Genomic DNA, 72,089 nt, shown 5'->3' on the forward strand with positions numbered 1-72,089 from the left:
CTGCTGTGTCTCTCCCTTAGTGATTAAGAGGAACAAAGAATACATTCCTCTTGACAGACCTCCTATTCAGTGTCTTATGTATAAATAGGATTGTGTGGCTAATAAACTTGTTTCAGTTCCTCCAGAGCTGTTGTCCTCCTGAAAAAAAAAAAAGATATTACTAAGACATATGTCTGATATTTTGCTGCATGTGGATTCTTCTGAGATTTTTATGGTTTCCCATCTTACGTTTAAGTCCTTTATCCATTTTGAGTTTATTTTTGTGTATGGTGTAAGTTGGTGGTCTAGTTTCATTTTTTGCATATATCTGTCAAATTTTCCCAACACCATTTATTGAAGAGACTGTATTGACTCCATTATATGCTCTTGCCTCCTTTGTCAAATATTAATTGAGCATAATGGCTTGGGTTCTCTGTTCTCTGTTCATAATTTCTGGGTTCTCTGTTCTGTTCCATTGATCTATATGTCTGTTCTTGTGCCAGCACAAGGCAGTTTTGAGAACAGTGGCTTTGTAAGATAGCTTGCTATCAATACATGTTTCTTTTAACTTAGAAAATGTAGAGAAGCTGAAAGAGACAATTACCCATGGTCCCATTCTACCCTCAAACATAACCACTGGAGACTTTGAGATGCTGTGTTGCACTCTCCAACTCTAACACTCCACCTCTCCGTGGTGTCACTTTGGCTCATAGAGAAAGGAAGTACCACCATTACTTTCATTTTCTTGGGAGTAGTGCTATGAGGATTGTTTCCAGGCTTGCTTTTTATCCCCTCTTTCACCTCTTCCCTCAGATAGAACTGAAACTAAATAGTGCCAAAAATTCAATGTGCTAACCTGCACATCACCTCATACTGCAGCTGGGATCCTCTGGTCCTCTGGATTCTTTTATGAAACAGCATAAATCAGCGGCCCAGGTTCTCTGGGTCTTTTGCCTTAACAGGAGTTGACACACTAACTCAGGTTCCAAAGGGCTTTCTGATGGGAATGGACTTGACTTTCCCTAAGGTTGAAATGATCCAGGTTTAGATCAGCCAAGCTTTTTGCCTATGTTTGTGTGAATTGCGGGAGAAAGGCATTTTCCAGTTTTCTTAGATGACCACAAACTGTCAAAATAACTCTGTAGGGAAAATCTCAAGGCAGGTTATAATCAAAACCAGGCTGCTGGAACACAGGGGCTTTCTTCTTAGACAACTGGTTCTCAAAGTATAGTCTTCAGACCAGCAGTGTCAGTATCACCATCATCTGGGAACTGATTATAAATGCAAATTTATGGTCCCCAGCATAGACCTGGTGATTCACTAATTCTGGGGGTGGGACTCATTCATCTATTTTTCCACAAGTCCTCCAGCTGATTATGATACACTCTCAAGTTTAAGAACCTCTCTTCTAGAAGTTTCTAAATCCCACTGCCAGAGAAAAGCAAGAATGTATTCATGAGTATTCTGCTCATGCTCATAACCAGTGCACTGTGTCCTTAGCGTGACTTAGGGGCATGTGCCAGGGCCATATAACTTCAAACATTCTTGTTCTTCATATCCTGAACCCAAGGAAATGTATTCCTTTTTTCTCTGATAGCTGGACAAAGATGAATTATAGCCCAATGTTCCCTTAACAAAAAGATTTATTAATTTGTACTAATGACTGTTTAGAGAAAACATAAAAACCAATGTCCTTGTTGAGTGCTCCTTCTCGAGGGCAAAATGTGGATGTTATCTGTAAAATCAACAAACTTGTCACGAAAGTGAAATGTTATATCTTCCTGAGGATTTTCCCAAGCAGCTCAAGGCCTTAAGGACTAGACAGCCTCCTCCCTCCCTATGATCAGATGAAGAGCTTGTAGCTATAACTCAAACGCTTTAAGACAGCTCAGATGTAAGTTTGTTTTCAGGTTAGTAGCTTTTCTCAGACCCAATTGAAGAAAGGAAACCATGAATCTATTCAAAACCTTAGAGAATCCCCACAGATCTTTGCCTCCAGATATGACCAGTGCAATAATCTCTTGGTTAGGACACTAGAAACACAGGCAACAAAAGCAAAAGTAGACAAGTGGGACTACATTAAACTTAAAAGCTTCTATACAGCAAAGAAAACAACAGAGTGAAAAAACAACCTATGGAATGGGAGAAAATATTTGCAAACGATTTATCTGATAGGAGTTGATATCTGAGGAGGCAGGAATGGGGAAGAAGGCGGTCAATGAGGGATAAAGGGGGACATCTGTAATACTTTCAACAAAAAAAGAGAAATTTTTTTAAAATATAAGAAACTCCTATAACTCAATACCATAAATAAATAAATAAATAAATAAATAAATAAACAAACAAACCAATTGAAACAAGGGCAAAACACTAAATAATCATTTCTCCAAAGAAGGTATAAAAATGGCCAGCAGGTCCATGAAAAGATACACAAGACTACTAATCATCAGGGAAATAAAAATCAAAACCACAGTGAGTTATCATCTCACAGCTGTTAGGATGCCTATTACCAAAAAATCAAAAAACAGACAACAGTATGGTGACTACCAAAAGGAAAGGTTGGGCAGGGGAGGTAAAAGAAAATCAAAAGTTAACTGTTGGTGAGGATGTGGAGAAATTGGAACCCCTGTACATTGTTGGAATTTGAAATGGTTCAGTCTCTATGGAAAACAATATGGAAGTTCCTCAAAAAATTAAAAATAGAACTACCATATGATCCAGCAATCACACTTCTGGGTATTTATCCAAAAAATTGAAATCAGGATCTGAAAGAGATATTTGCACTTGCACTCATATTCATTACAGCGTTATTCATAATAACCAAGGTGTGGAAACACCTAAATGTTCATTGATGGTTGTATAGATAAAGAAAATGTAATATATACATGTAATAAAATATTAATTAAGGAAACTAAGTTAAGCATTGATTTGTAGCATTTGCTAATTTCCATGTTGTAAATATTACTACTATGGTTTATTTCAAACTACCAACTTAACATCACTGAACATAGAGTTGCAAAGAGATGAGTAGTTGCAAAACATTATATAGTATTTCCACTACAGATATAAAAGACAAAGCTAATCTCAACAGCATGGATAATAGTAAAGTGTAGTAAAATAATTAGAAAGTGATGAGTTTTGAGTACTTATTAGCTTTGTTTTAAATTTAATATATTTAATTGTGAGTTTCTATAATTTAATTTCTAATAATGGTTATATTTAATAACCAGCTCTCAAATTTCTGAAAATTTAATAATTGACTCTCATAAGGTGATATGAGTAACTACTGTGACCATACAAAATTTCAACCTGTTTGTTTTGGTTTGGGATAAAAAGAGACTCTTCACTCAACTTGGTCCATTATTCCCTGTAACAAAAGGATTTACTACAAGGTTTCTTTGAAGTTGGCAATTTCCTTGGCTCTTCTAAAATAGGAAATGATTTTAGATGTTATTTTTATATATTTTCAAAAAGAGGTCTGTCTCTATTCTCAACAGCTTCCTGACTACCCTTTGCTTCCAAATAATGAGAACTATTAAAAGGAAAAAGGAACTACTGTAGTGTGGTTTTAAGAAAAGGATATACATTGCTCTTTCAGAAGTAGTTATACAACAGTTCTGCTCATAAACTGGAGAACAGTTAAAATAATTTTCCAAGGACCCTCCCAAGGCTGTGATTTTCCTCTCATCTTCTCAGGTAATATCACTCATTGTACTCATTCATTTATTCAGCTATTTGAGATCTACCATGTGGCAGCCATTGTGCTGGGTTCTGTAGTCACAGCAGAATGCAAGAGAGAGATGAGCTGCTCAATCAATAATTACACAGATCATTTTTTAAATATATTTTTATTGATTTCAGAGAGGAAGTGAGAGGGAGGGAGAAAGATAGAAACATCAATAATGAGAGAGAATCATTGACCGGCTGCCTCCTGCATGCCCTCCACTGGGGATTGAGCCCTCAACCCAGGCATGTGCCCTTGACTGGAATTGAACTGGGAACCCTTCAGTCCATAGGCCAACACTCTATCCACTGAGCCAAACCAGATAGAGCATACACAGATCATTATTTACTTACACTTTTCACAAAATTTTAAAGGAGATCATATAACATTGGTGTCTGACCTGTTCTGGGAGGTTCCAGATGTGACATTTAACCTTATAACTGAAAAATGAGAAGTAAGCCAGTCAAAGGAGGAGGGAGAACAAAGTAGAATAGTCTTCCTCTCAGGTGATGAGAGCAGTTGTGTCATGCTTGTCTAGAATACAATACATAAAGTACATAAAAAGATATACAGTATATCTTTGGTATTAAAATTTCATGGCAGGGGGGAAGAGTGATTAGGAAAATGTGTCTAAAAAGGCTCATTGGAGGAGGGAGAGGCAATAATGAAAAAAAGGTTGAGAAACATTGGTCTATATTATATTAAGAACTTGGCGCTTTTGAGATATTATAGTAGCAGTGGCAGAGCTAAGATGCTGGCCTCCTCCCATGAGGACTGATGACCTACCTGCAGGTGCCTGAGCTTGATATTAAGACAGGAAGTTAAAGCGGGGAGAAAGGAGACATATGTAAAACTTTAGACAATAAAAATTTAAAAAAGGAAAAAATAAAATATTTTTTTTTAAAAAGGCAGGAAGTTAAAGGATTCCTGGTTTTCAACAACTTTGAAAAGTTCCTCTATTATTTTTCAAATAATGCCTCTTCCCCATTCACTCTATCCTCTCCTACTGGACACTTGTTAGAACTTCTTGTTTTATCCTCTATGTAGTTTAATGTTTCTTTCATATTTCCCATCTCTTTATTCCTCTGTTTTACATTCTGGATGATTTCCTCAGACCTACTTCTATTTCACTAATCCTTGCATCAACCATGTCTGATTTTCTCTTTAATCCATCTATTGAGTGTGTGTGTGTTTTTTCCATTTTCAATCAATGATCACTTTTTTTTCAATTCCAGCCATATTTTTCAAAGTGTTCTATTCTTGTCTTATAATTCTTTAAAAAAACAACATCATCTTTTTGAGCATTCTAAGCATAGTTACTTTAAAGTCCCTCTCAGATTTGTCTATTAGATTCAATTCTTTTTGTTGTTACTCTTTTACACTTTTGTTTTATTTATTTTTAAAAATAGTTCTTTATTGTTGAAAGTATTACATATGTTCCTCTTTCCCCCCCCCCCATTGACCACCTCCAGCCCACCCAGGCCCTCCCCCTACCCCAGGCCCTTGCTGTCCCATTGTATGTGGCCATGGGCCATGCATATATGCATACAAGGTTCTTTGTTGATTACTTCCCATCGACCCACTCTTTCCCCACCTTTCCTCTGAGATTCTGCACTCTGTTCCATGCTTCCATGTCTCTGGATCCACTCTGTTCATCAGTTTATTTTGTTACTTAGATTCCACATATGAGTGAGATCATGTGATACTTGTCTTTCTCTGACTTATTTCACTTAACATGATACTCTCCAGGTCCCTACATGCTGTCTCAAAGGGTAAGAGATCCTTATTTTTTACTGCTGCATAGTATTCCATGGTATAAATGTTCCACAACTTTTTTTTAAAATATATTTTTATTGATTTCAGAGAGAGGAAGGGAGAGGTAGAGAGAGATAGAAACATCAATGATGAAAGAGAATCATTTATTGGCTGCCTCCCACACATCCCCTACTGGGGATTGAGCCTGCAACCCAAGCATGTACCCCTGACTGGAATCAAACCTGGGACACAACAGTCTGCAGGCCGACGCTCCATCCACTGAGCCAAACCAGCCAGGGCATCCACAACGTTTTTATCCACTCATCTACTGATGGGCACTTGGACTATTTTCAAATCTTAGCTATTGTAAATTGTGCTGCTATGAACATAGGGGTGCATATATTCTTTCTAATTGGTGTTTTGGTTTTCTTAGGATGTATTCCTAGAAGTGGGATCAATGGGTCAATTGGCAGTTCCATATTTAATTTTTTGAGGAAACTCCATACTGTTTTTCATAATGGCTGCACCAGTTTGCATTCCCACCAGCAGTATACTAGGGTCCCCTTTTCTCCATATTCTCACCAGCACTTATCATTTGAACATTCTAAGCATAGTTACTTTAAAGTCTCTTTCAGATTTGTCTATTAGATTCAGTTCCTATGGTGTGAATTCTCCCATTTGTTGTACCAGTCTCATGGTGGTTTATTTCCTAATGAACTTAGGAAGTTTTGGTTATAAGTTCATCTTCACAGTTGTAATTACAAACACAGATTCATGTTCTATACTACCTGGGTTTGAATTCAGGCTCTGCCATTCAGTAGCTATGTGACTTTAGGCATGCTACTTAATCTCTCTGTTATTTAGTTTCAATATCTGTAAAAGAAGGCTGTTCTAAGAATATGTTAATATAAACAAAGCACTTAGTACAGTGTTCAGCACATAATTAAGTACTTGGTTAGTGTTGTTATTACTGCAATTTGGCAGGAATTGTTTTACCTGGGAGGCCTGCCTGAGTACCTGTTCCCACTCTCAGCTCCAAGTGATCAGTACACTTCTGAACTGTGTTCTTTTCTACCGCTATCCCCATTTCTGAGCCATTCCTTCCAGCTATTGGCTTTCTATAGGAACTCAGATCCCACTCGTATCTCTACCCTGTTATTAAAAAACCCTGCACCCAGGATACATGTCTTCTTTTGATTCCTCTGTAGCATGTGTAATTGCAATTCTTGCTCACTGCTGTTGCTTTGAGCTATTTCTTTACTTCTGACACTAGAATTTATTGATTTTTGCTTTTGATCTGTATTACATATTTAAGATATTTTAAAACAATGCACCTGAAGTGAAGGACGAGCTGCCTGCAAAATGACCAGAAATCCCTGAATGCCCTTTCTAAAGAGGCTTACCTCTCATTTGGACATGAGATCCTTGAGGAAAACTAGGACAATAAGGGCCATGTTTTATTTGCTTTGTATTCCCTGTGCCTAGCACAGGTCCTGATGCACTTGGCATATGTTTATTAAATTAAGAAATGAAAGACTATGCTGGCAACAGGAAGCACTACAAGCAGCCAGCTCACTACTTGGTTTCTCTAAGAATTATCAATACCCCCATGGTGTGCCCCCCATTTCTGTGAATGAGCTCTGTCCAAGTGATATGGTTTCTAACAAATGAAAGTAGGTATAATTCATTAAGTTAGTGACTATCTCAATGGTAAGTACCAGATGTGTGTTTCTTTTATACTCAAAACAAAATACTAAACTGGAAACACTATAGAGGCAACAGATTATCCTGACTTTCAAAATGTTGTTTTAAAGCACCAGAGTAAAATGTTAAGCAGGTAGCAGATGAAATCTGGCAAAGTGAGTATATAATTCTGTTTATATAAAAACACACGCATATATCAGGCCTTCAACAGTATTTCTATAAACAATGGCTCTCCTATGAAGGTGAAGGCCACCTCCTTCAGTTTCAGTGACTGAGACACATTTTTCCAATGCTGGGTACAAATACAGATGCAGCAAGTTGCTTCTTCCCCTTGGAAATTTGGAAGGCACAGCAACTCTGCCTCTGTTGCCACATTCCCTTGGGGTTTTATGACTCTATGCACATGGCCTATGTGAAAGCTTCACTTAGGTAACCTTATGCCTTTGGCGACTGGCATCGAGTATGACGATTCAGGAAGACCCTGGTGTTTCCCAGATGGGTCCAGATCTGGCCATGTAATTACTGCCCTCCAGCTGGGAAATGTGATGCTGGAGTGATGAAGTGGCTGCTGAGAAGAAGGCAGTTTAACTCTGAATTTGGTCTGTTCTTTATTTAAATTCAAAGATTGGATAAACACAAACTATATGCATATAAAATCAATATCATGTACCCATATATACAAACATACACACAAAATCAATATCATATACACATACAAACACACCACTCCCCAATTGCACAGGTTGTTTTTATTAGGGTTTCATGTGGGATTCCCCTGAACATATAATTTCTAAGCTATTCTTTTCCCCATTTAGTTGCCAACTTATTCTCCCTTTCTTTGCTTTTCCACTCAATTCCTTATCAATGCTTTTAACCTTTTGGAAGTTCCCATTAACCCTTATGGTCAGTTTAAGGCCCTTTGAAACAGAGATGGGGACCCTAACTTCTTTTCCAGTGTAGTAGGCTGCTCTGCTTCATTTTCTTCCTTGGCCACAGAGAAGCTTGTCTCTGGGCCTTGTTTATGAGGGGTGACAGATTCATGGAAGCTGTTCCATCACTGGTAATACAACACTACAGTCAGAGTGGACATTCTAGTTTATAAAGGATAGTACTGGAGTAAATTTGGTCCTATTCACAGCAACTCTAATAAATTCTTCCTTCAATTAACAATGTTCACTGTTACTACCGAGGCAACAGGGAAAGAATTATTGGCTCTGTATTTAGACAGACTTGAGTTCAAATTCCAGTTTCAGCAGTTAATAACTAGGTGACCCTGGGCAACACACTTACCCTCTCTTAAATGGAAGACTAAAGACCCACAGACCATCTTTTCACATTCAGTCCTGTGATAAGCTCTCAGTTGCTGAGTGTTCCATGTAGCTCTAGCTCTGGAAGCTCTGGGAGAAACAGATCTGCTCCTGCCCTCATGGAGCCCTAGTCATCCAAACTAGCAGATAAGATGAAAATGTAAACATTGGGGATTAGGTTTCAACATATGAATTTGGTGGGGCAGGGGATGACACAAACATTTAGTCCATAGCAACTAGCATCTGCTAAGTTATTCCCTATAGACCACAGTGCTATAGAAATTTAGAGGAGGGCAGCTGTGAATCTGAAGTCTTCCTGGAGGAGGCAGGGCTTGATCTGAGACTCAAAGAAAGGATGAGTTTTGGAGAGACCCTTAGAAGAAGCGAGAGTTCTGCAGGTGTGCTGGAGAAACTAGAGAGGCAGGCACAATTGTTATTTCTATTTTACAAGTAAGAAAATGGAAGGCCAGATAAACTAAGGAACTTTTCCAAGGCCATTCAGCAAGTAATTGGCAGTTATGGGATTTAAATAGATAACTGTCTGATGGTGAAGGCTGTTCAAAGCTGGCTCTGACTGAAAAAAATGGGCTTTTGCAGAAAAGTAGGAAATAGGGAGCTTTGATTGTTTTTTAGAGAGGAGCAACTTGACAAAAGCAGTGTTTCTTCTATATTTATGGGCCAACAGATGTTTATGGGAAGATTCTAATACTAGAGGGGTCATTTAGGAAGCAGTTGCAGCAATTTAGGGTGAGGCATTGAAGGCCTGACCTGGGGGAGGGACATAATGGCACTGGAGAAGGCAGAGAAACATGAGGCATGTCAAAGAGCAAGTTAACATATCTGAGAACTGGTTGAATATGAAGAAGGCAGGGGGAGCGAATTAAAGAATCAGCTTTGAGGAACAGAAGACTGGGTCTTTCCACTGCTGGAGATATTGGGAAGATGAGCTATTTGGAAAGTTGCTGTTCATTGGAAACAGGGCCAGATATCCTTAATTATTACTGCTATTAAATCTTTCTATTGAAAAAATAATGTATACCACAAGGAAACTGACAAATTCAGAATCTTGGGATATTCTGCAGTACAACTAACCTGAACTCTTCAAAAAGTCAATCTTACACACACAAAAAAAATTGTTTTAGATTAAACAACACTAAAGAGACATAGTAAATGCAATGCACAAATCTTGATTTGGGATTATTTTGTGGTGAGAAGGGAGAATCTCTTAGGAGAGTCATCTGAAGATTTTATGATAGTATATCACGATGCCACATTCAAGTGATTCAATAAAGAATAGGTAGTATATAAACGGCAAATATGTCAAAATGTTACTTGTGGAATATTAATGGATATAGGTATGTGCATTGTACTGCTTTTTCAATCTCTTTGTATGTTAGAAGTTTTTCAAAGTAAAAATTTAGGAAAAGTTAAAATAATACAAAAGGATATATAGTGAACATTTCTACCCCAGACAAGCTACTTCCTTCCCAGAAGCAACTACTGTTCACATTTCCTGAAATTTGATGTGCATTTACAAGCCTATATATGTATTTGTAGATTTTTTTAAAAAAAAAATAGATGGGTTTACCAGCCGTGGGCAAACTACGGCCCGCGGGCCGGATCCGGCCAGTTTGAAATGAATAAAACTTAAAAAAAAAAAGACCGTACCCTTTTATGTAATGATGTTTACTTTGAATTTATATTAGTTCACACAAACACTCCATCCATGCTTTTGTTCCGGCCCTCCGGTCCAGTTTAAGAACCCATTGTGGCCCTCGAGTCAAAAAGTTTGCCCACCCCTGGTTTAGACTATAAATCTTTTTGTTAAGTACAATAGGCTCTCTCTTATTTGTGTAATTAGAGGAGTAGTTGGTCAGTTAATTAAAACTCAGTTAAAGCAGAGGTACCTGGCCTGGCCAGCGTGGATCAGTGGCAGGAGGTTACGGTTAGATTCCCATTCAGGGCACATGCCCGGGTTGTGGACTCGATCCCCAGTGTGGGGAATGCAGGAGGCAACCAGTCAATGATTCTCTCTTATCACTGATGTTTCTATCTTTCTCCCTTCCTCTCTGAAATGAATAAAAATATTTTTTAAAGAAGTACCTGGACCTTCTAAGCAGAAGCATACCAGCTCATACAATAGCAGTGTGTTTTATGGGGGAAATGGAGAGCATCCTTTAATACTGAGAGTTAAATCCACAGAGGCCAGGTAGGCAAGCTTCCACAGTAATGTTGGCAGCTTGCTTTTTATAATTTCATATGCCTTCTTGGAGATTGTTCCATATGACCACATGTAGATCTTCCTTATTCTTTCAGCACAGTTTTTAGGATGAGTTGCTTTTAGAATGAGTGTATGGCTTTAATCACATTGTGCTTGGGGTGATGTGGGGGGCATTTGGGTGGAAATTGCCTGGGCTTCCTGAAGTTGCCTGATCATAAGAATCACTTGGGTATTTTTCGAACAACTTCTCAAGCTTGGGCAATGCTGCCATAAACAGTTGCAGAAGTAGGGCTGGAGTTCCAGTGACAGAACTGCTCTGAGGAATGAAAGTTCTACTAATGGTGCTAGTCAAAGGCATGAGACTAGACAGAGATAAGGCAAGATGCCAGAGAAATTCTGAGGTCCAAGGACAGAGCCCACAATCTCCCATATGAGCTTCTGCCCCTGCCCCTCCCCACCAAAGATAATTGCCTCCTGTTGCAATCATGCAGGTCACATTTCCAAAGCATGTGCAGCTTTGAATATGAAAACCCTCCCTAACTGCCAGCACCTGGGCAAATTCAAATTCCACAGTCAGACATAAGGCTCCTCTCTGTAAATGGGAGGGATTTGATTGGAAAAATGTGACTCTAGAAACCAGATCTGGGATTGAACTGAAATTGCCTGAAAAATGAAAGCATTGGCACAATTAACAAAAAGGGGCTGGATTCTTTTTTCTTTCTTTCTTTCTTTCTCTCTTTCTTTCTTTCTTTTTTTTTTTTTTTTTTTTTTTTTTTTTTTTTTTTAGCTAAATCCTGCACAGCTTGCAAACCTTGGGAGGCAGCCATCCTATTATCATTCCTGATATGGACTTGAAGAAATACGTCTCCTTAAGAAATACTATTTTAAGATTTGTGGACTTCAACCCCTACTCGAAGCAGTCCTAGGAATCCCAATTACAATGTTTCAAGGACAACCATGAAACAAGATCCAAAGTTCTGTGCGTCCTTGAGTGACCCATGAAACCATGCACTAACCCCAAATAGATCCCTTCAGGAGTCCTGAAAAACCCTGCTCTGCATCTGAATCATCCTCAGAATTGGCACTAGATAGAGTAGGCAGCCAGGTCTCTATGTCATGTAAGGGACCAAAAATGCCAGGGGACCCCATTGACTTGTCACATTGCCTGAAATGTTCACATTTCAGTGTGAAACACCGAAGTCCCCTGTCTTTTCTAAATCAAAGTGTTGTGGAGGTAGAGATAGTATCTCAACTCTTTAAAGATTGGTTTTTCACTTAATGTAAAAGAAACAAACAGCCCTGCGAGAGTGGCTCAGTTGGTTGAGTGTAGTCCTGCCCACCAAAAGGTTGCTGGTTTGATTGCTGGTTTGTTCCCCAGTTGGAGCATGTACTGAGGGCAACCGATTGATGTTTCTCTCTCATATAGATATTTCTTTCTCCCTTCCTCTCTCTAAGCATGTCCTCAGATGAGGATTTAAAAAAAACACGCAGAGAAAAGTGGGTAGCTCTGTGTGGGGTCTTTGGTATAAGCCTGGAAGATTGGCAGGAGATAGGGTAAGTAAAGGGTACCAAGAGGCCCAGGGCCTGCCAACATGGCCTCTGAGTTACTAGTAGAACCTTTGGGAATGATGGAGGGACTTGAGGAGAAGTGAATCAGCAAGTGCACAAGGGGTCTGGACTGGGATTCTCATATGTGGTCGCACAGGCACACACTGGTCCCAATGATTGTGACATTCAGAAGCTGTCACCACAGTTCCCAATTCCCTAACATTGTTGTTACCATGAACATTTTCTGTGAGCTTGCTAACTTGGAAACACTTCCACATGCCCCATTATTCAGTGGCACAGACACACAGACCACAATGGCAGGGGGCAGTCACAGGTCTTACAGCAGAGGGATCAGGCCTCAAGAATCTTGCAATTCACTTTATTCCAACTCTACTATGTCTATTAAGAAATCCACAATCTTGAATTTTTTAAAACTTTTAACTGAACCCCCCTTTAAGCCACATACTGTATGCTAAGTGCTGCAGTAGGCATATTAGATATATTGTTTATTTAGTCCTCATCACAACACTGTGAGTTGGGTGCTATCATCAAGCAATTTTAGAGATGTGGAAACTGAGGCACAGAGAAATTAAGTAACATTACCAACACTGCTCACCTATTTAGTAGCAGAGCTTCTAGAAGTCAGCTGGCCTGCTAGAATCTTTCAGATTATTTTTCCTAACTCAAATTGACTTCTGGATTGTCTCTCCCTATTGATTCAACTCCTATAGTGAGAGGTTCATCTGCAAAATGAGGTTGTCTGGAATGGGTATGGAGTTAGCCTGTAGGACCCAGTCTCACCACTCACATGAGGGCAGTCACCTGCAGAATAAGGGAACAGAAATAACTAATTTCACTAGGGTTGGCCACAAACTTCAAAGTCCTTTAGAAGGACCCCAAAATGTCCTTAAGAACAACAGTTGGATCACTAACCTTATCACCAGAGAATTAAAGAACACCATCACAGCAATTATGCATACAATTTGAGCCGCTTGACCTGCCAAGTTGGGTCTTTTCTGACAAAAGCCTTCAGATAACCCAGAAATTCCTGCCTAGGCTCCTTTGGAGTCTGCCTAAACCAGCTAGATAGTTGCATCTGGGTCACTATAACCCAAAAAGGCTTAATTAAAATCAGGAAATATGCCTAAGATCCTCTTCTGCAATGTTGTAAACTCTAGGTATGCCAAATTAGGTTGTGAAGAGATAAAGGCATAAAAGGTGCTTTGGGCACAGCACAGTTATTTGGGACACACACCACCACCACCACCAGTATAAATTGAGAAATGTGAAAAGTATTTGGCTTTAGATGAGTTTTCTTTGGTAAAGGCTGTAGACAAATGGACTTGTCTACTAAAGATACTGTTTGGGTATGGGGGAAGCAATCTCAAGCCTGCAGGGCCTCAGGCAGGGGGATGAGAGACTGGAAAGTGAAGGGAGCCATCACGAAAGAAAGAGAAGAGGAATTACAAACATGTTTCCAGTAGGGACAGTAAGGGGAGGACCTGTGTTACTGACAATCTGCTCACCTTCTGGATGAAGTAATTTCCTGTTTATCAGACACCATTGGGGCATTGGAGGTCTCACACCAATGAATTATCTAACAATGGACACTTAGCCCTTTAGGTATCAATACTTTTGGAACTCAGTTTTGGGTAGACAGCCTTTCAAAATGTATTCATACTCAACTGCTTTCTGAAACAAAAAAACATCCTGAATTGCCTTTTCTGAAAATAATGGTGAAATAGACAAGGACTTTGCTTACAAAAATTGGTTTCATTCTTTCCATAAATAATTGTTTTTAAGGGCCTTCTATGCACAAAGCACTGTGCCAAGTGCTGTGAGCACTGGTGAACTTCACAGATCTGGAGCCTTCTTATGGACCATGTTCTGTTGTAATTTAGCCCATTTTGAGGGGATCATAAGGATAAACACTACCACTTCCTGAACTGTGCTGGGCTGTGATAGAGTGAGGTCTTTGAGGCTGTTAGGAACACATGGGTTGTTTGCCCTTAGAGTACATGTAAGGTTCAAGATTTTAATGCCAGGGCCTCCAAATGTCAGCTGTCAATTCATGCTGTTGTCACCATGTTGCTTCTCATCTGCCCCATTATTGAACACATATTTGCCTGGGCTGGGGCCATGCAGTGACTTGTCTCTTCCAGAGAGTAAAGTGTATGTGTTTTGGGGGAATGGTCACTTAGCTGCATTTCCTTTTCCTCTCCTGAGTTCTAAGCTGTGCTCCTCATGATTGAGGCTCCTGGAAGTATAGCTTCCAGAGAAGTGAGGACTTACAGTGTAAATGAGTGGTGTGCCTGGAAATGCTTACCAATTGGCTCTCTCAGTTGATGAGGGGAAGGGTGCTGATTTATAGTGTTTGATGATTTCCATGGTGTAAATACTCCCACCATGGCCAATTTCAAGTTCCCAACATGACATCACTGAACAAAGACTTAGAAAGACATAAGCAGCAGAATATCACTTTAGAGTATCTCCACCGCACAGATACAATAGACATAAATCATGAGCATAGATAGTAGTAAAGTGTAGTAAAATTATGAGAAAGTAATTAGTATTAAATTTTCATTAGCTTTATCTTTAATAAAACTTAAGTGTAACTTTATATAATTTAATTTTTAATAATGACTGTATTTAACAAACTACCCAAATTTATGTTGAGCATCAGTTCTTACTATTCAGCTGAGTATAGTGCTACGTCGCTTTTCTCTTAGCCTCAGCAGCAGAAAGAGGGGCTCTGTAGACAGATCCCCAGGGCTCTTACCCCCACTTTAAGCAGAGTAACCCCACTTGTATTCATTTTATGCATATTGAGGCTCTGATTTGAATAGAGGGCTCCAATGTTTAAAAACGTGTGGAATAGTTTTTTTCTGGTACGGGGCGGCGGGGAGAGACACTGGTGTATAGGTCTATAGGTCTCCCTTCATCTAAGATATCCTAAATTAGCCTAGTCTTGGTATCCACTCATTTTCCCTTTCATTCCCTTGTTTCCTCTTGTTGCTTAGGCTTATTATTCCTGCTGATCTCAGAGATTCTCCTCTCCCTATCCCAAGGATATTCATCTTCACTGAAGAGAGCTGTTATCACCTGATCTGGTTTAAAGTGAGATCTTTCTCAGGCATATTTTACTCTTCTACACATGACTCTGGAAGACTCAAAAGGTCTTTCAATTACAAAAAGATGGATTCCTAAAGGACAGAATTCCAATAAGGCGGGGTTCCTTTAAAATTGTAACACTGAGCGGTCAGACCTGTTTTATATTTTACACTCTCCTTCAAAAATCTCTGGATTTCAATAGATTGCTGGCTTTTCCCCCAAAGAGCTGCCCAATAATGTATCTCTATTTTACTTTATGCAACACAGTTTTCTTTGAGTAAAAACTAAAAACTTTCCTTAGCAGTTGGTTAGTTACTCTTCTACTGAATGTAAGCTTTTCAGCCATGGAAATGCACAGAGGGGGCTGCAGGAGTTACGGGTATGACACAATCCTTTTCTTAAGGCATATTCACCCTCTTTGCCTGCCAGATAAATTATTTTTCCAGGAAAACTAAACAGTAAGCACATACTTGGATGTTCCTTTCAGGCAAGAGAGGAGCCCTCTCTCTCCCATTAAGGTCAGGCAATTGCCCAAATGATTTGCTTCACTGCCTATCATAACGGGGAGTGTGGGATAGAACCAGCAGGGGCTTATTCTCATCTCTCTCTGTACAGCAGTCACAGTTGAGCAAAGTTCATAGGTACTGGCACCCTCTGAAGCCTGCAGTCAGAGAGGCTGAGGCTATTCAGGAACCCCCAAAACATACACGCACACACCCCTACAATGTTGCCACACTTCAATGCAGCAGCTTGTCACGGAAGTGTTCTAGAATCAAAAGTGGAGCAATAGATATGTAGCATGAAATCTGGTGGTATAGGAGTGCATAGGGTGGTGCACAATGGTGAGCTTTCTGGACAGCTGGCAAGGTACACACTGTTTAATACAGACAGGATGGCCAGTGACCCAGAAGCTGGGGGCTGCTACTTTCTGACTGCATGGCTACCATTAGAGGCATAGGAATACTCTCTATAGCTTTGATTCTCAGATTCTGTCCCCACTATTGACACCAGCAGCAACCTCTTCTTGTCCCCATTTCACTGAGAGTGATGGCTCACTATCTGAAGGCTCCAATTGTAAAGAGTTATGAATGCATGCCCAACACATAACACAGACTCAAAGCCAAGCTCTGTCCAGTCTAGACCAACTTAGGTGATAAATCTTGCTCATTTCCCTGTTCAGAATACCTTTGGCTACCTCTGCAAGCCCAGTCTATTCTTGATCCAGGGCCCTTTGGCCAAGGTTCCTGCACAGTCAGCAGTTTCTCCTCCTCTCTGTCCAAGCTGAGCTCACTCTCCCCTGGCTCCCCTTCACTTTCAGAATCAGAATATTTTGAACCCAAACTTTCTCTTTTACAAAAATCTCTTCTTTTACTTCTAACTTTATTCCACTGAGGCTAATTCCAATGCTTGAATTTCAACGGGATTTGGTATCTACAGAGGAAGCAGGAAGGCACGCCTTATTTATTTAGTAACATCTATCATAATTTATAGATCATCCACAAATCATCTATAACAATCTCACAATGTGCTTTCCCCATATGACTTGCTCTTGACCTTATAAAAAAGTTGGAAATATAAATGTAAGCCATCAGCAAAATACTGTCTTTTCAATGCACCAAAGGGAGGGAAAGTTAGCTTAATCTTTCAGAAGCCCCCAGAGTATTGTGGACTAGCTGAGTAAGTAAAATTAGAAAAAGAAAAAAAATCAAGTATAAATTCCCATGCAGCTGAAGAAGTCTCATGATAAAGTAAATTTTCCCAAGAATTTCTGGAAAGCAAGTCTTTCAACCTTTGGGAAATGGTGAGTCCAAGTGTTTCAGAAGAGCTCACACCCTCCACCTGGCCAAGACTGTGATATCTCCAAAGAGCTCTAACTGCTCCACTCCAGGCTCAACAAGCAAGCTGCTTTTCACTGTTACTTTCCAAAGTATGCTCATATCCATTATCTCATTTGATTTTCACCATGACCTTGTGAGGTAGGTAGGACAACTATTAGTGTTCCCTTGGCTCACTTCTGGAAGATGCCCAGGAGTCCGATTTGCACAATTTTAAACCGACAGATTTGGCTCCATTTTCACATACTAATAAAATCTCGCCTGGTCTTATCCTATGTAAAGGGAAGAATTGTCATGCAACATTGATCTAAGCTAGGTGGAGAAAAGCTTGATCATCAAGGGTGACAAAATGGGATAGAGGTTGATCTTGAAAAATTTAGTAATTCTACTTCTCCCTTCCCTTTCTGGAGCTAAAATCCAGGCTTTTGAATAATGGGTAGGGCTATGTTATTCTCAAGCTACTCCAGCCTTAGTTTTTCAAGACTGGATACTAAGGCCAAATTCCTGTATATTTAGCTATAATTGATCAACCTTTACCAATTAGTCAAGGGTCCATTGTGGGCCCAACTCTGTGGGGACACAGAGAAGTGTGAGATGTGGGCCCTGACCCCCAGGAACCTACAGTTTTGCTGGGAGCTAAACTTGTACACATTAGATAATAATGCATAGCAGCCAAAACAATGAAGAGAAGGTCAGTGAGGATTGATGCAGCCAGGGGAGGCATCCTAGAGCACCAGAACAGAGAGGCTGAGAGCATGTGCTCTGGGGTTGGGCAGTAAACATGGCTTCAAATTCCAGATCAACCATTACTAGCAATGTTTACCTTAAGCAAATCATTATACCCAATCCAGAAAATGGAATGAAAATTAATAAATACTTATCACATAAGCCTGTTGAGAACATTAAATTAGCACAGTACCTGGCACATAGTTAAGTGTTGAACAAGTGATATCATTAAGGCACCATTTAAACTGACCATTGAAGAATGGGAGAAGATTTGAAGACATTTGGGGAGAGAGACAGAACAGTACAAGGCACAGAATTAAATAAAGACACTGAATTTAAAAAGGAAAGGAGATGTGTGAGGATGCTGAGGATACTGGTATTATAAAAGCAAAGGGTAGCAGGAAAAAAATAAAACTTTTTAAAGTTAGGTGCAGCTTAGGTCATGACCACTAAGCAGAGGAGTTTAGATTGGATATGATATGAAGTGAGAAGCCACCAAGACTTTCAAGCAAGAGAATGACTTGAGGTTAGTGGTTTTAGAATAAGATTGGCCTGTGGTGCATTCAGTGACTTACAGATGGACTGAGGTATATCCACTGTTTGAAGAGTCTAAAAGAATTCCAAAGTTTTGAGTCTAGGTGAATTGGGAAGTGGTGGTGTCATTGACAGAAAAATGGAAATCAAGAGGAGTGCTAGGCAAGGAGGAAAAATAATTAATTCAATGTTCAATTTGAAACAATGGTAAGATATCCAAGTAGAAATGTCTAGAAGAAATAATGATAGCCAAATGTCCTAGAACAGTGGTCGGCAAACTGCGGCTCGGCAAACCGGGGCTTGTGAGCCACATGCGGCTCTTTGGCGCCTTGAGTGTGGTTCTTCCACAAAATACCGACTTCTGCGCATGGGCCACGAAGTTTCAATAGCACTGGACATGCGCGCCCACACGTGGTATTTTGTGGAAGAGCCACACTCAAGGGACCAAAGAGCTGCATGTGGCTCGTGAGCCGTGGTTTGCCGACCACGGTCCTAGAGGGTATAATTTTCTTTTTTAAACTTTTTGACGCTCTTTACCCATTTATCTCACTTTCTTTCTTTTACTTCCTCTTTGAACTGAAGTCGACTTAATTCCTGGTTAGAGTATTATATTATCTGCATATATTGACAGTTTTGTTCCTTTCTTTTTAATTCTATTATTTTTCTTGTTCTATTACACTGACTTGGACCTTCAGCAAAATGTTGAATAGTAGACTGACAGTAGTACTAGACATTCCTGTCTTGTTCCTGACTTTGAGAAAAAATATCTAATGTTTCAAAATTTGTTAAAACACTTATATAGTGTGTGTGTATACCAAGCGCTATCATTAACACTTTATAAATTATTTATTCTTTGTAAAATGTTATGAGATAGATATTATTATTTTCATTTTACAGATGATTAAACTGAAGCACAGAGAAGCTAAGTAACTCACCCCAGGTCACACAGCTAACAAGTGGCTGAATAGAGTTTCAAACCTCCTCTATCTAGCTTCAGAGACTGTGTTTTTAAACACTCTACTATGCTTGCTTCCTCTTTAAGTGTGCAGTTTTTTGTAGATTTCTAAAAGATACTCTTTATCAAATTTAAGTTTTATTTTATTCCTAGTTTTATTAGAACTTTCTAAGGGCAAATAGGTGCTGAGGTTGTCAAATATTTTTGCTGCATCTACTAAAATGATCATAAGGGTTTTCTCCTTCAATATACAAATATAATGAATTGCATCTATATAGTTTCTAATGGTGAACCAAACTTGCTTTTCTGAGATTAAACCCTACTTGCTTATGTTATATTATTATTTTCAAAAGTACAGGTTCTGATTTGCTAATAATTTATTTAAGGCTTTTGTATAGTGTTAATTTTTTTTTGTTCTTATACAAGTGGTGTAATGATAGTATTGGAAAATCAGTTGGAAGCTTTTCATCTTTTGCAATGCTCCAAAGCAGTTTGACAAGAGGAATATCTGTTTCTTAAAGGTTTTGTACAATCTACCTTTAAAACTTTTGTGTATGTGTTAAGAGGGTTGAGATGTATGCATCTTTGATTCTATTCTATTTCAATTTATTCTCTTGTTTATTGGTGTGGTCAGATTTTCACCTTCTTCTCAAACCAATTTTGGTAATTTATGTTTCCTTAAGAGACTGTCCATTTCATCTGGCTTTCAAATTCATTAGTATACATATTAAAATAAAATACCAGTTATTTATAACTTTATAACTATTCCAGGACTTACACAATTGCTATTGCTAAGAATATTTATATTTTCCTATACTACTTAATATATTCTAAATGTTTGTATCTCTTCTCTCTCTTTCCTTCTCCCTTTCTCACTATTTTTTTTTACTCTTGAGTATTTTTTGTTGTTTTGTTTTTTGGATTTTAAAAGCAAAGTTGCTAACTTGCTAACCCATTTTAATTGTGTTTCCAATGATCAAGCTTTTGCTTATATGAATCAATTTTCCATTTTTTGTGACTGTATATTTTATAAATTCTTGCTTTAATCTCCATTTGTAAGCTTTATTCCTGCAAAGCCCATCTGTCTGGAATATCCTTTCCTCCTTCCCTTTCACTTGGCTTACTCCTACTCATTCTTCAGTTTATGCATCATGTCTTTCAGGAAGCCTTTCCTGACCCTCCAGCATGATTTAAATGTTCATCCTCTGTCCTCCCCCAGAAACTTCCAGCACTCATCATTCCATGTTATAATTAGCCGTCTGCTTGTCTCTCTCCCCTATTAGACTATAAATTCCTTGAGGGCAGGGACCGTGTCTGGTTCATAATTGTACTTCCAAGTGCCTAACATAGTACTTGGCATTACCAGTAGGAATAAAATAGAAATTTTTTAGAGCTAACAACCCATAAGCTGGCAGGCAGGTTTAAAAAAGGAGTTCCCACCAGTCTATTGTTTGAGGTTTGGGGTCTTTAAAAGAAAAAAAGGAAAATTCTACCAAACCCTTCAATTGTGTGATTACAATGGGCATACCTTGGGGAAGAGTCCTTTCCCACTCTCCTTTCAGGGTGCATTCCAGCATGGACCTAGAAGGTTCAATCCCAAAGGAGACAAGGCTAACAGCCATAAAGGAGCTGAGACTAACAGGAGTTAAAAGGTTTATAGACTACCCCAGGGCTTTTCGATTTAAAAGCAGCTTTCCTACCCAGGGATTCTTTACTTCTCTGCAGTGAGGGTGTGGGATCCTCATCCCACACTTCCACTTCTCTTGTTTTCAATCTAATCTGAAACACCTTTCCCTCTATCTTCATCTTTTTCTTCAATTCTCTCCTTTTATTCACCATTGACGCTGTAGGTTTTTTATTACTTTTGTCCAGGAGGAGTTTTGAGAATATAAACTGAAGTAGTAGTTTATGAAATTGGCAACATCTATGCATTGCTTTCCTAGGTTCTCTTCTGGAAACTTCTGTGGTTAGCAATCAAGTCCAAGGAAAGCAGAACACAGGCTGAACTGAAAGGGAAGCATACCAAAATCATGGAACACCATGAGCATTTGGGAAGGCTTCTGCCACTTCTCAGCCCCCACCTCCACCCTTAGCTACAGTCAGATAGAAGATGATTTCTAGAGACAAAAATCAAACTGGTGACAGAGGGTTTTCCTGTTTACTGTGAATTTAATTCCTGGAAAATATGGTGTCACATTCTTGCATAATCTGGGCTCCTCTTTGAAGAAATGATCATGAAACTATAAATATAGAAACACTTTTGAAAAAGAGCTCATTCTGAAATGGAAGTGAGGTCAGAGAAAGCAGTACCAAAAGTATATCTACTCTTTGCCACCTGCCTAAGACAGAACTAAGGGGAGAGAGATGGCTCAAATGGGCCCCAGGATGCTGGACAAGGGCAATGGGCTGATGTGGCCAGGCAGCCTGCTTCAGACCTTCCTGAAGTTGTTTTTCTTACAGCAAATGTGTCTCAGGCACACATTTACTGCCCTTGAGGAGCTCATAGTCTAGTGTCTAGGTGGGGTAGCATGTCCACATTTAGAACTCTTCTAGCTACTATATCTGGCACCTTGACTTGAACATACACCATCTCCTCAGCATTTACAGTGACCTTAAAGACAGGAACTGCATCTCGTTCATCTTGGTAGCCCCAATATCTAGTGAACTATTTAAAATATGGCAAACACTCAGTTAATATTTGTTATATAAATGAAAGCAAGAAAGAAGGGGAGAGGGAAGGGTGGAAAGAAAGAGGGTTATATGCTAACACTAGTGCCAATACTTCAGAATCCTGAGGCAACCCCCAGAGGGCTGGGACAAAAACCCAGGGATATCTCAGTCAACATCACAGCTACTGTTGACTTTGAATTGGTCACCTTTATTGTTGTGTTTACACATCCTTGAAGGTATTAAAATAATAGGGTAGAAAAAGAGTTAAGTTAAATATAGAATTACCATATGACCCCACAATTTCACTCTTAAGTATATACCCAAAGTAATTAAAAATAACATCTGCAACTAGTACAAAAGCATAGCGGCACTACTCACAAGAGCCAAAAGGTGAAAATAGCCCTAAGTCCATCAATGGATGAGTTAATTTTAAAAGTGTTGTATATTTATACAATGGAAACTTATTCAACCATAACAAGGAATGAAACATTGATACATGCTAAAGCTTGGATGAACCTTGAAAGACACTGTATGCTAAGTAAACAATGCCAATTGATAAGGCCACATATTGTATAATCCCATTTATATAAAAATATTCAGAATAGGTAAGTCCATAGAGACAGAATGTAGATTTATGGTTGTCAGGGGGTGGATGGAGGAAGGGAATGGGAAAAATCTGCTTAATGGGTAAAGGGTTTCACTTTGGAGTGATAAAATGTTTTGGGACTTGATAGAGATTATAGCTATATGACATGTAAATGTACTAAATGTTACTGAATTGTTCAGTTTAAAATGGTTAATTTTATGTGAATTTCACTTCAATAAATTATTATTTTTTAAAATAATAATACTATGGTAACCTTAGGAAAAGTTAGGTTAGAGAAGCCCCAGTTCTGACTCTGGGCAGACTGGGTAGTTGTGGGAAGTGGTATACTAGCTGGGTATAAAGTGGGAGATATTTTATTCTTCACCCCCATTTTCACCATGTTCTTATGCTTATTCCTTTCCTGTTGCGATAAGTCAAGTGTTCATTCCTATTTCCATTCCTGTTCATATCCAAAAATTGTCTGGAATTATTCTTAAGAATTTTCCACTTCTCTAAGGACTGCTCATCATAAAAAAGCAGTTGTTATTTGTTGGGAGTACTTCCAAGAAACCCCAAATATCAAAGATTTTAGAAATATTGGAAGCCTGCATGAAAACATAGGTCAGTTTAAGAAGCTAACCTTTTGAAGAAAGTCTTGAGTGAATGTTGATGTAGCTAAGGTGCTGGGTAAGCACAATATGTTGGGTACTTCGGGGAATGCTAGGAAATTCTTGTTGATCCATTGATTCCTTGATTGAATAGATAGACATTTACACAAAGGATCTCACATCACTATCTTGTTTATGGTGTTCAGGTCACATTTTCTATAAGAGCTTTCATTCATACATTCTTTCTTTTATTTAACAAATACTTATTGAGCACCTCCTATGTTCTAGGAAGTGCAGTGCTAGGAATTCATCATCATACACATGGATAAAAGAAATTCACATACAAGCACAAAAATTGTCTTTAGACATAATTCCAACCTTTTACCATTTCCAAAATTCAAGCTTGAGTAAAGAACTGAGCAAGTTATGGTGACGATGCTGATGTTACCACAAACAGTATTGTGTGTTCCAATAAATATGGCTAAGGAGTAACAGAGAAGAATATTTGAAAATAAGGCCATCTAAGGAAAAAGCCCAGTGACAAGGGAGATGTAATAGCTTGGGGAAAAGCCTTATCAATGTCTTCCCATTTGTTCTGTCCTCTCTGTCTCCTTCCCCTTGTCTGGACCACCCAGAGACAATGGATTGAAGCAGTGTTCTCCTAGATTGCTATGGCTGCACACACCCTATGTGCAGCAAATACTTTCCCCCACACCCAGCATAGTTCATGAGGGGCTCTGTGTGAGCACTAAGTTGCCTGAAACTGAGGGGAGGGAATCTGGTCAGAAATAAGGAGGGTCTGCTTCTTGCCGCCTACGTTACAGTTAATCCATTGCCATCTGTCTTTATTTTGCTGACTCACTGCTTTCATTTGGGTTGGCAGTTCTTTTGCTGTTGGCTACAGTCTTTAACTGTTTACAGAGGGCTGAGATGGATGGAGAATTAGGGGCTTTGCATTCATTCCCTGGATGAAATCCTACCCAGGTACTGTGGGCCTCTTGTCGAGGGGCTGAGGCCAAGGCCCCTGGATTTTGATGGATGGTGGAGATTAAGTGTAGGGTAACACATCATTTAGTCTGATTGCAAGGCCAGATTTCTCCCAAGTGCTGCCAAATGAACTGGGAGGTCATGTGAATTGTCTGCCCAAGCACAAGGGAGCACAGTGCTTTTTAATTAGAACAAGGATGAAGGATATTCGGGACCTTGGTCTGTCAGGGAACTTGGAACGCCCAAATCCTATTCTTCATTCAAGGTTTTCTTTAAGCTTCACTTCATCCATGGAAGCCTTCCCTGCATAAACTTCCATCCCCACACTCCATCCCACCTACCCCCCTTTCTCTAAAGTGCACTTTCCTACAGTTTGAATCTCATCAGCATTTGGTTTCTATTGTATACGATCCTGGCTCACTCTGTCATTTTGGAGCCAACCTTCAGCAAGTTTGAGAGAGCCTTTCTGTATACCAGTGAGAAATAAGCTCATCAAGATGTGAAATTTTGTGTCCTTTATAGCTTTGAGTTTGATGGAAGGTACATATGTTTGCAGCCTAAAACTGAGGTGACCATTCAGTTTATTGCCCAAACTGGGACATTTTTGAGGGTGAAAATGCCACACTACTACTAATAACAGTGGAAGAGCAGATATACACTGGGACCATCCTTGGCAAAGGAATATATATATTCCCTGTTTGAAGTACTAGGTTTCCTTTTTACTTCTTGTGTTTCAACCCAACTTCTCAGGCACTACTAGACTGAGACTGAGTGGACAGATATACCAAAACCTCCTCCACTCCCTCGACCTCAGAAATGCTCTAGTGCTGACAGAAAATAGCGTAAAAGGGTTAAAACTGATATGAACCCACTACACACCCATGGCATCTTATTATAAGTCACTTTATCATATTTGCTAGAAGTATTTCCACTGAGTTCCTGTACATTTCAAAGGCCAATCATGGCTTTTCCCAAGTCAACTTCTCTCAGGGTCTAACTACCATGTAACAAAATGGAGATGACTTGCTTATTAAAATTATCCTCTTGAAAACTTAATATTACATTGTCAAACTATCCCAGGGAGATGGCTTCTCCAAGCCCTCAACCCTGGAAAGTATTTTCTACCAATAGGACTGGATTAAAAAGTAGCCTCCAGAAACTGTAAAAATGAAGCTGTAAAAATGGTGCAGCCACTTTACAAAAACAGTCTGGAAGTCCTACAGAGTAACCATATAACCTAGAAGCTCTACTCCTAAGTATATACCCAAGAGAACTGAAGACAAATGTCCACACAAAAAAACACGTACATGAATGTTCAATAGCACTATTCATAATAGGCAAAAAGTGGAAACCACTCAAATATCCATCAGCTGATGAATGGATAAACAAATGTGGCATATCTATACAATGGAATCTTACTGAGCCATAAAAGGAACGAAAAACTGATGCATGCTACAACACAGATGTACTTTAAACACATTATGCTTAGTCCTTGGTCAGCAAACTGTGGCTCACGAGCCACATGCTGCTCTTTGGCCCCTTGAGTGTGGCTCTTCCTAAGCCTTAGGAGTACCCTAATTAAGTTAATAACAATGTACCTACCTATATAGTTTAAGTTTAAAAAATTTGGCTCTCAAAAGAAATTTCAATCGTTGTACTGTTGATATTTGGCTCTGTTGACTAATGATTTTGCTGACCACTGTGCTAAGTGAAAGAAGCCAGTTACAAAAGACTACATCATATGGTTCCATTTTTATAAAATGCCCATAACAGGCAAATCCATAGAAATAGAAATGTTATCAGTTGTCTAAGACTGGGAGAGGTGGGGAATTGGGATTGGGGATGTGACAGCTAAAGGGTACAGGGTATTTTGCGGGCTGATGAAAATGTTCTAAAATTGATTGTAGTAATGGTTACATAACTCTATGAATATACTAAAAACCACTAATTATATACATAGAGGGCAAAGTAAGTTTACAGTTGTTCATATGGAAATAAGGCAATAATTAATACCTAATAATACAAGAATAAACTCTGTTTCATGTACTTACAATTGTAAATCTACTTTTGCCCACCTCTGTATTGTGACTGGATGAATGTATGGTATAGGAGTAATATCTCAATAAAGCTGTTAAAAAAGTAGCCTCCAGGCCTAAGCAGGACTCAGTACCACCTATTCAGGCTTGACTTGTGTTCCTTTAGTAAGGACATGGATGCTGTCTTCCAGGCCATTTTTCTCAGGCTTTAGCACAAACAAGTACCAACTTGAACAAGTACTTCCTTATAGGCAGACCAGAGGGGAAAGCCTCTTTAATACCCACAAGCCTTCTGCATTTTGTTGATTAGCCTTTATAGACACATCCAATACAAAGTCTCAGAGCCCAATAATATTTGACCAGAAAAGGCCTTAGAGCAGTGGTTCTCAACCTTGGCTGCACATTAAAATCACCTGGGAATCTTTAAAATCCTGATTTCTGGGCCTCATCCTCCAGAAATTCTGTTTCTTTGTTACTAATGTTGTGGCCCCATCCCATAACAAAGAAACAGAATTTCCGGGATGAGGCCCAGAAATCAGGATTTTAAAAAGATTCCCAGGTGATTCTAATGTGCAGCCAAGGTTGAGAACCACTGCCTTAGAGCATATCCATTCCAATCCTCCCTGTGGAGATGCTCAGAAAGAGGAAGTGACTGGCCCAAGTCACACATTTAATCAGTGGCAGAGCAAAGACCAGAACCCAGTGCTCTCAACTTCCACTCCACTGATATTTTCCTGTTCTGGCTTCTCCATTGCCTCCCTTTTCCCTACCCTACCCAAGGCAACCCCTTTGGCCCTTTCTGCTGAAATCCAGGAGGAGGTGAGTCTGAGAATCAAAGCTCAAAGTCAGGGTGAATTTACAATTTTGGAAATATGGTACAATTGGAAATATGGTTGAATAAATAGTGGGTCAGGAAATCTGCATTATAGGTCTCACAACATCAGGATGTGGACAGAATACAGGATTTGACCCCTGGTACAATTAAATTTGTGGAATAATCACATGCTTTTCTTTATACTCTATTTGGCAGTATTAGAAGAGAAAAATAATATTCATCTTAGGAAAACCTTGGTAACTGCAAATTTGCTGGCAACCTTATTTCCTCTTGCTTTCTTGGAAGAAACCGAACGAAAAAGCAGCTGTACAAATTAGCCCTGACCAACAGGCCTGGGACCAAAACAAAACAAAACACAAAAATAAATAAAGCCAAAAACAAATCAGGCTAAATATTTAAATCAGAATGGAAAATATATCCAACTATACGCCTACTGGAGCTCTTGACACTGCTAATCTCCACTTGATTATTGACAATATTGTCTTTCCAGGAGAGCAGGACATAGCTGGGGACAGTGTGACTGAAACGTAGCAGTTTCCAAACACCTTCATGTGCATTCATAGATTTTTCTGGTAGCCCTGTCTAATAGCAGCAAACCCATTTATCCTGCTTGTGGCAGTGAGATTTGTACCATAGTGAAAAGAAAATGTACTTAGTAGGATAACGACACTATGTACCAGGCACTGTGCATGAGCTGGAGGAAGACAAGAGGGGGGAAGGAGAAAACATGATGCCTATCCAGCAGAAGCCACATACCCCCAAAATAAGATGAATCATGGGCAAGGGCAAGGGCAAAGGGCAAGAGCAAAATTGAGAAGGTAGGAGAGTTGATGTATGTATAATAACAGTCAGGGGACCAATCTTTCTGGAATAGAGATTTCTTTTAAGGGAGTCATGGGACATTTGGTTGAAAAAGAAACTTGGAAGCAGATTGTGGAGGCAAGGTAGGGTTTTGAAGAGGTGAGTGGCCAGATGAAAATGACATCAGGGGAGCCTTCTCTTCACCCTCCCTAAACACTGGGTTGGGTTCTCTGTTCTGGGCTCCCACAATCCCCTGGGCCCTATCAAAGCACTTGTCCCACTTTCCTATAATTCTCTGCTCCCTTGTTCTTCTTCCCCTCAAACTGATTTTTTTGTGGGAAGAGCTTGTGTCTGGTTGATATGTATATTCCTAATGCCTAAAAAAAAGCTTAACCCATGGTCAGCACTTAGAAAATGTTTATTGATGGGATGAGATGGGACAGGATGTGATGGGATATAAGGTTAGATCTTCAGAAGGACCATTTGAAAATGGCAGGGAGAGGAGATCACTTAGAAAGATGTTGCCCTGGTACAGCTATGAGGAAATACGACCCTGACTCCAAGCAGTAGCAATGGTGACAGAAAAAAATGGGACTTGTCAGATGAAGTTTGAAGGAAGAATAGAGAGGTCTTGGGAAATTTAACTAACATTGCCCTGGGAAAATTAAAACAAAATGGCCCCAGCCAGTGTTGCTCAGTTGGTTGAGTGTCCACCTATGAACCAGGGGGTCATGGTTAGTTTCCTGGTCAGGGTTGTGGGCTCAGTCCCCAGTAGGGGGCATGCAAGAGGCGCCAATAGACATTTCTCTCTCATCAACGTTTCTTTCTCTCCCTCTCCCTTCCTCTCTCTAAAATCAATAAAAACATACTTTTAAAGTTTTTAAATGGCTGCTGAACTGGGGTAGGTTCCCCACAAGGCAGTGCGGTAGGCCTATAGACCCAAGTAGGATTAGCCAGCCCCTGCTTCCACTTTGTGGCAATTGGTCATGGAACCAGCTGTCTATGAGGACCCTAGCCCTTCTGTTGTTTTCACATCTAGACGTGAAAGACACTAGGCCATTGCTGAGGGGACTTTGACCAGCTGTCTCTGTGCCAGCTGTGCGGAGTCCCCAGAGAGCTTGTGCCTGACCAGTAAGACTAGGCTCCGGAGTGATGAACTGACATTGGGCCATCTTAATCCTATGGTCTCAACTCAGTTCCCACCACCTGGAAATGTCAAACAAAGAAGTCCCAAACAAAGAAAAGTGTCAGAAATAAGAGTCTCCTTTTTTTCTAACTGTGCCTGTTTCATTCCACTTCAGTCTTTCTGCAGCCCAGGAAGGGAGGAGTGAGAGAAAACCACGGAGCTTTTCAAAATCCCATTTTCCAAAAGCTAAATCAGATTCATTCTGTGTCTCCTGCACAGACTGTATTAGCCTGGGTAATGTAAACACTGTGAGGCCACAGCTGTCTGCCAGCTGCAACGTTGAAGCCCGTTTCAGGGGGCATGAAAAAACCTGTCTGTAACTATCACAGATGAGAAGTGTTAGCTAATGAATGGTCCCTGCTGAGTCCAGAGCCCAGCTGAGTTATTTCAGTCTTGGGCCTTAGCAGGGATTTTTATTGGGTAACAAATCTCAAATGCTCCAGTCACCCTCTAGACCCCAGATTGAAGCCTGTTGCTCAATCCTCCCAAAATTAATTCACTCCAGAGACATTCCTGGTTGCAACTCAAGAATCTTGGCATTCAGAGTGTTGGGTGATTGCTCAAGGCGGGTACATTTGGGGCTTAATGATCACGTGAGCCTCCTTAGGCTCTTTGCCGTAGTGTGAACACTGATGTTTTCCAAGAACAGAGCTGTCAATGGCTTCCATCAGGGCTGATCAGTTTTGAGTGGCCTGACTGAGAAGCAGTTGGCTTTGAGTTGGACACTATTATTTTTTTTAATTGAATGTATTGGGGTGACATTCATTAATAAAATTATATAGGTTTCAGGTGTATAATTCTATAATACATCATCTGTATATTATATTGTGTGTTCACCGCCCCAAGTCAAGTATCCTCCCATCACCATTTATTCCCCTTATATCCTCTTCTATATCCCCATACTCTCCTTCCCCTCTGGTAATCACCACTATTTCTGCTGGGCCTCAGCCTAATCCTCCCATTCCTGCTAGTACCTTTCCTACTATTCTTACACCTCCTACATAGGCTCAGGTCAGGGGCAAGGCCAACAGAGTCAACACACCACCAACTTGAAGAAGATGAGTGTGGGGTCCAGCCATTTTGTGAGCTATCTGCCTAGAGAGGGTGAGCACCTCATAGCCTTAACTGCTAGCCTGCCCTGAGGTAGAAGGTACCTGATTATCAGTCCATGGCCACTATCTCAGAGCTGTTTGTGAGCTAGAGACACACAAAAGAGAAGAAAGTGCTAAATCCAAGCTTCTGAATTTTTCATTGTAAAATATAAACACAAAACTTAGCATTTTAACCATTTTAAAGTGCACAATTTAGTGGCATTTAGTACATTCACAATTATCATCGCTGTCTAGTTCTGGAACATTTTTATCACCCCCAAAGGAAACCCCATACCCATTAAGCACTTATTCCCCATTCCTCCCAACACCCAGCTCCTGGAAATAATTAATCTGCTTCTGTCTCTATGAATTTACCTGTTCTGGGTAAATCATATAAGTGGACTCATGTAATATGTGGCCTTTTGTATCAAGCCAGCATTTTTTGAGTACCTACTGTGTGCTAGTCACCATAATAGGGAAGAGGATTCAACTTCAGCTACACACCAGGTAGCAACAGCTGCTGTTTTTAGGAATATGTAGCTCATTCAAGACACATGTTAGCTGATTTATTTGTACCATCCTGTTTAATCCTTACCACTCTCTGAAGTAGGTTATAGTAATGTCCCCATTTTAAAGGTGAGTAGTCTGAGGCTCAGAGAAATTGGGTGACTTAGCCAAGGTTGCACTAGTTGCTAAGATTCCAACTCAAGTCCTTCCATTATTTATCATGTACCTAGACCAACTTTGAGCCAATCTTCTTACTTAGAGCCAACATACTGCCTTTTTGGTATGTGCTGCCTGCCCCATCTTGCCTTCCCTTTAATCCCCACTGTGACAGACCCCACAGGCAGGGGAATTATCTCATGAAGCCCTTGTTAAAATATCCATATGTTGCCAGGGGTAGAAGCTTGGCATGAGTGCCCCATGTTCACATGCCCTTGGGTACACCGAGAGTTTTCTTTAGTTCCCAGAGCACTGAATATAACTCCACCCCTTTCTCTCTAGCTCATGAGAGCATCTGGGAATGTTAGTGAGAATAGTTATTAATAGAAAAGTCTTTGAATCTCCTTGAATTAATTTTACATAAATTGTATACACAAACTTTTTGTATTTGATTATTGGAAACAAATAATAACTGATTGTCAGACACCAGTGGGTGCTGGCATCAACAATGAGAACCTATGGTCCAAAGACATCTTCCTTGATGACTCACCTAGAGGCTCCACAGGGGTATAAGTCATCTCAGTCAATTCCAGTTTGAAAGTGAATTCCTGGATCAGTGCCCACTGGGGACTGAAGATCTGATTGTTTCAAACAAAGGTCCGGAATGGCCTCAAAGGCTGTGCAGCTGACATCTGGACTTTTAAACATTGACTCTGGCTGCATTTGATGGGGACTCTCATGTTCCAGCCATGTGTACAAGAGACAGTCGGGGCCCGACCAATTTCTGCAACAAAAGCCAGGGGAAATGAAAAGAAAAATGGGAGTTGTTCCACTGTTTTATGGACTCCAGGATGTATGTTTAAAAGATCCACAAATGGGAGTGGCACTCCTGAAAGTTCAATGGAACTGAAAGAGACAAATATTGATACTCAACAGTCAGCTTCTATAATAATAATAATAATAATAATAATAATAATAATACTGCTTGAATTCAAATAAGCAGAACAGATGTTCCTCATGTGTTATGATTTGAAAACCATGTCTTCATGTGGGACCAGTTCAAATCAAGTTTGAGACTTAGTGTATGTTTAACATAAAACTCTCAATAAAAAGACTTTGGAGGCAAAGTCCACAAGGGCATGCTACAATCATCTGTGCAAATAATCAACCATTCAGCATTTGCCTGGAAAAAAAACAAGGGATGTAAACGTGTGAGGATGGCAATAATTGGGAATGGAGGAAGTGGTGAAAGAAAAGTTCTTTGCCATCAATTGTGACCGAGCTCAGCATATATGGTTCTTTTCAGCATAGTGGGGCTTGGAGACTGGTGCTGAGGTAAGCCCAGAAGAGAAGAAAAAATTAATTTTTTGACATTTAATATAATTAGAAGAATTTTCAAAAATGGGCTCTTAGAAATATACAAAACTGTTCCACAAAATAGCTAACTTCAACTTGAACCAGCCCAGGCACTGGGGTGGATATAATGATGACAGAGCTTTAGCTATATTCTCTGCCTTCAGGACCCCATCCACACCATAGAAGAACTTAACATCAAAGCAGGAAGACAGAATAGAAACTATTATCCACAAGTCTCATTTCACTAATGAGGAGAGAGACACAGGAGTCTCTTAGATGTGCTCAAGGCCACACAGTGAATTTGTCACCAGGCAGAGCTGAGATAAGAACCTTGCCTTTCATTGCTCTACTCTGGGAGCCCAGTAAATGAAAGAGGCAGAAATCAGAATAGAAAAACATTATTGCCCTTTGACAATAATGGCATAAAATTAAGATTCTACAAGAAAAAACAAAACTGGAATGTCCTTTCATTCCACAGCACCAGCTAACAGCCCTTTTTATATTAAAGAGTTAGTCCACTTGATCCCAAAGAAGAGAAACACAAAACATGCAGCCACAAAGAAAGTCTTAATGAATCAAGGAAAGGGCCAAGGACACTGAGAAACTGCCCTACAAGGCCAAGCAGGAAAGATAAGAGCAAAATAGTTGGGGAAGATGAAGTCATAGAAAGGATGCCCAATGATCAAAGTCTACAGAGAAACTCCTGAAGGCCATGAATCCAAGGGACTTAGATATGTCCTTAAGATTTTGGAGTATAAAAGAGGGTCATGCAATGCATATCAGGAAAAAATATACAAATAAAATGTAGCCTTACTGTACACAGTGAATACTAAATACCCAATAAGCATGAAGATAATGTCCAAACCTTCTTCTTCCAAAAGGTGTTATGAAGTTACAAAGCATTTCCCAAAGAACTTCAAATAAACCAATTCCTGGTTTAATAATAATTATAATAAATCAGTAAGAGCTACCATTTATTGAGTTCTTACTATGTACCAGGTACCATGCTGAGTTCTTTACATGGCTTTCTCATTTATCCTCACAACTACCCTGTGACTACTTTTCAGATGTAGAAACTGAGGCTCAGGAAGGTTAAGTCATTTGCCCTAAGTTTATTCAGTGGTGGAACCCACGTTCAAATCCAGGTCTCCCTTAATTGCAGAGCACAGAAACACTCCATTATCCTGCCTATGTAATTGCGATGGCTTGGTTACTTGGGACTTTCCTTCTGGCAATAAAGGTATCTGACAAAAGTGATGTTCTAGAATGTTCATTCCAGTTGGTGAGAAAGATTAACTGGAGAGAGAGACCCTGGGACCAGGGAGCCAGTTATGAGGCTGAACTAACGAAAGGGGACAAAAACAAAAATTTTGTGAAATCATTGGAAGGAGGAATTGACAGACTCTAAAGACATATGGTATCCTATTGTGCTGGACTTGGCTTTTTTCATTTAGGACATCATGGAGATCTTTTCTTGACAATACAAATAGATCCATCTTACCCTTCTTCTGGTTGCTTAGGCTTCTGGTCTGTGAGAGCACCACTATTGAGTGAACACTCTGGGTATACAGATATCTTTGCATATTTATTCAATTCCAAGCAGTGGAACTTCAGGCTGAAAGAAACATATTTTAAATTTTGATAGATTTTTTGAGAAGATTTTAATAGTTAAGATGAGTAATATTTTAAAATTAAGATGGGAAAAAACATTTCTTGGTGGTGTTAGGGAAGGATATATTATAGCAGAAATAAATGGGTCGCCATTCAAAAGTATAATAAAGCATAGACAGGGCCTTCCATACTTTTCTAAACCAAACAAGCACACATGTTGTCACAGCTAGTGACAGGAAGAAAGGGAACAGAAGGCATGGTAACCCTTTGGAAACCATTTTCAAATGTTGGAGATCTGTAACTCATCTATCTTCATTCCTTAATTTTAAAGGAAGAGAAGCTGAGCTGGGGTGTTCAGCAGCTGGATGGCGGTGGCCCTCATTTAATATAGCAGACAGCCTTTTGAGAGACTCCCAGAAGGAAAGCTGGCAAACTGAATGGAGGGCAATTTTCAGACATAATAGCAACTTGACTTTATTAGTAGCTTTGAGAATGTTGGCTATTGTTTTCAGGCAGGGGATCTAAATAACTCCTTAAAAATAGCTCCCAAAGGGAAGAGAAGGTAAACTCGATTATAATCATTAAGTATACTGATATGACCCCCCCAAGTGACATTTTAATACACTGCTAGAAGAGCCAGTTCTGTTTGGCAAATCCCCATCATTAACTGTCTGACCAAAAAGCTGCCTGGCCCTGGCACCCAGATCCTGGGCATCATAAACCAGGTAAGAAATAGGAAATGGACAGGAAAATGAGACAGCTGAGGACTAGCTTTCTTTCCCATATAGACAAGTTGCAATAGTTAAAACTGCAAGAAGCTTTTAGGGAGAGACCTGTGTGTGGAGACACTAAGCCTACTTTTTAAAGCATGCTTCTCCCCCCTCCCAAGAATGGACTACTAAGCAGAACATCACTCAACAAATACTGATTGAAAATCTACTATGTGCCAAGTACTATGATAGGCATTAGGAGTACAGTGTTGAACAAAACAAAAGTGTCCCCGGCCTTCATGGAGTTTACTATATCATAAGAGAAATGAGTAATAAGCAAACATTCAAATAAATTCATACTTACAAATAGTAATGAGTGTTTTGAGGAGAAAAAAAGTTCTATGAAAGAAAAAAATACAAGTGGATCCTGGGCTGAGGAGTGAGGATGGCCTTGCCCAGGTAGCCTGACATTTAGAGTGAGTTCTGAATGAAGAGAGGGGGACCAGTTGCTTAAAGAACCAGAATTGGGGGATAGTCTTTAAGGCTGAGAGAAATGTGTGTGAAAGGACTTTGGAGAATCAGACTCTTAAAGTAGCTGGTCAGACAAGGGACTGCCCTGGAGTTTTTCTACCTTTGGTTTCCACTGAACAAACCAAAGTGCTCTAGGTCTTGTGGTTGCTTAGGAGCCCAGAGATACAAGTGAGTTCCAGAGACCAACCTGGACAAGTTGCCCAATGAAGATCCATGGTGACAGCCTGCTTATAGGTTCAGTCAGTTCAATAAGGTGAGCTTCCAAAATATTCTTAGACCATACAGCCTCAGAAAATCATGTCCCTGTGAGTTTCATTTCTGCCCAATGCTTTCCACCAGCCTACTTGCCCAAGAGCTGTGCCTCACCTTAGTTAGGGTTAATTATTGAGGCAGTTCTGGCCTTCAGGAAAAGTGCAAGCAGCAACAGAGAGTAAGAGCAAGAACTGGAGCCAAGGAAGCAGGCCCTGCCAACAACTTCCGCTCCTTCCCTTTCCTTCAGCATGGCTGCCCAGGGAGCCCGTAGTGACTGTTTATGGTGAGCTGTTTGTTTCGCAATTGACAAAGAAGGAGGGAGCCCTTTCTGACATTTTTGCCCAGAGGCCCCAGATTTCTCAGTATGAAACTGCCAAATACGTAACTTTGGGTGGATATTTGGCTGAATCACTTTGAAGGGCCTGTCAGTGCCTAAAATGGAAATTGTTAGAAAGCAGAGGAGGTTGGTTGCCAGCAACCATGAAATGGTAATGACCAAATCATTTATTTTTTTGCAATGAAATGTCATTTCCTAACACTACAAAAGCAGGGGTTTTTTTCTAGTTTAAAATTATTGACTACCTATTTAAAAAAATCTTCAACAGTAATTGTGTGTGCCATGCACATGTGCATACATGCCCCCATCCCTCTCCCACCCTCCTAAATCAAACCTCCTCCACTTTCCTAGAGCCCAGCTGCAACCTGGGATGAATTAAGAGGTTGGCTGATTGTGAAAGGTAATCAGGCTTTAGCCACCCTATAAAATGAAGGGGGGTTCATTTGGTTATTTATAAGATGGTGTATGGCCAACTTTACCACATAGGAAAGTTAGGAGACAGTAAGAGACTATACCCAAAAAACATGATGTAGGGCTTTTACCAAACTGTGCAAAGCTAGCTATATTTGCACATAGGAGACATAACACTTAATAAGGTTTAACTGTGTATCTGCTTAATTCAGGCAAGATCTCTAATTCTGTACCATTTATTTTAAAACTCTGGTACTTTTTTTTAGTTTAGGAGGAAGAAACTGGAAAATACATTGTGGGCTGACACTAGGGAATGGGAGGGGATCTACTATTTCTTTGAAAACAGTCATTAAGATACTGTTCCCTAGGGCAAATTCTTGGGCAGCTTTAACCACATACAACTCCTCAGTCCTTCTTTATGATTTTCCATATTGACTCTTGTGTTGAGATCAGTGAAAATTTATACTGCCATAAAATTTATTTTAAAATAATATTTTATAAGCCTTTTGGCTTGAAAATATCTCAATAATGTCTGCACATTCAAAATTGAAAAGTAAGATGCTTTCATTCAGCTCTCATTATATTATGCTTTCTGAAGAATCTTTGAATCATAGTCATCTGTCCAAAGTTTTTGATCAGCTTCTTTTCCACAGGAATGGTGTTGCCCAAAGTCATTTTTTATTATTAGTGTGGGATCCATTTTGTAAGCAGGTCTGGTGTTTAAAAAAGTTATAGGGACATTACCATTAAGCCATGGATCTTGGTCATTTGAATGTGGTAGTTGGTTTGGTATCTCACAGCATGTGAAACTCATACTTATAGAGCCCCTGTTATGCAATGATCTGGGCTAGCCCACAGGAAAAAGTGGCTCTGGTGTGGGTGAATTCCTCCTTCTGATTCCCTTAGAGTTGGCTAAAAGGGGAATTATAAATTAGGCCAACTCTAATTTCTATCCCTTTACCAAGTTTTTAAAACCCTGTAACCCTCGCTCCACATGTATCTAATTTCTCTTTCTCAGCTTTAGTGTCCTCATCTATAACATGAGGGACTTTGACTAGACAAGCTATAAATTCTCCCCAAACTTTATCATTTGACAAATACAATGAATTTATTAGCATAGAGGAATGTGGCCAGTTTCCAACACTTTCTTTAATTTGGGGAAACCCATTTTATATAATGTTCTTTCCCTATGATACCCTTTCAAGAGGAAAACATGACAAATTTCCAGTGTCATAAAGTCAGCAATTGGCAGCTCTGCATGAGGAAGCTTTTTTTCTCTTTAGAAGGGGCACCGAATGCCATAGAAACCAAGGTAGTCAGTGGCACCTCACAAGGTGTTACAGGAATATGAGGCAAGTAGAGTGCAGGCAGCCCTTACAGAAACCAGAATCAGTACCATCTCAGTCCTCCCAGGAAGGCGGCCCCACTCAGAAACATGATACAGTGGGGCCTTGACTTACGAGTTTAATTCGCTCCGAGACTGAGCTCGTTAAGGAGCTCGTTAACTCAAATTACTCTATCAACTCAATGCAAAAAATCTGCCAAGAGACAGCTGGTATCTCAAAAAACTCGCTAGTTGGGACACTCGTAAGTCAAGGCCTCACTGTAGTTCAGAGAAGATTCCTAAACCAGCATTCCCGGGTTAGAATATCAGCTCTCCTGCTTACTAGCTGTTTAACCTTGAGCAAGTTAATTAACCTCTATTGCCTCAGTTTCCTAATCTGTAAAATATGAATAATAACTTTACTATTATGAGGACTAAATGAGGTCAAATGAATAAGTGCTTAGAACAATGACCAGCACATGCACATTAAATGTTCAGTAAATATTAACTGTTTTCATGATTGGGCACACAAATCCAGGTATGTAACCAGGAGTGAGAGTGTCATGTTACCCAGCCTGTTCTTTCTCATGTGTCCAATACTCTCTGTGATCTAGGACAACTTTTGTGAGGTGTCTGATCTAGAATATGTAACGTTCTCCTTTCCACAGAGCTAACTTTCCAATTAATAGCTAGTTTATCCCAATCTTAGTCTTCTTAGGGTCACACATCAGTGATAGCAACCAAAAGGGTAAAAAGCTATCTGATGACAGGACAAATTTGGTCATTTAAACCTAACCAATTGTCTCCCTTGCTTGTAGAGGACTTAACAGAACTCAGATTTGAAGGCTCTCGGAGTTGACAAAGGAGTTTTAGAAAACAATGTTTCCTGGGGGTTCTCCATGTGTACAGAGGCCCAAGCAAGAGAAAAAAGACTGTGTTTAGACTCAGGGAAGACATTTTTACCACAGATGAATAAAATTTTGGGCCACATTCCCAAAACAGGTAGTGTCTTTCCTTGATAAATTGGGAAAAGAACAGCTGGCCATCTGCCTTAGATTGTCTCATAGACCATCAGAGCAGGAAGAGTCCTTAAGGTCATTTTATCCAGGCCTTGATTTTAAGGAGGAGAATGTTAAGAACCAGAGAGAGAGAACAATGTAGCTAATTATTGGCAGACAGGATTTAAGTCCTAAGCCAACAGATCATGCCACTGCACCATATTGGTCTCTCACGGCACTCAAACTGTTGTCCATTTGAGTTCTTGGAATGTTCTGTAGTACCAACATACTAGAGAGTAATTGAGACCCACTTAGAAGGACTCAAAGGTGTTGTGCAGTGTCCAACTTGAAATTCCTCCAATTTATCTATCTGATTTTGGAGCTCGGGTTGTACAAGAGGTTTAGCCAAGCTTCCTTACTCAACTGACTGGTCTTCTTAGCTTACCCTTTGAAAGCAGCTGTGGTTAAAGCAGAGTTTGCTGACTCAGCCCTTGTAGTAAGGATGACTAAACACAAGAATTTCCCTTGGGAGGGGAGGGTGGAGGGATGGAAAATATCTTTCAAATGCATTTGTTTCAGGGAACCATTCTGATCAGTTAGGAGCTGGCCCACTGTGGACCCATGAGGAAAAGCAGCAGGCTGTCCCTGCTCAGCACCAAGACAGGATTTTCAAATGTTTCCTTTCGTTTTTGCTAAACAACACTGTGGCTGCCTCAGCACCATTTTGGTCTGGCCAGCATTTACAGAGAACTTCGTCTGCCAACTGGTATAGCCCAAAGCCAAGGGGAGCAGATGTCTCCCCTGACCAGAGAGGCCTTTCACATTCCGCAGCTCAGAGGCCTTCCCCCAGGGGTGACGGGGGCTGATCTGCTTTATCTCAAGACAGCTTTAATTCTGAGCCCACCTTGAACTCGAAAGAGAGGATCATTTATGCTGACTGATCAGAAAACAATGTGGGCTGGCTTCCATCTCCAGAGTACACTCTGGGGAGTTTGCAATCTGGAGTAAAGTCATCATTTTTAGGTCTGAATACCACACAGACATTGGACAACTTTAGGAAAGGAACATTGACCTTCAGTTGGATTGCTCACCAGCTTAAGGCATTAATTCAGTGAAACTAAAATTTGGATAAATATTTCAAGGCTCTTGGCTAGGAAGGAGTCTGCCTTGCTCAATTAGAAAGTTGGAGACACCTGGTGCATTTGGGGGTGACACATTTTTACAACTTGCAATTTAGAAAAGGGGGGGTGGGGAAAGAGGGAAAGTAAATGTATTCAGCCATCTTCTGAAAGCCATATACAACTTGAGCAGTTCAGACATACAGGAGTCAAGTCTGAGAAGCCTGCCTCATCTTTTCTCTGTCCCCTTCCCATTCCCACTTATGTGTTCACAGGAGAAAACAGGACCAACTGCCTTTGAGGTCTCAAAGAGGGTCGAAGATTTATTTTTCATAAGTGAGTAACAATTTTTTTATTCCAATAGGGAGAATGTCCTGAGGTAGGTAATGTAGAATAATGGAAAACTATCTGGCCTAGGGGGAGGAGAAAGAGTGGAAAGGGAAAGTTTTTCACTTCTTTGCCACCTAGCAGTGTGAGTTTGAAAGTGTTATTTTATTTTTCTAAGTCTGTTTTTTATTTTGTAAGCACTCACTTGAGCTACATATAGTTCATTGTAATAATATGATCTCAATAAATGTTTTCTGAATGAGAAAGAAAATTCAAGCAAGGGAGCAAGTGAATGGCAGAACAATAAGAATTTGTGTAGTTCATAGAGCTGGTTTGAAACAAATGAAATAATGGTTATGAATTCTTCTGTTTGTCTAATACTTTTAGTAAACAATTTATACACTCGCTATCTTATTTGAATATTATAAGATGCTTGTGAGATAAGCAGAGTACGGATTGTTATCTCTGATAGAAAGAAGTGAGGCTTAACGAGGTGAGGAGGAACTATATGAAGGAACTAGAACTGCAGATCCAGTGCTCCATCAAATATACTACACAAACTCTTATTTTCAAATCAAAAAGTTTTTCAAAAAAGAAAGTGCTATAGGACAGTGGTCGGCAAACTGCGGCTCGCAAGACACATGCAGCTCTTTGGCCCCTTGAGTGTGGCTCTTCCACAAAATACCACGTGTGGGCATGCACATACAGTGCGATTGAAACTTCGTGGCCCATGCGCAGAAGTCGGTATTTTGTGGAAAAGCCACACTCAAGGGGCCAAAGAGCCGCATGTGGCTCACGAGCCAAAGTTTGACGACCACTGCTATAGGATTATTGCATCAGATCTATGCTTTGCAACCTTTGTATGAGGGCTCAAACATTGGAAGTGGATTCAGAAGAAGAAATAGCAGGCTATGACTAACAATGGTATTGAAGATTACAGAAAGACCTTGTCTATTCAAAACACAAGATGCCAGGGGGAAATGGCCTTGGAATGACTTGGGTTGGAATTATCTAATATTTTTGTAAAAGAACAATGGGGCCTGTGGTTGGCAGAGAATTAATAGCTGCTATTTTGATTAACGTGGGTGAGTATAAGGAGGTTGACTGTAGACTCAGGTGAGCAAGCCAATATATGCTTAGTCTGCCCCCATCAGGTACCTGGCCTCTCATGAAGACATCAGCTGCTTAGGAGGAGTGGACTTGTGGTATGAATCTTCTACAGGTTTACATAGTTCTTAGACCCTTTTGACTATAATCCAATCCCCATCCAGTGAAGCCACTCCCATTTGCTGAGCAGCTGCCCACCTTCCAGTGACAAAACAAGACCCAACTTACTACCATTCCATGTGTAGTTTCTTGCTCTGTATTGTGGTGAGTTATGATGATAATCTGTGCCATCATCATTTCTGACTGCATGGGGCACAATTGCAAATGCACCTCCCACAGGCAATTAGGCATGCTCTGTAAAAGTTATATGAAAACAATTTTCATAAAGCAAATCTTTTGTTGCCCTAAGTTTGCTTGTTATCTAAAGGAATCATTGTTCCCTAATTTATCACTTTGAAAACATAGAATTAGACTTGCTTAAAGCAGGAGTTTTCAATCTGGGGTCTGTAGTTCTTGGCTGAGATACAGAAAGCTCTGTGAATTTTTCTGAAACAATGTGCAAAATTGTGTGTTTGCATTTATACATATTCATGAGAAGAGAGTTCAGCTTTCCTCAGATTTGCAAAGGTCAAAAACTAGTTGCTTAGAGAAAGGGGGAACTATAATTGTGTTCATGAATCTCACAATATACAACTTCAACTGGAATTTATTAGGAAGGTAGCTTTGTCTCAATTGCCATGGTCTAGTTCTCTTCCCTTCTGCTGCCTCTGAAGGATGGGTTCCCATGGGGACATGATGCCAAGCTTTGATTTTCTTCCTGCCCTATTTACAGGTTAATTGCTACACCAGTAGGATTTGAGTGATGATTGTTGTAGACTGGAATAAGGTATTTGATAAAATTTCCAAGTCCTTATCCTCAGTTCTCAACCCCAGAGTACAATGTATAAGGTAGACGTATTTGTTGCATGGCATGAGCTTTGGAGGCAGACAGCTCTGTCATCATGGGCCTCGGTTTCCTCATCTGATACATGAGTATAGCAACAGGGATTTTGTGAAGATTATAAGTGAGATAAGGGCTATAATGTGCTTGACACATAGTAAGTGCTCAATAAATATCAATGCCAACAGTATCTGTGCCAGGTGGCCAAGTCCTTCATAAAATACAAAGCTCTTTGTTGAGGACATGGATAGCTCTGTCTAGGAGCCACCTTGCTGCCTAGAGCAATGCTCAATGACCCATTCATGGGCATGGGAACAAAATCAATAGGACCTTGATCATTTTGTCAAAACATGGGCTTTGGCCTGTTTGACACTTGTCCTCTGCTAAAAGCTGTTAAGGAGCCCTTAAACTATGTTTAATTATTGAACTAAGCAGTTCTATGTAAGGACTTGGGCTATGTTTACAGGAGGCCAGAACAACTAGTGCAATCAAATCAGTTCTGAACCTTCAGTTGGTGCTTTGGCCCAGCAACAATAATAGTGTCTCCAAAGGGCTTTTTCACACCTGTTCCTATCTGAGCCTGAAAACATCCAGATGAGGTCAGCAGGACAGAAATTGGAGAAGCCATTTATTGCAGCAATGATATAAGCAGGTCTGGGATTTTGAGGACTTGGTAAAAATTCAGTGTTTTGCAAAAACAGGAGGAAAGACTTACATAGTCAGGTTGGGGTGTTAAGAATTCCATGAAAGTAAAAAATCACAAGACAGTATAATTATACACTGGGTGGTCTGGTACAGTTGAGGGCTGAAAGACTTTAGAGAAGGAAAGACATAAGTTAGTTGTAGGACACAAGAAAGTCTTCCTAAAGGGGGTGGGGCTTTGTGGGGTTTAGAGAGGCAGAAGGAAGAAGGAAAGTGTAGCAGAATAAGCAAAAGCAGAGAGGCTGGAAAGAACATGCTATGGAATAGAGGAGCTTACACAATGGTTAACAGGGAAGTGTGGAGGGGATTTTTGGAAAGTAGTGGGGATTTTGGTTAAAGAGGTTATGGGAGCCCCAGTTGCCCAAACAAAAAGGGACGGGGACTGGACTTAATGTGGTAGTCAGTGAGCAGCTGAATGTGGCAATAGATGGGCAAGAAAAGGGAATGAAGTCAGAGAGTCTGGTTGGGAGCTGGTAATAAGAATCCAGACTGAAATGGTCAGAGTCTGGGCTAAGATGAGGCCGTGGGGGAAAAAAAAGGGGAGGGGGTAACAGCAGAGAGTTTGCTGGTCTCTGGAGCCTCTGCCTAGAGTAACATAAAGATTTTTCTCTTTGTAAGGAGGAAACTGGTATTTCTCCAGCATGAGCAATACCTCTTTCATACAGAAGCATGTTGACTGTTTTAAGGCAACCAGACAAACTAACTGGAATGAAGTGAAACTGAGAGGTGATTCATCTTTGTGTTGCAAAATGGTTCTTTACTGAAGGATGCACAGAGTGCTCTTTGACTTAGTAATTTCCCTATGTTTTTTACTTAGAACCTCCCCTATGTTTTTGTGCGGGTTAGTACCCTGCCTGGGATCCCTTTCTCAGCCCCTGCTCAAGGGTTCTACTTAATGTAACAGGGCTTGTGAAGCTTTTCAGGTATAAAAACACCACTCTCAGCTTGTACATATTGGTCATGGATTTGGTCTAGTGGTAAAACTAATTTTGTTGACATTTCAGCATGGGAGATACAGAAGAAGAGATCTGCAAAGGGGTCTCAGGATTCAGTGTCCTGGGTTGTCCTGATCATTTTTTTCTCATATTTGAGCATTTCCTTTGGGGGAGAAAACCCAGTGCTGTGAAGTGGTTCTTCACTACTGTCCAGGACATCCCCTGTGGGGAGGTTAGTGTGATCAATCATTAGCTGAGACTCGGAAGCACCATTTCTACCAGCTACGAGTTTCTGAGAGGCTCAAGTCTGGCTCTATTCCCATATACCCCAGTCTGCGAATGGGATGGCCAGACCACTCCCACCCCCACAGGGGTCAACAAAGGTAGCCAACAAAGGTTGGATTCAGCATAGGCTCAGTGAAGGTACCATACATCAGTGCTTGCCGGAAGAAGAGGATCTTGTTTTCACAAACTTTAAAAGAGTATAAAAATGACTTTGTTGTGTTTGAATTGCCTTTACTGGATGAATAGAACCCTATGGTTTCAGGGCTTAGAGAAGATTATGTAGAGATTGTGTATTTCCTTATGTATGTTTCTATATAGATCTATTTCCTTATATACATGTCTGAGAACTATTCACTAGTTCCCACTGAAACTGATTGTTCCATCTGTGTGACTTCTGCCTGTCCATCTACATGGTAAATCCTTAGCTTATATCTGAGCCTATGACCTTGAGGGGTTCTGTGCAGTTGTGTTTGGGGGCAACAGGCTAAACTAAGATCCTGATATTTTTGAAACTTTCTTGGATAGAAGCTAAGAAAGGAGAAACGCTACATATATATTATGCTAAGAGTGTTGTGACCGTCCAACCAGTCACTATGACACGCACTGACCACCAGGGGGCAGACACTCAACACAGGAGCTGCCGAGCTGCAATGACTTGGCAGTAGTGGTTCTCGGATGACACAGCCCGAAACCAGAGAGGAGGGAGCCTGATTCCTCACAGGGCCTCCAATTCCACCTTCGGCAGTGAGTTATGTTGTTGCTGGGGTACTATCGGCACCAAATCTGGTTTACTGCACACTTGCATTTGCATTGCACACCCTGTATGACAGCAACTTTTCAGAGTGCCCTCTCGCACTCTGGGACCCCTTGGGGGATGTCAGAGAGCTGGTTTCCGCCCCATCCCTCAGGCCAGGCTGAGGGACCTCACCTGCCATAGGGACTTTGCTCACTCTGCAGAAGTCCTTCAAGCAATGGTGCCACCCCAGGTGCAGCTGGCCGGGGAGGGACCCCGGGAGGTTGGCTCCAGGGCATGTCCAGCCCATCTTGCCCAGCCCCGCCTGCAGCCACCTTCTAATTAATTTCCTTTCAATGTGCATGAATCTATGCACCAGGTCACTAACATATATATATTGCCCCTTCAGAGTTTAACATTCTCTATTTCATTATAGCTAATAAGTGACAATGCACAGATTTAAAAAGAGACCTACCTTCAGATTCTGAGCTCTAAATTATTATACAACTAGAGGCCTGATGCATGAAGATTCATGCAAGAATAGGCCTTCCTTCCCCTGGCTGCCGACACCTACTTCCCTCTAGCACCCAAGACCCAGGCCTTCACTCTGGCCGCCGCCTTCCAACTTTGCTCCAGGCCAGAGCTGCCTTCCTCCTTCGCTCCATCCCTGCTACCCTCCTGTAGCTCCCTCCACCCCCTCCACCCCCCCCCCCATAGCAAATGTCCCGCCCTGCCCTGGCTGCTCCACGCCTGTGCGCACAGACTGCCCAGGGGCCCGGAACAGGGTGGAATGCCTGCCAACCAGCCCAGCTGCTGCCATCTTTGTTGCATCCATTTGCATATTCCCTCCTTATTGGCTGTGGGCGTCACCATCTTTGCCGCAAAGTTACAATTAGCATATTCTGTCTTTATTAGATAGGCTATCTTTTTTAAAATATATTTTTATTGATTTCAGAGAGGAAGGGAAAGTGAGAGAGAGGTATAAACATCCATGATGAGAGAGAATCATTGATTGGCTGCTTCCTGTATGTCCCCTACTGGGGATCAAGCCTGCAACCCGGGCATGCGTGTGCTCTTGACTGGAATTGAACCTGGGACCCTTCAGTCCGTAGGCCAATGCTCTGTCCACTGAGTCAAACCAGCTAGGGCACAGATGATATCTTTTTATTGAAAAATGGGGCAATAGTATACACTTTCTTTATAATCTACTTTTTTTTCTTTTGGGGGGGGTGGGGGTGGGGGTGTTTGACTAAGGTTTATTTCTTTTTTAAAAAACTTTATTGTTGAAAGTATTACAAATGTCCCTTTTTTATAATCTCCTTTCACTTAATAATTTACTGTTATACAATAACAATATATTTAACAACTTTCCTATATGCCTAAATATTATTCAAGAACAAGATTTTAATGTATGTATAAAATACCTTTATTATAAAAGTTTAATAATTAACATTTGTTGAGTGCTTAAAATGTGTCAGGCATCTTAATGTGAATTATTTCAAATAAGTTGTGTTTATATGAGGCCAGGATTACTGGTTGTTGCAATCATATCAGGTCAAAAACTCTAGCCTGCTACTCTTCTACCTGGTGGCACCCTAGTCTGCCACCTCCAACCAGCTTTGAAGTTGTGGAATGTACATGGGTTGCTGTGTCATCTAATGCAAAGTGCCTATGTCTTGTTTCTGTAGGTACAAACAAGCAGTGAGTACTAGTATGTGGGCTGGGCAGAGGGAATGGCAAATGTAGTGAGAGTGACCCTTGATGTTGGCAGATGTTCCTGGGAGGGACCTAATGTTGCTAGTATAAATGAGGGGCCAAGAAAAATTGTTCTCCAGTTTCCTGGAAGTTTTGAGATGATACTGGAACCCAAGGAAAACCATGGCAGAGAAGAGATTTTAGGGAGTGTAGGAACCAAAGGTGAACAGACATCTTTGGTGGTTTGAGGGGGAGCAAGATATAGTGAAAACGTCAACACTAATATGCTGCGCACAAATATTATCTTTTCCATTGATGCACAATGTCTACTGATGCATACTGGTTACTATGCACTGAATTGTGTCCTCCTCGAATCTACATGTTGAAGCCCTAATCCCAAATGTGATGATATTTGGAGATTGGGCCTTTGAGAGGAAATTATATTTAGATGAGGTCAAAAGGGTGGGCCCCCATGATAGGATTAGTGGCCTTATAAGAAAAGATACCAGAGAGCTTCCTCTTCCTCTCTTTCCTCTGGCCATCTCCTTCAACTGATGACCTACATTTTGAAAGTGTTAAAAGAATGATTTATGCTTCTCAGATAGCTCTTGTTACAGCATTAGAAAATATATTTTATTTATTCTTTTAAAAAGACTATACAAATAATTATTGAGTGCCTGCTATGGTGCCAGGATCACTTTTAGACAGTGACCAAGGCAGACATGATCCCTGCCTTCATGTAGCTTATAGTCAAGCAATGAACAAATAATCTTATAAATAATGACTGAATTCCAATTGTTATGTACTGCTAGTGAAAGAAGTGCATGGAGCTATGAATGGATATAATAGACTATTATAATCTGGAGAAAGAGAGTAAAATGGCTTCCCTGAGGAAGATGAGTCATGATGGATATGTAGGAGTTATACAGGCGAAAGGTTTGCATGTCTATGTGTGTGTACACACACGTGCATGTTATAACAGACATGGTGGGGGATGACAATGACATTGCCAACAGAAAGAATGACACCACATCTTGTTTTATTGTGGTAAAATACACATAACAAAATTTACCATTTTAACCATTTTAAATTATAAAATTCAAAGCCATAAACCACATCACAATGTTGTGCGGCCATTACCACTATCTAATGCCAGAATATTTTCATTACCCCTAAAGGAAATTCTCTACCCATTAAGTAGTTACTCCCCATTCTTCTTTTCCCCAGCCTTATGTAACCACTAATGTACTTTCTGGCTCTGTGGATTTATATATTCTGGATATTTCATATAACTTGGATCATGTATTATTTGCCTTTTGTGTCTAGCTTCTTTCACTTAGCATAATGTTTTCAAGGTTCATTCACATTACAGCACATATCAGTACTTTATTCCTTTTTATAACTGAATAATATTCCATTGCATGAATATACCACTTTTTTATTCATTCATCAGTTGCTGGACATTTGGGTTGTTTCTACTTTTTGGCTGTTGTGGATGGTGCTGTTATGAACATTCATGTACAAGCTTTTGTTTGAACACCTTTTTTTAATTCTCTTGGGTCTATACCTAAGACTAGAGTTGCTGTGTCCTATAGTAGTTCTGTGTTCAAGTTATTTAGAAATCAGAGAATGGCACCACTTTCATTATTGAAAAGAAAAACCCAACAACCAAAACATAAGCATTTGAAGCTGTATTTTCAAACATAAGTAGTCTGAGCAGATTAGTGACAAAATGGATCTTATTCTCAAGGAGGAGAATCAAAGTGAGTTATTCCATGCACACCCATCAGTACAGTTACAAAAAATACACAAACACCATTTTCTATTGAAAACCCAAGGATGAGCATGAACCTCCTCAAGTCTCACGTGGGACTGATTGTTATAACACTCAGTCACGAATGAGGCTAATGATACCCTCATCCATCTGTGAACACCTTGAGTTCAAGGGCATATGTGAGTCATTTCTGTCAGCCCAGTGCCTAGCACAGTCAACATTTATTGATGTAAGGAAGAGAAGAATGCCACCCATCCCCCTGGGAGATATGATCTTGTTTCTCTGTACCATGCCCCCACAGTGTATTGAGCCATCCCTTACACTCATGCTAACCTCCTTCCCATCATCTATCAATTTGGGTGTCACCACCATTGTCACTCAGTGATGAACAAGCCAGGGTATAGCACATTTCACATAGACAAATTGGCAAAGCACAGAAACAAACGTTTGTCAGACCTGACTTATGTATCCTGATTCCTGTTTTGGACAATATGATTATTATCCATATTGATTATTATTCATCTTGAGCAGTTGCCCTAGAGCTGGGTGTTTGCCTTTCTCCACAGTAAAATGGGAATCCTATTACTGGTTCCTAGTCACCTCGCAGCATTATTGGGAGAGTAAAAGCAGATATAGAAACTATGTATGAATATCCTTGGGCTTGTGGAGTTATCACCAAGTGGGCAGTGACTGGGCATGATCCCCTTTGGAGCCTGTCAGTGCTGTTGACATTGAGATGCTAGTGTGGGAACAAATGCTGTCTTTGTCACAGGCTCAACTACAGGGGCCTTTCCTTCCCTAATCTGGCAGCTGAGGCTAAGTACTTGAGATCCCTGGGCCAGCTGTTGTGAAGTAAATGCCAGGCAGTAGGTAAGGCAGGATTCAGAACTGGGCAGACAGCCAGGCTTGAGTGGGAACACTGATGAGGGGCACAAAAGTTGGCAAACAAGTGTTTTTTGAGGGGGTTTAAAACATACAATCTTGCTTCTAAGGGAGACAAAACACCAAGGGGGGGAGGTCACCTTAAAATTCCTGCTTTAACTCACTATCAGCTGAAGAAGATTCTTGTACTAGAATGGCACTGTGAACAGTGTTTCCCGAGGAGGCTCCCCTTGGAGCACAGAAAGATAGCCACACCCTTTGAAGTTCTCTGGGAGCTTACAAAGGGCAGTGTTGTTTCCACTAAGGAAGAATGATAACCCCACATAATGGTGTCCTTATTCTCAAAACCTCAGACCTTGTGTGATGAGGGGCAAATGAGCCTGCAGGCCCAGGCAAAAAAGGAGGGGGGAGACTTGGCAAAACACTCTTGCTTTTTAGCTTGCTTGCTAGACAACAAGGAAGGTCTTCCCTAAGAAGATGGTATAGTCAAAGTCAGGCATGCATTTCAACTCTTCCTAAGAGGATTGTTTAACCATACCAAGATCCCTTTTTATTTTATGTTGGCTGATAAAAGTTTTCAGTTGAACATATCTTCTACCGTACGTGATGGATTTAGGTGAAATATGGCATAAGCTCAGAGGTTATAGAGATAAAAGACTGATGAGAAAAAATAGTTAAAGCCATTGTTTTAAATCAGAATGAGAATGGTGGTATTTCTGTGTGGTGGGATTCCTGTCACACAAAAGGGGAAGTCAATAGGCTAGCAGTAGTTGCCAAAGGCACCTTTTCCACCAGTTGTTAGAAAACAAAGCCCCAAAATTGAGCTTTAAGATATCCTTGACCAACTTTGGGATGCCTATAGTATTATGTCAGACATGCATATGTCAGGGACCACATCCAAAAATTTGACTCATTTTCCAGGCCAACAAAACCATGTCAGCATATGAGTTATATCCCTGTTGTCATCCCAAGGGATTTTTGTCAGCCCTGGTGCCTGGGAATGATTCTATTAGACATGGGGGAAGCTGTTTTGGACAATGAAAATAGCCATGTGGAGCCCTGAGCTTCAGTCCTAGTCCTGTTGCCAATTAACTGACATTCCAAGAGAGTTCTTTAACCAATCTGTGTCTTGGTATCTTCAGTGGTTAAAAAGATACTTTAATTTGATGATTTAGTCCCTTCCATCTTTAAAAAATAAAAATGTGTGTTTCTTAGCTTTGGATTAAAAAATAATTATTATGAACATACAAATAATCTAAATTTATTTTGTTTTAGGTCTGAAAGGGATCTTTTTTAAACTTATTTATTCCATAAACTTTATTATTCTTGTCCTCATGTTAGTAAACCCAATTTTGTTATAATTGAGATTTTTACATGATTTGGATTCTATTGATCATAATAATATTATATAATAAAATATAATTGTATTAAAATTTACAAAATTCTAATATATTTTTCCCATCACTGTTAATCCCCCTTATATCCTCTTCCACCTCCACCCACCCATCTCATCCCCTGCCATCACCACACTGTTGTCCATTTCCATGAGATTTCTCTTTTTTTCCTTTTATGCTCAATCTTTCCATGCCCCCTGCCACAACACACCCCAAGAGCTGTCAGCCTGCTCTCTATTTATGAGTCTGTCTCTATTTTACTTGTTAGTTGAATTTGTTAATTAGATTCCACATATGAGTGAAATCATATGGCACTTGTCATTTTCTGACTGGCTATTTTACTTATTATAAGGTCCATCATACTGTCACAAAAAACAAGATTGCCTTCTTTTTTACAGCTGAGTAGTAATCCATTGTGTAAATGTACCACAGCTTTTTAAAAAGAATTTTTAAAAGTATTTTATCCATTTTGAGTTTATTCTTGTGTATGGTGTTAGTTGAGATGTGATACATTTCCACAATGGAATATTATGCAGTTATAAAAAAGAAGGCTCTCTTACCCTTTGAGACAGCATGTAGGGACCTAGAGAGTATTATACTAAGTGAAATAAGCCAGTCAGAGAAAGACAAGTATCACATGATTTCATGCATATGTGGAATCAATGAACAAAATAAACAGAGGAACAAAATAAAACCAAAGGAACAGACTGACAGCTGTCAGAGGGTAGAGGGTAGGGAAGACTGGATGAAAGAGGGTTAAGATATTAGCCAAAGAAGATATATGCATAGCTCACCCCACTTTGAATATTTCTTGCCACTCCTTTCTAGCCTGCAAAGCTTCTGTTGAGAAATCAACTGACAGTTGTATGGGTGCTCCCTTGTAGGTAACTAACTGCTCTTCTCTTGCTGCTATTAAGATTCTCTGCCTAACCCTTGGCATTTTAATTATGTTGTGTCTTGGTGTGGGCCTTTTGTTTGGGACTCTCGGTGCTTCCTGGACTTGTAAGTCTATTTCTTACACCAGGTAAGGGAAGTTTTCTGTCGTTATTTCTTCAAATAGGTTTTCAATATCTTGCTCTCTCCCTTCTCCTTTTGGCACCCCCATAATGCAAATGTTGGTATGCTTGAAGTTATCCCAGAGGCTCCTTATACTATCTTCATATTTTTGGATTCTTTATTTTTGCTCTTCTGATTGGTTGTTTTTTGCTTCCTCATATTCCAAATCCTTGATTTTATTCTATGAATCCTCTACTCTACTGTTGAATTCTTGTAAATTATTCTTTATTTCACTTAGTGTATGCTTAATTTCTGATCAGTCTTTTTTTATGTCTTTGACATTCTCACTAAGATCCTTGAAAGTCTCACTAAGTTCCTTGAGGCTCTCATTAAGTCCCTTGAAGCTCTCATTAAGAACCTTGACCCAAAGCAATTTATAGATTCAATGCAGTCCCCATTAAAATACCAACGGCATATTTCACAGACCTAGAACAAACTTTCCAAAAATTCATCTGGAATTTTAAAAAAGACCCCGAATAGCTGCAGCAATCCTCAGAAAGAAGAACAAAGTAGGTGGGATCTCAATACCAGATATCAAGCTGTATTACAAAGACACTGTTCTCAAAACTGACTGACACTGGCACAAGAACAGACATATAGATCAATGGAATAGAATAAAGAACCCAGAAATCGACCCAAACCACTAAGCTCAATATTCAACAAAGGAGGCATGAACATACAGTGGAGTCAAGACAGCCTCTTCAATAAATCGTGTTGGGAAAATTGGACAGATACATGCAAAAAAAAAATGAAACTAGACCCCCAACTTACACCATACACAAAAATAAACTCAAAAAGGATAAAGGACTTAAACATAAGATGGGAAACCATAAAAATACTAGAGGAATCCATAGGCAGCAAAATCTCAGACATATGTCGAAGCAATTTCTTCACTGATACTGCTCCTAGGGCAATGGAAACTAAGGAGAAAATAAGCAAATGGGAGTACATCAAAATAAAAAGCTTTTGCACAACAAAGGAAACCATCAACAAAACAACACGAAAACCCACTGCATGGGAGAATGTATTTTCCAATGATATCTCTGATAAGGGTTTAATCTCCAACATTTCCGGGGAACTCATACAACTTAACAAAAGGAAGATAAACAACCAAATCAAAAAAAAGGGCAAAGGACCTAAAAAGATACTTTTTGAAAGAAGACAGAAGAAAAGCCAAAACACATATGAAAACATGTTTAAAGTCACTAATCATCCGAGAGATGCAAATCAAAACAACAATGTGGTACCATCTCACACCTGTCAGAATGGCTATCATCCACAAATCAACAAACGACAGGTGCTGGCAAAGATGTGGAGAAAAAGGAACCCTCCTGCACTGCTGGTGGGAATGCAGAATAGGGCAACCACTGTGGAAAACAGTATGGAGTTTCCTCAAAAAACTAAAGATTGAACTCCCATTTGACCCATTGATCCCACTTCTAGGAATATATCCCAAGAAACTAGAAACACCAATCAGAAAGGATATATGCACTCCTATGTTCATAGCGGCACAATTCACCATAGCTAAGATTTGGAAACAGCCTAAGTGACCATCAGTAGATGAGTGGATTAAAAACCAGTGGTACATCTACACAATGGAATACTACATGGCGGTAAAAAGGAGTTCTTGGCAGGAGAAACCAAGATGGCGGCATAGGTAAACACCTGAAATTGCTGCCTCGCACAACCACTTCAAAACTACAACTAAAAGACAAAACAGACATCATCCAGAATCACAGGAAGGCTGGCTGAGTGGAAATTCTACAACTAGAAGGAAAGAGAAAAGCACACTGAGACTCAGAGGAGGTACGGAAGTAAAGTACAGAGGTACGGAGGCGCACACAGAAAGGGCTGGCGACTGAGGATGCAGTTGTCTTTTTCAATCGGGAGGGAGTCTCAAGCTCCCAACTGCTCTGAACTCCAACTCTGAGTGAGTCTCTGGGGACCCAGACTCATATGGGGAGAAACTGGACTGTCTGGCATTGGGGGGAACTCCAGGGCGGCTTCCTATCAGAGGTGCTGGCAGCGATTACCGGGACACTGAGACACGGGGCCTCTTAGGGTAGGACTGAGGATCAGCCATAGCTGTTTGCTCCACCCTGCTGATCCCCTGAGACCCCCCCCCCCACCCAAGCTGTGAGCAGAGGCTTTTGCATATGAATGGGCTGGCCCTTTGCAATCTGAAAATTACCTAAAAAACTGAAGCTGGGTCAGAGAGACCCAGAACATCCAAAAGAAGGCTCAAGGCCCCACAGCAGCTTGTATTGCTTCACAGCTGGGCCTCATCTGGGCACCTCCAAACCCCAAACAAGGAAGAGGCATCTGCAGATCTCTCCGTAGCTCCTGCTGGGTAGCCTCAGGCAGAGGCTAAATTAGCACCTCCTTAGAGACCCAAGAGCCAGTGTACCCAGTGGTCAGAATGGGACCATCCAGATTACAACTCCTCAGATCCATAATGGACACACTCAGGGGGCAGACTCAGTGACCACCGAAGCCCCACTGAAGCAAGTCTTGCCCCATAAGGGTGTCTTCAGCACAGATGTTCTCCCACTGTAGACACAGCTGATTCTCACAGCCAATTGGCCTGGAGGTCAATTCCTCCCAATGATACCAAAAACAATCAAGGCTTAACTACAACAAGACTGTACACACAGCCCACAGAGGGGTGCACCAAGGGTTTCTACCTCAGGTAATAGGGGAGGCTGAGCCACTGGGCCCTATAGGACACCTAGCACACAAAGCCACTCTATCAACACAGGGAAGCATAAAAAATGCGGAGACAAAGAAACAGGTCACAAATGACAGAAATGGAGGAAAGCAAACTACTGGATATAGAGTTTAAAACCATGGTTATAAGGTTTTTCAAGAATTTTCTAGAAACCACTGATAAATTTAGTGAGACCCTCGAGGATGTGAAAAAGGACCAACTAAAAATTAAGCATACACTGACTGAAATAAAGAATAATATACAGAGATCCAACAGCAGACAAGAGGATCCCAAGAATCAAGTCAAAGATTTGAAATATGAAGAAGCAAAAAATACCCAACCGGAAAAGAAAAAAGAATCCAAAAATACCAAGATAGTGTAAGGAGCCTCTGGGACAACTTCAAGCATACCAACATCCGAATTATAGGGGTGCCAGAAGAAGAGAGAGAGCAAGATATTGAAAACCTATCTGAAGAAATAATGACAGAAAATTTCCCCTACCTGGTGAAAGAAATAGACTTACATGTCCAGGAAGCACAGAGAACCTCAAACAAAAGGAATCCAAAGAGGACCACACCAAGACACATCATAATTAAAATGCCAAGGGCAAAAGACAAAGAGAGAATCTTAAAAGCAGCAAGAGAAAAACTGTTAGTTACCTACAAGAGAGTGCCCATATGATTGTCAGCTGATTTCTCAACAGAAACTACGCAGGCCAGAACGGAGTGGTAAGAAATATTCAAAGTAATGAATACCAAGAACCTACAACCAAGATTACTTTATCCAGCAAAGCTATCATTCAGAATTGAAGGTCAGATAAAAACTTCGTTGATAAGAAAAAGCTAAAGGAGTTCATCACCACCAAACCAGTATTACATGAAATGCTGAAAGGTATTCTTTAAGAAGAGGAAGAAGAAGCTAAAGATAAAAATTATGAACAACAAATACATATCTATCAACAAGTGAATCTAAAAATCAAGTGAATAAAAAATCTGATTAACAGAGTAAACTGGTGAATATAATAGAATCAGGGGCATAGAAAGGGAGTGGACTGACAATTCTCTGGCAGAAAAGGGGTGTGGAGGGTGTGGGAAGAGACTGGACAAAAATCGTATACCTATGGATGAGGACAGTGGGGGTGGAGGGTAAGGGCAGAGGGTGAGGTGGGAACTGGGTGGAGTGGAGCTATGGGGGGAAAAGAGGAACAACTGTAATAATCTGAACAATAAATATTTATTTAAAAAAATAAAGAAGGACTTCTTACCATTTGCAACAGCATGGATGGAACTGGAGAGCATTATGCTAAGTGAAATAAGCCAGTCAGAGAAAGATAAATATCACATGATCTCACTCATTTATGGAATATAATGAACAACATAAACTGATGAACAAAAACAGATCCAGAGACAGATAAACATCAATCAGACTGTCAAACCTCAGAGGGAAGGTAGGAGAGGGTGGGGGTAAGGGGGAGAGATCAGCCAAAGGACATATATGCTAGCATATAGGCCTAACCAATGAACATAGACAACAGGGGGGTGAGGGCATGAGGTGGGGGAATCAGGGGGGTAATGTGGGGATAAGGACACATATGTAATAACTTAATCAATAAAAATGTTTTTTAAAAGAACCTTGAGTAATCTTATAACCATTGTTTTGAATTCTGTATCCAGTAGCTTACTGCTTCAATTTCTTTCATTTATTGTGTGTGTTTTTTTTGTCTCCACATTTTGGCTGCTTTCCTGTGTTTGTTTCTATGTATTAGGTAGAGCTGTTATTGTTTCCTGGAATTGGTAGAGTGACCTTGTGTAACAGGTGTCCTGTAGGGCTCAGTTGCTCAGCCTCTCCAGTTACCTGAGCTGGGCACTTTAGGTGTATCCTTGTGTGGGCGGGCTGTGTGCATGTCTTGTTGTAGTTGAACCTTGATTGGCCTCACTGGGAGGAATTGGCCTCCAGGCCAATTGGCTGTGAGGATTAACTGCATCTACAATGGAAGAGCTGCTATGCAGGAGCAACTCTTATGAAGCAGGACTTGATTCAGTGGAGCTTTGGTGCTCATTGTGTCTGCCCCTTGAGTGTGTCACTTGTGGATGTGTAGAGTTGTAATCTGGTATGGTCTGAAGCTGTCCACCTGGTCACTAGTTCTGGGGTCTCCCAGGAGGTGCAAAGTCAGCCACTGCCTGGGGACACTTGGCAGGAGCTACAGAGAGGTTGGCAGATTGTTACTACTTGTATTGGGCTAGGAAGTGCCTAGGCAAGGCCAAGCAGTGAGGCAAGGCAGGTTGGTGCTAGTGCTGGGTCTTGGGCCTTTTATTGATAGGTTTGGGGTACACTGACTCCAGCTGCTGCTTGTTTGAGAAATTTTAGCAATGTCTGAAGCCTGAGTCAGGACAAGCCATTCATATGGAAAGCAGCTGCAAATAGCTTGGATGGGGCTGCAAATTGGATGAGGCAGGGTCTCAGGGAATCACCAGGGTGGACAGAACAGTGTGGGCCAAGCTTGTGGAAACTCAGATATGGCTGCCAGTCAGCAGCTCTGTGATGGGGGAGGTCCCATCACAAGAACAATGACCCCTGCTAGCACCCCTGTCTGGGAAAAAGCCACCCCTCCACCTATTCCTGCCCTGATGCCAGACAGTGCAGTTCCTCCCCATATGTCCCTGGATTTTCCCAAAGCTGCAACCTGGCACTGGAGCTAAGAGGAACTGAGATCATGTAAGTTTGTGTGCAAGCCCTTTAAGAGGAACACCTAGGACTCCAGCAACCTCTGTGTCACTCACCACAATCCCCACTTGTTTTTACAGCCAATAGTTATGGGGACTTCTCTTCCCAGCTCTGGAACCCCAGGCTGGGAGTCTGGTGCAGGGCTGGGACCCCCTCCTTCTCATGGGAGGCCTTGGAAATATCCCACCTGATTAAAAGAATGCCACATGCAGTGTAGGTCCAGCCTGTTTGGCACCATTGTCCCTCCTACCAGTCTCAATGCTTTTTTCTCTACTTCCATTAAGCCAGATTTCAGGCAGTTCTGAAGGATGGTTGTTCTGTATTTTAGTTGTAATTTTGAGGTGGTTGTGGGAGGCGGCAAGTACAGGCTTTTATATATACTGCCATCTTGGTTCTTTGGCTAAACTGTTCTTATGTCCTTATCCTTTCACCCAGTGATTCACTTTCTAAAGGCTTACCCTAAGAAATAATACATATGTACAAAATATATATAAAAAACTAGAAATTTATTGTAGCATCATTTAATATAAAGAAAAAGTGGAAACAACTTAAATGTTCTCCATAGTATGAAATCATATGCACTAACATTCATATATGTTTATTTAAGATCATGTTTAGAAAAGCATTAAATGACATGGGGAAATGCTCACAACCTAAATTATGTGGGGGTAAGGATAATATACAAATTAATATCCAGTATTATCCCAAATGTGAGTGTGTGCGTGTGTGTGTGTGTGTGTGTGTGTGTAAAAAGAAGACTGAAAGAAAATAAATAATAATATTAACAATGGTTATCTCTGGGTTGTAGGAGTGTGAGTTATTTTCATTTTCTAATTTCTCTAATTTCCAAATTCTCTACAATGAGCTTGTCTTTACAATCTGAAAAATATATTTTTAATTTGAAATAAATATTATTTATGAAAAATGGAGAGTTTACATTTATAAAATCCTAGTAACAAATGTGGAACCATTTCTCAACTCTGCAGATGCCACGTGGAAAGTCAGAGCAGTATTTAGTTTTCAGAAAGACAAAATGAAGCCCAGGAGGTGTTTTTTTTTCAGTTTTCAGTTTTATTAGCCCCAGTTTGATATTTAAAGGCAAATATGTTCATTCGTTTCTCTAGGCTTAGTTAGGTTTCATCTTCTTTCTCCCCATCCCCACCCCTTTTTAAATTGTCCAGATCTGTGGAAAAAATGTTGAGCAAACTGGAAATAAATAAAATCCAATGACTTTAAGATACCACAGAGCCCTCCCTTCCTGTGTACTAATGGCTACCTGCCCATTGTACTCCCCAGAGTGGAGGGCTAGAGTCAGCCAAAATGGAGGCTTTTCTGTTTCAAGCATGAAAACTGCAAATGCTCAAAAGAGAGAAAAACATAGGATGTCTGAAAAGATTGAGACACAACATGTACAACCTCTGATCCCCTGCATTCTCAACTTCACATGATATAAACTGGTGGGCTCTGCTGAGGGAAAAAACTACTAAGTAAAAACTCAATCATAGAAGGCAGATATAGTGAAGATTGTTCAGAATCCTAGAATTTTAGAACTGGGAGGAAAATATTTCAACAAGTATAAAGCTCCTTCCAAATACCAGATAATGTGTGGAGTGCTGATCATATGTTATCTCATTAAAAAATCTAGCAATGCACACATTTTACAGATGAGGAAATCAAAACCCAGGGTGGGGTTGTGAATTGCCTTAGATCACATAGTTTGTTGGCTGCAAAGTTGGGACTAGGTTCTACATCTTCTGGAGACTCTCAAGTAAAAATATATGCTTTTCTAGTGTAATCTGTTCCTCAGTTCCACATAGTCCAAATACTTACCATGCAACTGTCCTTGGATGTTTTGCTAACAACTCAAGTTAATCAAATGCATAGTCTTCCATTTGTCTCCAAATCACCCAAGATCTGAACTAAAGTCTCTTTGGCTTTTTACTGACTTTCACCACCACCATTCCAACAGTGTTAATAAGTCCTATCAAATTTACCTTCAAAAAATAACTCAAAAATATACAAACTTTCAGTTATAAAATAAATAAGTCATATGGATGTAAAGTACAGCATGGTGGCTATAGTTAATACTGTTTTGTACAATTGACCCTTGAGAAGCATGGGGATTGGGATGCTGAATCTTCCTGCATAGTCAAAAATCTGCATATAACTTTTGACTCCCCCAAGACTTAACTACAGTCATTCATTGGTAGCTGTGGGGGATTGGTACCAGTAGCACTATGGATAACAAAATCTGTGGATACCTGAGTCCCTTATATAGTATGAAATGGCATAGGACAATGTATACATTTGCCCTCTGCATCCATGGATTCAATCAATAGCAGATCAAAAACATATTTACTGAAAAATATCTGCATACTCCTTGATATTTCCAGTAACCACCTGGCACCATACATAGTTATTTCAATAATATTTACTATATTCCCACCCTAGCCAGTTTTGCTCAGTGGAAAGAGCATCGGCCTGCTGACCAAAGGGTCCCAGGTTTGATTCCAGTCAAGAGCACATACCTCGGTTGCAGGCTCCTTCCAGGCCCCTAGCCCTGGTCAGGGTGCCTGTGGGAGGCAACCAATCGATGTGTTTCTCTCACATAGATATTTCTCTCTGTCTTTCCCTCTCCCACTCTCTCTGAAAGTCAATGGAAAAATATCTTTGGGTGAGGATTAAAAAATAATAATAAAATCAATAAAAATATTTTTTTAAATATTTACTATATTCCCTATGCTGTACTTTACATCCCCATGACTACTGTAACTACCCATCTGTACTTCTCAATCTGTTCACCTTTTTCACCCAGTACCCCAACCCCACCCCTGCTGTCAACTATCAGTCTGTTCTCTGTATCTATTAGTCTGTTTCTATTTTATTTGTTTGTTTACATTGTTCTTTGTCTAACCACTATGTTATAAACTGCAATTGAAAAAATATTATTAAAAAATAATAAAGTAAAAGACACTAAAAAATCCACATATAATGGATCTGCACAGTTCAAACCCATGTTGTTCAAGGGTCAACTATACTTTAAAGTTGCTAAGAAAGTATATCTTAAAAGTTCTCATCACAAGAAAAAATGATGTATAGTTATGTATGGTAACAGATGTTAACTAGACTTATCTTGATGATCATTTTGCAATATATACAAATATCAAATCATTATGTTATACACCTAAAATTAATATAAAGTTATATGGCAATTATACATATAATTTTTAAAATACCTCCATATAATGACCTTCAATTTAAAAAATACCTCCATATAAAGACCTTCTTTGTCTCTTTTACTGTTTTTAGCTTCAAGTTTATTTTATATTATATAAATGCAGTTATCCCTGCTCTTTTGATTTCCACTTGCATGCAATATCTTTTTCCATCCCTTCACTTTGAGTCAATTCATCAAGGAGATATAACATACTATATATGTGTGTATCAAATCCAAATATTGTGGACTTTAACCTTACACAATATTATGTCAATTATGTCTCCAAAAAGCTGGAAAAATTGCTTTAAAAATACTTCCAGATCTTATCCAACCTGCAAGATACCCTATCTCTACCTTAAAAAATCCTTTGACTACTTTAGCCTACACTTCTGTTTCTTCTGGCAAATATAATTTAGCAATATAAAGGAATTATACACCATGAGTAAATATGGTTTATTTCAGGTATGCAAATCTAGTTCAATATTTGTAAAAAACAACCAATGTAAAACACCATATCAACAGGGTAAGGAAGAAAAATTACACAAGCATATCAATTGATGTAGAAAAGGCATCTGACAAAATCTAGCATAGAATCATGATTAAAAAAAAAACTCTCAACAAACAAATTAATAGAGGGGGACTTTCTGATAAAGGTATCTACAAAAAAACCTACAGCTAACATATTTAATGGTGAAAAACTAAAAGCTTTCATCCTAAGGTCAGGAAGAGAAGGCAAGGACGTCCACTTTCACCACTCTTATTTGACATAGGGCTGAAAGTCCTAGTCAGTACAATAAGGCCAAAAATAAAATAAAGGCATACTGGGCCTAGGTAGGGGGTGGGAAAGAGAAGGAGGGAGTTAATAGAAGTGGGGGTGTGTGAAAAGGGTGACATCGGTAACACTTCCAATAAAGATAAATTTAAAAAATAATAATAAAGGTATATTGACTAGAAAGGACGAAATGAAATGTTTCATATTTGCAGGTGACACCATGATCTACATAGTCAATCCCAAGGAATCTGTTTTTAAATTCTTAGAACTCATAAGTGAGTTCAGCAAGGTCAAAGACATAAGATAGCCCTAGCTGGTTTGGCTCAGTGCCTAGAGCATCAACCCGCAGACTAAAGGGTTGTGGGTTCAATTCTGGTCAAGCACATGTACCTCAGTTGCAGGCTCAATCCCTGGCCCATGTTCAGGAGGCAACCAATCAATATGTATTTCTCACATTGATGTTTCTGTCTCTCTGTTTCTCCCCACTCCCTTCCACTCTCTCTAAAAATCAATGGGAAAATATCCTTGGATGAGGATGAACAAAAAATAAAAATTGATCTTTTCTTTTAAAAAAAGGTATAAGATAATCATACAAAAATCAGTTGTATTTCTATACAGTAACATGAATACATGGACACTGAAATAAAAAATAATATATACATCTTTACATTTATAATTACTTGAAAAAAGATTTAAATGTATGTCTAACAAAAATATGCATAAGACTTATTTGCTGAAAATTACAAAATGCTAATGAAAGAAATAAAAAATATCTAAATAAATGGTAGGAATACTATGTTCATGAATTTGAAGACTCAACGTAAAGATGTCAAGTCTCCTCAAATTCATATATGAGTTTAACATAATTCCTAATAAAAATGCCAACAAGAATTTTGTAGAATTTTATCTAAAATATATACAAAAAGTCAAAGGAACTAGAATAGCTGAAATAATTTTGAAAAATAATAAAATGGGGAAAATCAGTTGGCCCTATTATATGCCTACAGTAATCAAGGCAGTGTGGCCTTGGCAGAAGGATAGATACAGAGACCAGTAGAATCGAATAGGCACATATAAATATAACCAACTGATTTTTTAAGTCTAAATGCAACTTAACAAATGAAAGGTAGTTTCTTTTTTAAAATGGTGCTGGAAAAATTGACATGGATAGGAAACAAACAAACCTTGTAGTAGTCAAGGTTCCCCCAGAGAAACAGAACCAATAGTGTGTGTGCATATATATATATATATATATATATATATATATATTAGGGGCCTGGTGCACGAAATTCGTGCACTGGGTGTGTGTGTGGGGGGGGGGGAGTGTCCCTCAGCCCAGCCTGCCCCCTCTCACATACTGGGAGCCCTCAGGCGTTAACCCCCATCACCCTCCAATCACAGGATCGGCCCCTTGCCCAGGCCTGACGCCTCTGGCCTAGGCGTCCGGCCCGGGCAGCGGGGACCTGCAATGGCAGCGGGGGGCGCCGCGATCGCACGGGCTCCGCCCCTGCCCCTGCAGGATGCCTCTGGCTGAGGCGTCCGGCCCGGGCAGCGGGGACCCGCAGCTGCAGCTGCCCCACGATCGTGGGCTTCAATTTAGGCCCAGGCAAGGGACTCCTAGCTCCTGGGACTGCCAGCTTCGACCGTGCCCAGCTCCCATCGCTGGCTCCACCCCTACTTCCTGCTATCACTGGCCAGGGCGGAAAAGGCACCTGATTCTCCGATCATGGCTGGGGGGCAGGGCAAAGGCGGCCCCAGGGCCACCTTTGCCCTGCCCCCCAGCTCTTAGCTCCCCCCTGGGTTTCCAATCAGTGGCAGTGGCAGGGGGCTTCTTCCTGCTTTCCCTTTCACCTCCCTGCATTGTGCCTACGTATGCAAATTAACCGCCATCTTGTTGGCAGTTAACTGCCAATCTTAGTTGGCAGTTAATTTGCATATAGCCCTGATTAGCCAATGAAAAGGGTATCACCGTATGCCAATTACCATTTTTCTCTTTTATTAGTGTAGATAGAGAATGTGTATATGTGGAGAGGAGATATATATGTCCAAAATCCAATTTCTCCAACACCACTTATTCATTGAAAAAGCTATCTTACTTTCCTTCATTAAATTGCATTAGTCCTTTTAAATGTGTGTGTGTGTGTGTGTGTGTGTGTGTTAAGAGAGACAGAGATTTATTTTAAGAAATTGGCTCATGCAGTTGTGGAGATTGGCAAGTTCAAATCTGCAGGTCAGGCCAGCAGTCAAGAGACCCAGGGAAGAGCTAGTATTGCAGCTCAAAGCTGAAGATAGTCTCCTAGAGAATTCCCTCTTCCTTGAGGAAGGTCAGTCTTCTTCTTAAGGCCTTCAAACAATTGGATAAGTCCCACTTATATTATGGAGGGTAATTTACCTTATTCAAAGTCTATTGAATAAAATGTTAATCTTAAAAAAATATCTTCACAGCAACACTCAGATGTGTTCAGCAAATATCTGGGTGCCATGACCCAGGCCAAGTTGATATATGTAATTAACCATCACAAACCATGTCCCAAGTCTCATAACTTATGCAAAAATTAACTCAAAATGGATCATAGAGTTAAATGTAAAACTATATAACTAATAAATAAACATAGGAGAAAATCTTTGGGACCTAGAGCTAGGCAAAAAGTACTTATACTTGATACCAAAAGTGCAATACAGAAAAGGAAAAATCAACAAATTGGACCTGATCAAAATTTTTAAATTATGCTTTGTGAAAAACCTTATTAAGAAGATGAAAAGCCCTAGCTGGTTTGACTCAGTGAATAGAGCGTCAGCCCATGGACTGAAGAGTTCAGAGTCTGATTCTGGTCAAGGGCAGGTACCTGGGTTGCAGACTTGATCCCAGCGGCCCCATCCGGGCATATTAGGGAGGCAACCGATTGATGTGTCTCTCACATCTCTCTCTCTCTCTCTCTCTCTCTCTCTCTCTCTCTCTCTCTCTCTCCCTCCCCCTCCTTTCCACTCTTTCTAAAAATTAATGGAAAAATATCCTTGGGTGAGGATTAACAACAAAAAAAGAAGATGAAAAGACAAACTACAAGGTGGGAGAAAATATGTTCAAACCACACATCTGACAAATGACTCATCTAGAATATATGAAGAACTTTAAAAACTCAACTGTTAAAAGCACATGCAATACTATCAGAAAATGGGCAAAGGACATGAAGATACATTTCACCAAAGAGGAACTAAAGATGGTAAATATATGAAAAGATCTTCACCATTATTAACCATTAGGGAAAGGCAAATTTAGACTACAATGAGATGTTACTACATACATATTAGTACAGCTGAAATAAAAAATAGTGACAATACCAAATGCTGGTGAGAATGTAGAGAAACCAGATATCTCAAACATTGCTGTTGGAAATGTGAAATGCTGCAGCCACTATGGAAAATAGTTTGCAAGTTTCTTAGAACTCTGAACATAAAATCACACTCCTGGGCATTTATCTCAGAGAAACAAAAACTTACGTCCACACAAAATCTTATGCATAAATGTTTGTAGCAGCTTTATTTGTAGTAGTCAAAAACTGAAAACAACCAAAATGTCCTTTGATAGGTGAACAGTTAAACTGTGGTACAATGAAAAGGAATGAACTGTGGTATAATAAAAAGGACTGGACAACTTGGAGGCACCTCAATGGTATTATCTTGATTGGCAAAATTGTTTGCATAAAAGATCTTCACCCCACACTCTCCATCCCTTCACCCCCACCACTCTGAATCACAAACATTCTAGATTTAGTTCCCTGGGACTTAAAAGATAAATTGGCCAAAAGAAGCACTCCAGGTGATTGCAATTTAGTGGCAGTGTATGAAGAGTGGCAATCTCTAAGCAATGTTTTGTTAAATATTTTTCTTAACATCACACATCTAGAGCACACACATGCAAGATAACAAAATTTCATGCTATAAAATTTCTGCTATTGACTCATTTTCAAAGATTAAAGATAAAGACTGACCTGAACTGTGCTAAGATGAGGGGAAAGGTGATGGCTGGTAGCTGCATAGGGAAAAGAGTAGCCAAAAGAGTTCCAGGGAGAGGATTGTGCTCCAGCTCAGTAGCTTTGTTCTAGCTACTCCGTTGACATGTGCTCATTATCTTTTCCATCTGTAGCCCTAGTTATGAGTCTGAGAACTGATATGAAAGTGTCTCTTTTCAGGGAGGCCTTATCAGGCCCCGAAAACTAGGTTAGAACCCTGTATTATACACTCTCATTACACTGGAACCCAACCTTGGTATCTTTTGTCACAACTATAATTACATTTTTGAGATTAACTACTTAATGTTAAATAGTGATGCATGACTTTATCTTTTTAATGTCTCTCATTTAGGGCTGTAAACTCTATGAATGTAGGAACCCTAACTTAGTTCACTTTTGTATATTCCCTGCAACAAACAGTGCTGGTCTAAAGAAAGTTCTCAGTATGTATTTGTTGTATGAATGAAAAGAGTTAGCAAGACCCTGCTTGAATTAAACTTAATTATTTAAAATCACATTAAGGAAAATAAACTTTATATTTATTTTCTCTCTTACAAAACAGGCAAACATTACTTATCCCATTTACTGCATTGGATAAGACTAAATAGATACAGAGATGCTCTGGAGTAAAAAGCACTGTTCAACTACATGGATTAATTGATAGCAAAGCAATGGCTTCCTATCCTTTGAGTTTGGAGGGCCCATTGTACATTCTTAAAGTCATGGAATCCCAAGCCTTGGATGTGCCATGTATGAAAATGTGGACACCAGCACTCATGATCCCTTCAAATCATCAAATAGAGCCCAGGAGTTGATGCCAGCTTAGAGTGATGGTGCCTATCAAGAATTAATTATGGTTTCCATTATTAATATTTATTTCTCCAAGGCAAAAACTGAGTTGAAAGAACACAAAAGGTTTGAGGAAACTCTCCTTTAGACTTTGAACTTAGAACCCAAATGATGTTCCTAATGCTTCTCTAGGTTTCCCATTTCCTGTAACTTATATTGAAGCAACCTCCCAGTAAGGAAGCACAGATTCTTCCAGTGGGAGAAACCTAGGGGTGGTGCTGGTGTTACACATCAGGCCATTTCCTGCTTAGACTTTAAAGGGACAAGTCCAACCTGCTTAGACTTTAAAACAGGGGTCCTCAAACTATGGCCCATGGGCCACATGCAAATACAAATATTGTATTTGTTCCCCGTTTGTTTTTTTTTTACTTCAAAATAAGATGTGTGCAGTGTGCATAGGAATTTGTTCATAGTTTTTTTAAAACTATAGTCCGGCCCTCCAACGGTCTGAGAGACAGTGAACTGGCCCCCTGTTTAAAAAGTTTGAGGACCCCTGCTTTAAAACATAAGCTTGGTTTTTTTCTCAATTTACCATGATTCAGTACCAGGCCACATAGGCTCCCCCACCAAAGCATTCACACCCCAGTCTGTTAGGAGAAACAAGGTCCTTGCTGACTGAGTTTCACATTCAATCCCCAAGTCACAGTGAACACTGCTCTCCTCACAGCCATCTGACAGCAGAGCTGCAGCTCTTAATACTATTATCCCAAGTTTTTCCTCCTTTCCTCCAGCCTAAGCTTGTTATATCCTTGAGGGTTCTTTAGGCTGATCATACTCTGATCAAATATTTTCTTGCAGTGCCTCCACCAACACTTATCCTGGGCCTGTATCCATTCCACTCTTGTTTTGTTTTCATGTTCTCTATTTCTGGGAGTAGTCCTTTCCCCATCAACAAGTAGCAATCACCAAACAGCCACACGTTCCCAAAATCACCTTAGCCTTCACTGCAAAGAGGAGCTAATCCCAGTACACACAGAACAAGGGAGAATGTTATAGGAAAAAATGTGCAAGATACAAATATTACTGAAGTTTCAGATGGGAGGAATTTCCAACAAAATAGCTAAAGCTGGGAGTGGCTAATCAAATCATAACCAACAAAAATATACTCAAGGGCATTTTGTGACCCTTTCCTATATGCATACTTTTTGTGTATGAACCTTATTAAAGTCCTCTGAAAAAGAATACAAGTACCAGAACCTTATAAATTGGACTTTCTTGGGTTTAACTACTTTTTTAAAGCAGGGGAAATACTGTACCAGTTCACAAAAACAAGAAATATGTTGACAGTTGCTTTATTCTGCATGAAACTTGCCCCTTTGTATTCCTTAGAGATTAAGAAAGGAGAATGACAGGACAACTACATCAGTTTTAATTTGCAACCCTTCCCAACCCTGTTTGTTACATTGAAACCTAGCAGGTCTCATAAATAACCTGATGGAGCCCCAAAACCATGGCACAGGCCATTGTAAGTAGCACTTGAATGAAGTGGTAGAAAAGGGGAAATTGGGAAGCATCTTGCTGGTGCTACCCTCTGACCCTTTTGCCATTTTCTGCACTGTGCCTGGGATCTCTAGTCATGAAATTGTTCGGGACAACTGACAAATTTAAGTGCTAGCCCTCCTGGAACAACTGCACCCTAACAGGATCCACAAGGAGAGGCTCCATGACAGAATTTCTGGCTTCTGTGGGGAAAGAATCAACCTGTCCTGGTAGCTTGCTATGGCACAACCCTCAGGTTCAAGTCATTTTAACTCCCTGGGTTTCAGTTTCCTCCGGTCTAACATGGGGATGATAACAGTGCCTATCTCAAAATGCTGTGAAGATGAGGCAAGACTGGTGAAGCCCTAAGTGCAGTGCTGGGCATATTGTCAGTGCTCAATAAATGTTAGATATGAGGAGGGAGAGAAGAGGGAGAAAGGAGGGCACAGAAAAAGAGAATGAGGAGGAGAGGGAGAGAGTGGCATGACAGCCTTGGGTTCCACTGGAAAGAAGGGGCCTGGGAGCAAGTGTCTCTCTCCTACCCCTGCCACGCTCCCTTTTGGAACCCAACTCAAGACTTGTTTGCTGAGACTGCTCCAGAGACTCACAGGTGTGCTGTCCTGTGCACCTGGGTGAAATGTTGCTCTCGCTTCTTGCAATTACCAAATTGCATTAAGGGGAATGCAGTACATTTTTCAAATGAAGCCTGCGCTTGTGTTTGCGTATAGTGAATTTTAACATTTAGAAGATGATGAGCTTATTCACTAAATATGTATGTTTGGATCCATTTGTCATATCCTCCCTTGCAGATGCCTTTCCCCCCGCCCTGTTGCTGTGGGCTCCAGAAGCAGACCAGGCAGTAGGATATGAAAATGAGTGTTATTGGTCTTCTTGGACCCAAAAATTATTTACATAGCACAGGATTTACAGTCAAGATAAAAAAAATTAACAGAAATGGGCAAATCTTAGATACTCTTTATGTATACAAACCTCCCTTCCAACAATTATGAAAGGACATTTTAAACTTTAAATGAAAGTCCTGTTGAGTGTACATTCTCAATACTAACTTCCATCAAAATGTCAACTTAGGAAAAGAGTGTCAAATAAGAATTGCCACATTTGGGTCCTGAAATCTCCTCAATAATGCTATGACTTTGGAAGTAGACAAAGGTCCATCTTTGCACCCCTTGTTTACCCTCTTCCTTGTGCATCTGATGACAAAGCATAAGCTGGTAACATATACTGAGGTATAGAATTCAACCAGGGTCAGGTCAACTTGAACAGTTCTGTATGGAAGTCCAATTTTAAATTCTACCCTCCATAGAAGTAGTCCCCCTCCTGCAGCTGCTCTCCACCAGCTGCCCAGCCAGCTGTCATTCGGCCAAAATTACCCCCACCTCAGGGTCCCCTCTGTACACTACATGGGGCTCATTTGCTGACACACTAGCAGGAATTCACCACATTGGAAGTTAGCTCTGATTTTCACCAATATTTTTTTAATTTTAACAATAAAAGGGCAACTTATAGATACCCCTCCCTTTCAGCGTGTGTGAAATGAGATAAAACAAAAGCTTGCTGAGTCAGACCCCACAAACCAGATTGAGCCAGAGATGATGTGAATGTGGAACCAATCAAGAAGTTACACGTGTTAGAAAAGACTGGCTGTAAGCCAGTCAGAGAAAGACAAGTACCATATGATTTCACTCATATGTGGAATCTAGTGAACAAAATAAACTAAGAAACGAAATAGAAACAGACTCATAGAGAACAGACTGAGAACTGTCAGAGGGGAAGGGATTGTGGGGCTGAGTGAAAAAAATGAAGAGATTAAGAAAAAACTCATAGACACAGACAACAGTATGGTGATTACCAAAGAGAAAGGGGAATGGGTGAGGTAGAAGAGTGTATGGGGGGAGTAAATGATGATGGAAGGAGACTTGACTTTGGGTGGTGAACACACAATACAATATACAGACGATGTGTTATAGAATTGTACACCTGAAACCTATATAATTTTATTAACCAATGTCACCCCCAATAAATTCAATAAAAATAAAATAAAAATATATAAAAACTAGCTTACCAGTTTTCTTTAAAATGTATATATTTAAATTTTTAAATCACATCACCTAAGGTGGAATCCTCACATTCTCTCTTTCCAATTTCTTGTTTTTATTCTTCTTTTGGAGATGTTTTGCCTGCTTTTTGTGTCATTTGTAGAATTTGTGGATAACAGGAGGTTGGGTATGAAATTGAGGCTGGGAGCTCACAGGGAGCCAAAGGTAAATAATCAAGGATTCAGGATTCACTATTGCTTCTGTGGTGAGAGGTTGTCACACGGGCAATTACTATATATTAATTTTCCAGCAATGTAGTTTGAAAATCAGCACATTGAATAAAATATTTAACACCCAGGAAATGCCAAATGCACATTGTGCATGTGTGTCCTTAAGTGGTATTTTTATGGAAGGAAACCTTATTCAAAACAAATGTCAGAACAGAGTTGAGTTTATGAAAGGCACTGAGAAACCACGGCACATAAGGTTTTATTTTTGTTTATGTTTATTTTTAACATTTTTTTCTTTTTATTAAATGTATTGGGGTGACGCTGGTTACCAAAATTATACAGGTCTCAGGTGCACAATTCCACAACACATCATCTGTACACTATATTGTGTGTTCACCACCAAAATCAAGTCTCCATCCAACACCATTTAATCCCCCATACCCTCTTCCACCTCTCCCCATTCCCCTCACCCTAGCAATCACCACACTATTGTCCATGTCCATGAGTTATCTTCTCTTTTACTCATTCCCTCCATCCCTGACACCCAGTTCTCCCACAACTCCTCCACACACACAGTTCTCAACCTGTTCACTATCTATGAGTCTGTCTTTATTTTGCTTGCTACTTCATTTTGTTCTTTAGATTCCACATATGAGTGAAATCATATAGTATTATCTTACTCTTACTGGCTTATTTCACTTAGCATAATGTTCTCCAGGTCCATCGATGCAGTTGCAAAGGTTTATATTTCCTTCTTTTTTATGGCCAATTGTATTCCATTTTGTAAATGTACCACAACTTTTTCATCCATTCATCTTCTGATTGACACTTGGTTTGCTTCCAAATCTTGGCTATTGTAAATATCATTGCAATGAGCATAGGGGTGCATATATTCTTTCAAATTAGTGTTTCAGGTTTCTTTAGATAAATTCCCAGAAGAGGAATTTCTGGGTGATAAGACAGTTCCATTCTTAATATTCTGAGGAACCTCCATACTGCTTTCCACAGTGGCTGCACCAATCTGCATTCCCACCAACAGTGCACGAGGGTTCCCTTTTCTCCACATCCTCGCCAACACTTATTCTATGTTGATTTGATGATAACCATTCTGCCAGGTATGAGGTGATATCTCATTGTGGTTTTAATTTGCATCTCTCTGATGATTAGTGACATTGAGCATCTTTCCATATGTCTATTGGCCTTCTGTATGTCCTCTTCCAAGAAGTGTCTACTCAGGTCCTTAGCCCATGTTTTCTTTTGTGTGCTTTTAAACCTCACCCAAGGATATTTTTTCCATTGATTTTTTTAGAGAGAGTGAAGGAAAGGGAGGAGGAAGAGAGAGAGAGAGAAAGAGAGAGAGAGAGAGAGAGAGAGAGAGAGAGAGAGAGAGAGAGAGAGAAGAGACACATCAATTGGTTGCCTCCTGCACCAAGGCAGGGATGGAGCCTGCAACCAAAGTATGTGCCCTTGACTGGAAATAGAACCAGAGACTCTTTGGTCTTTGGGCTGATGCTGTAACCACTGAGAAAAACTAGCCAGGGCCTTAGCCCATGTTTTAATTGAAATGTTTTTCTGTTGTTGAGTTGTATAAGTTCTTTATAAATTTTGGATATTAACCCCTTATTAGATGTATCAGCAAATATGTTCTCCCATTCAATGGGTTGATTTTCATTTTGTGAATGATTTCCTTTGCTGTGCAAAAACTTTTTAGTTTGATGTAGTCTCATTTGTTTATTTTCTCTTTTGTTTCCCTTATCAGAGGAGATATATCAAAGAAAATATTGCTACAAGAAATGTCCGAGATTTTACTTCCTATATTTTCTTCTAGGATTTTTATGGGTTTGAGTCTAACATTTAAGTCTTTAATCCATTTTTAGTTTATTCTTGTGTCTGGTGTAAGAAAGTGGTCTAGTTTCATTGTTTTGCACGTATCTGTCCAATTTTCCCCATAAAAAGCATAATCCTCAGCCTCAGTCCCTTCCATGGTTAGCATGCCTGTTCAGTGTTGGTGTTGCACCACCTGTTTAGACAGATGCCCTCACTCCTTTGCTCATCATTCATGGCAAAACCTGGTAGTCACATTACTTACATGTGTGAAATGAAAAATGGAAGTTGACTAGTGGATCTGTCATCTGACAATCTACTTGATCTCAGGAAAAGAACGGAATTTCACAATAACAGATGGTTTTTATCTGGTTATACCTGAGGAGCATCCTGAGACCAGCAGTAGAATATCTTATGCCCACAGCTGAAAGATTTAAGTACTCTGAACCCAAATTGGGAAACCCTGTCTGGGTACCTTGAAAGAGGCCTGAAGGGTTTGAATATAACCTGTGCAAAGGGAGACAGATAGAAGTTGTGGAAGCATACTCAGGAAATATTTGCCTTGACTCTCATGTCTTTTTCTCCCTTCCTAGATGCCTGCCTGCCAACTCTCTTTTTTTATTCATTTGTGCATACATTCCTCAAGTATTTACTGAACACCTATTTCAGGCATAAGCCTGGGCTAGCCAGGGCAGGAGTATACAGAAGACGTTTGTTTTCTCCTCTCCCTCTCAATGGATCTTCTCTCCTCTCTTTCCCTATAATTCAGTGGTAATAGGGGTAGATGGATATCCAAAATTTATCCCTGTAGGAGACATCTGTGCCAGGAATTTCCACAAGCCCCTGAGAAGAGTGGCAGATTGATGGGACTCCAGTTGGG

The sequence above is a fragment of the Myotis daubentonii genome, chromosome X (assembly GCF_963259705.1).
Source record: "Myotis daubentonii chromosome X, mMyoDau2.1, whole genome shotgun sequence".
Lineage (NCBI taxonomy): Eukaryota > Metazoa > Chordata > Mammalia > Chiroptera > Vespertilionidae > Myotis > Myotis daubentonii.